The sequence below is a fragment of the Pungitius pungitius genome, chromosome 19 (assembly GCF_949316345.1).
Source record: "Pungitius pungitius chromosome 19, fPunPun2.1, whole genome shotgun sequence".
Taxonomy (NCBI): domain Eukaryota; kingdom Metazoa; phylum Chordata; class Actinopteri; order Perciformes; family Gasterosteidae; genus Pungitius; species Pungitius pungitius.
This window is the reverse complement of record NC_084918.1, coordinates 16,269,304-16,330,251: the sequence shown is the minus strand read 5'-3', so window position 1 is coordinate 16,330,251 and position 60,948 is coordinate 16,269,304. Positions and strand designations below refer to the sequence as shown.

At 43.2% G+C, this 60,948-nt stretch overlaps 2 protein-coding genes across 2 annotated transcripts; both read left to right on the top strand.

The window, feature by feature from the left end:
- Positions 1-4,094: 4,094 nt before the first annotated feature.
- On the top strand, positions 4,095-32,365 carry si:dkey-225n22.4 (collagen alpha-1(XXI) chain). The gene is made up of 32 exons (XM_062559081.1): positions 4,095-4,200; positions 4,323-4,459; positions 4,704-4,823; positions 5,515-5,631; positions 5,887-6,073; positions 6,325-6,490; positions 6,588-6,807; positions 8,287-8,460; positions 8,839-8,916; positions 9,629-9,640; positions 10,465-10,554; positions 12,663-12,716; positions 12,835-12,888; positions 13,451-13,504; positions 13,588-13,641; positions 15,087-15,140; positions 15,343-15,396; positions 17,249-17,266; positions 21,641-21,676; positions 22,024-22,059; positions 22,144-22,197; positions 23,703-23,756; positions 24,389-24,442; positions 24,962-25,033; positions 25,448-25,483; positions 26,294-26,338; positions 29,049-29,081; positions 29,617-29,763; positions 29,998-30,052; positions 30,771-30,965; positions 31,529-31,606; positions 31,939-32,365. The coding sequence occupies exons 1-32, from the start codon at positions 4,122-4,124 to the stop codon at positions 32,124-32,126; spliced, it is 2,805 nt and encodes a 934-aa protein (XP_062415065.1). The 5' UTR covers positions 4,095-4,121; the 3' UTR covers positions 32,127-32,365.
- Positions 32,366-36,106: 3,741 nt separating this feature from the next.
- Positions 36,107-37,787, top strand: LOC119198822 (C-C chemokine receptor type 3-like). The gene is made up of 2 exons (XM_037456355.2): positions 36,107-36,276; positions 36,864-37,787. The coding sequence occupies exons 1-2, from the start codon at positions 36,107-36,109 to the stop codon at positions 37,717-37,719; spliced, it is 1,026 nt and encodes a 341-aa protein (XP_037312252.1). The 3' UTR covers positions 37,720-37,787.
- The last annotated feature ends 23,161 nt before the right edge of the window (positions 37,788-60,948 follow it).

The window sequence follows — 60,948 nt, the reverse complement described above, 5'->3', positions numbered from 1 at the left end:
GGCTGGACCCTCCCACCCCTCCCTCTGCCAACCAGAGGCAGGACTTCACCCTCCTCACTCTCCCCAGCAAAGTGGCCCTCATGGTTCCTGCTGCGGGCTGACAGAGGAAGGTAAGGCTTTGCCATCCTTTACTTCATTGCATGTGCTGCTGTGGAGAAGGACTTTTATGTTTTATAAACTGTATGTATGTATCCAGATCAAAAAAACATCTCAGGGTCATCAATATCTAAGTAATTTTGGTAATACAGGGTTTGGACACTTGTGTGTTACGTTGGCTGTTGTTTGATTTGCTGCTGCTGCGTGTATGTGTGACATGTATATGTGTGTTTAGTAACCTTTTCTCGACTTCATGTCACCGCGCCATCGGTCTGTCCCCCAGTGACCGGCCACCAGCACAAAGAGGAGGCTAAATATACAGCATAAGGGCATGTGATTATGGGTCAGCTAGTTGTCTGCCTCAGTCACAGTGGCTCTGTGTGTTTTGGCATTTTCCAGCTATGCTGCTCCTAGTCTGAAATGAGCTGGAGGATGGAGACAATGTTTGAAGATGGAGTGGACCTATTTATGGTTCAGGACGCATCGTTGTAGGTGATGTGTGTGCATATTGTCACACCTTTTAGGGACCTAACATGTTCCACTAGAAACTTCTGCAGAAATGACAAGAGCGTGGCCTAGACTGTGCAGATGGGTCGGCCACGCAGGCAAGTGAAGGCTAGCTAGCAAGCTCAAGACATGACACATTTTCTCTGGCTGTTTTAGCCACTTGTTAGCGCTTTGGTCCTGTTATAACTAGTGCAATGTTAGCGTCATGCTAGCACTGTGCAGTGCATATCCTCCGTGACCCCTCGACTCAATGCTTCAATGCCAATTTAATTTCAAATACACCAGCAAGTGTACATCATCAAACAAGTACATCATTAGTCTCCCAAATACATTGCAAATCTAAAAAACCTTTCCAGAGAGTCAACTTTAATATTGATTGTAGCAGAAGATGCCTGATGGGGTTTACATGTGCAAACTCAAAATGCACATTAAAACGGGATGGAATCACACTCAATAACTCAAAGATTGCATTTGTTGTGCGTTTTCTCACCCGTCAAAAAAAAGTTGTGAAATCCCAGCATAATCTAAAGAAAGGTGTAAACAAGCTTCAAAAAGGTTAAAAAAAAAGGTATTTGATTTTACCACGATCACACAGTAACTTCCTGACGGAACCCACATCTTCTAATCCATAACCAATGAGCAACAACGTTCTCAGGCGTCAGTCAGAAATACAGTGGATCACTTAAGGAATAAATATTTAGTTGCGCTCTGGAGTCATCTTTGTTTTGTTGAGCAATCCCAACAACATCTGTGCAGGAGGAATGCTGTGTGGTGCAGCAGCCAGCAGGGATGCTTGATGTGGTTGCTACGCTGCACTTGTGGTTTGGCAAACTAGGTTTGAGGTTTGGATGAATTTAGGTCCACTACCTGCAGATCCCCACTGTGTGTATTTATAAAACCAGCCTGCTTTAAAATGAAAGAGTGGGGCGCTGAGGAGAGGATGTATAGATGGATCAAAGGAAGGATCCTGCTAGAGACATTTTTAGAAAACGTTCTCCTGTGTTGTCTCAGTGTCATTCTTTGGGCCTCTTAACCACCTGGTCCTTTACACTGGGACCCATCTGTCCTGGAACACACACCTGTAAGAGTGACTCTGGATGGCAACGAGAGGACACGTCCCTTTTCAGGAGCAGAAGTACTGTTTTCCAAGCTCTTATATGACACCTAGAGGATGGTGTGTTGGCACGAAGACCTAAAAAAAAGTCAAGAAGAGGGAAAAAACAACAAACACGCCACGGCAACCGCGTCCATTTCTCATAGACAGTTTATAGTTTTAGAGTGTGAGTGTGTCATTTGGGCCAATTCAGAGGGCAAGCTAAATGCTACTCAATCCAAAGACACAAAGTGTGTTTCCATCCACCTGCGACACACACGCATGAAAAAGAGAGAAAATGATATGGACTCAGAAATAAATCAAATAGTGGTGGATTACAGTTGCTCATCTCAAAGGACCTACTGCAAATAAGTGCATGACGGTACTGGAGGGATAGAAACATCTTCACAGTTTTATTTGAATTTTAGGTACAGTAATCGTTTTCCAACACATCCTTTGAGTAACTCAAACTGGTGAAACTAGTCTAATCTTTCAACTTGACTCACTAGGGGTAAATAAATTGTGGCCTTTTAATTCAGTGTCTGAGAGAGAGCGAGCTGGGAGGAGACTCTGTCAGAGAAAGGTTGTGGTGGCTGTTCTCTCTTCAGCTGACTGATCCTCCCCTGTCTTTAAAGCCTTTGCCAGAACACTGCAGCCCTCTCTGCATTGCTTATATTTTCCGCTTCCCATCCCGGCATAGTGCTCACGTTGTTATTTTCCCCGGCCTAACCTTGTGGTCTGTGGAACCATGTTTGCTCTTCAAAATGAACACGGGGAGAACTGTGGAAAAAAACGCACTACGCTGCTGACCATACGTTGCATGGCACAATATGGAAGCTTGGAAAAGGGTTTTACAAGGTATTCGTATATCAAATGTGCCAACTTAAAGTTTCAACACAGCGTATTCATTAGTTCTTCAGAAGAGAGCAAGTGGCCACTTTGATTGAGAGAGGCTTGCTCTCTAGCGTCGCCCACCGCTAACTGTCCCCTCTGCCTCCTTGCCCAGATCCGTCTCAGCACCATCGACCACCTGGGTCTTTGCAGCTTTTTGGAGGGCCAGGAGTTGGGATGTGTCATCAATGCTAAGAAGGTGACATTCGATGGAGTTACCAGATATAGGCCTACTTGGCTTGGCAAGTCGGATTGGGGTCATGGACAGTTGTATGTAGGAGAAAAAAGAACGGACTCTCTTTTCGTGCCTACGACCCACCCCTACGGTAAGCTGACTTACTACACCCTTCCAGGATAACGTTGACCTAGCTAGGATTCTAACCGGCACTCGGAACTAGAAGGAGAGGGTTTTTTCACAGTCTAAGCAACTGAATGTTTTTTTTTTTTCACCATTTCTCATGCTATTTCATTATCAAATGCACTTTGACCAACTGCTGCAATTTAAAATATAGGCAGTCTAACAAAAGCGTAAGGCCACAAGAAAAAATGTGGAGTTATGAAGAACTCCAGCGGACCCTGCAGACCTCCCTTTGGGACAAAACCAGATGGCTGAGAGACAAGCCGAGACTCGCCCGGGGCAAGTTGGAGAACCAAAGGGAGAGCTGGAGCCAATGGACGACTGCATTCTATTGTTTGTCCTCTAGTGTCAACGCACTCCTGATGTGGGCCTGCCCCCCCCCCCTCTAATTAGGAATATCGGGTCAGAGCAAAGACAGTTCATCACATCATTATTGTCATATAACCTGAAAGAAAAACTTGCACAACAGTACAACATGATACAGTTACACATAGGTAAGGTTAGAGCACCTGTAAGTGAAGAAGGGACATTTCTATTCAAATCCACGTAGCAACATCGGCAGTCCGAGCCCGTTTTACGTGTACTACGGCCACTGTGACAACTGAACAGACTTATAGCAAGTGGTGGACTCACTGAGGTGAGGTTTTCTCCAGGTTTGCTGCGGGTATGATTGCAATGATAACTGAAAATTACTGGAAGACTCGCTGTTCGAATTTCCATCCGGGAAACAAGGAAAAATTATTGTCATAATGGAACAGAGGGTTGCAAAGTAAAAACTCAACAAAAAGTGCATTCCTGCAGAGCCAGGTCCGGGCCAGGTCTGGGCCAGGTCCGGGTCAGGTCTGGGCCAGGTCCGGGCCAGGTCTGGGCGTGGGCAGCGACCTCCTGTTGCTGGGGACGCCTGAATTGTCCTGTGACGGGATATTAGCCAGGAGCCGCCTGGCAGGTGAAGCCTTCAGTCTGCTAAAAGTCAGAGTGTGTGTTCTATGGCCAGCAGACTCTTTTGAAATGGTTGTATTTTAATTTGACCAATTGGTCAAAGACATTATCAATAAAAGGTCTGGTCAGTTGGAAAGGTTAGCCTCATGGGGATAGAATAAAAGTCCTGATGTCGATTATTGAAATTCTTGTTTTTTGCAAGGTTGGACTGGACCAAGGTAGACGGCTGTCAGAGTTATGTTGCTGTGGTCACTGTGCAGTGCAATATTGCTGCTGGTCCCCCTTGAGGCTGCAGAGGAGGACAATGTCCGAGCAGGTAGAGTTCACTTTTATCATCACGAGTTAGACACTTAACTCTTGAGTCTTAAATGTTGATTTTTTGATCATTTGTCCCTGAATTGTCTATTGTCTTTGATTACACTGTTTGTGTGTGTGTAGGCTGTAGCACAGCTGTTAATGACCTGGTCTACATCGTTGATGGCTCATGGAGTGTCGGCTTCTCTGACTTTGACACGGCCAAACAGTGGCTTATCAACATCACCAGGCAGTTTGACGTCAGCTCCCACTACACACAGGTCATTTAAACCACATGGAAAACCTTGTGACAAGACTTATTGCAATTAACATTTTGCAGCAATTTTCCTTTAACGCTTGCTTTGCTTACCGCCTGTATCAATGGATTGTCTTCTCCTGTTGAATCAAGAACTCTGTCATTCTGTTTTGGTTGTCAGTTTGATGAATAAAAACATTCTATTGCTCTGTTGTGGCTAAATTCCAAGTGCCTCGGAGCTATGTCGGTTTTGTTTGTATCGGCTGCAGGTGGCTGTGATCCAGTACAGTGACACGCCTCGCATGGAGATTCCTCTGGGGCAACACCAGAGTGGCGCGAAGCTCATCCAAGCTATACAGAGCATCAGCTACCTGGGAGGAAACACGCAGGCAGGACAGCATGCTTTCTCTGCACCTCTTATCCGTGCTCATCTGCATGCAGGTGTTACACGAATATTCAGTGTTGTGCTCTGTTCTTCTAATTAAAAATGGATTTGACACATCATTTAAGAGTTTAATGAATAAATCCCATTAAATGGACAATAAGAAAGAGAAAACACAGCTTATGTGTTTATGGATCACATAAGTACATAAATAAAATGTATAATATAAGGGTTTGTGCTAAATGCTAAACTGTGAAACAGATTAACTATCAAAACAATTAATTATAACTGTTATTATTTTGTCGTCCGTTCTTATTTTCATAATAACAGAAGACTTTGTTTAAGAATTCAACCCAAAGTCACTTTTTGGTTTAGAATGTTAAATCTTTTCATGACGTCACCATTCGTTGTGGCTTATGAGGACGAGTCCCGAGGAGAAGTACACGGCTTTGAAGCAAATTTGGACCTGGTGGTAAAATGGTTTACAATTTCTGGTTCTTTGGGGAAAGGAAATAAAAAGTGGCGCTTTGAAACATTACATCAACACTTACATCGTTTGTAATTGAGAAAAATATCACAATGGCATTAAAAAATGCTAACATTAAATTCAGATGATTAATAATATTATAAGATTTCTAGACAATGAGTAATAATACTTAATGTCTACTGACATTCACTGTTGTCTGACTGTCTACCAGACTGGCAGGGCCATCAAGTTTGCCGTGGACCACGTCTTCGCCTCCTCGCACAGAGCCAACCAGGTCAAAAATCGCATCGCCGTCGTGGTTACCGACGGCAAATCTCAGGATGACGTGGTAAATGTCCCATTGCAGCATTAGGGTGCCTCGGTGAAACCAAGTCATGGTTATTTGGGTGGCCCATATCATAGTGACCGAGTCATTTCAAAGCCATGGACCCTACCAAAAGAGCAGCTCCCAGCATGGGGGGTGTTTGCTTGTCAGCTGTAATATTGTTAATACTGTATATCTATCACTGTTCTTCCAGCATCAACTCTATGGTCTAAACGGAAATTGTCTCCACCATTTTCACTACTGCTTATGTTTCCTTAGGTGGATGCCAGTGTGGAGGCCCGAGCTCAGGGCATTACAGTGTTTGCTGTTGGAGTTGGCAGTGAGATCACCACCTCAGAGCTGGTATCCATCGCCAACAGGCCGTCATCTGCCTATGTCCTATATGCCGCAGATTACACCACCATTGACCTCATTCAAGGTTCCATGGAGCAGAAGCTCTGCGAAGGTGGATATAAAGTCCCTCTCTGTACTTTAATTTCTCACTGAAAATGGCAGACTTGAGGGACGAGCAGAGGGAAGGAGAGAGTAGCTGCAGACATTTTGTCCCCATATAGGAGAAACAGGACATACCATTAAATAAGGGCTTCATCTTCTTGGTTTCACTGGACATTCCATGTTTGCGTCATGGGTCGCTTGATGAGCTGAGACTTTGGTGTGAGGTTTGCTTGCTGACTGAAAGACCTCTTTTCTTTCTAGAGTCTGTTTGTCCAACACGAATCCCGGTGGCCTCTCGGGATGAGAAAGGCTTTGAGCTGTTGCTGGGCATGAACATTCCGAAGAAGGCCAAGAAGATCCCTGGCTCTTTGATTTCTGAGGCTGCTTACGCTCTGACGGCCTCCACTGATATTACTGAGGACACCAGGTAGAGTTTGGCGCTGAATTGAAGGAACTACCAATCTATCATTTTACTCAATCAACTGTTGTCCGTATTTAGTATGTTGACCTCTTCCTTGTACCAGGGACGTCTTCCCAGAAGGCCTCCCTCCTTCCTATGTGTTCGTAGCCACCCTGCGTCTAAAGGGGACTTCTAGCCAGCTGACCTTTGACCTTTGGAGGGTGCTGTCTAAGGATAAGGAGATACAGGTTGCAGTGACACTAAGTGGAAAGGAAAAAAGTGTCATCTTTACCACCACTAGCTTAACTGCAAAAGAGCAGAGAGTCACCTTCAAAGGCGTCCAGGTTAGTATCAGGTTTGGATGAGTTTAATGTCCATTTGTACCATATTGTTTTATATAACATCTTTCCAAAAAATTTTTTCAATCATATAAAAACATAGCAGAAACAATAATATGACCGCCTCTTTGCTCATTCAGACCCAAGCAGTTAAACACATCCTTTTCCCAAATAAATAGCAACAATTCTACCAGACCAAGATCAGACCATTAAATGCTCCAAATTGACTTGTGCGCCCAGAAGGATGGGGGTTTGAGTCCGATACTGGATCTACGCCGGCTGAATCACGCAGTCGCGAAGTTGAGCTTCAAAAGGCTCACACTCAAACAAATCGCGTCACAGATCAGGTCCGAGGACTGGTTTAACACATTAGATCTGAAGGATGCTTACTTTCATGTACCCATCCTTCCACAACACAGGGAGTTCCTGAGGTTCGCTTTTGGTTCGGCCTAGCTCTCTCTCACCCCGTACGTTTACCAAATGCGTGGATGCAGCTCTGGCACCATTGTGCCCCAGGGCACCCGCATTCTAAACTACATCGATGACTGGTTGATTTTACGTCCATCCGAGCGACTGCCGGTCCAACATCGAGATCTTGTGCTCGCCCACATCAACCGTCTGGGGCTGAGACTAGCAGGAAGAGTGTACTGTCCGCTGCAAAGAACCACCTTCCTGGGCGTGATCTGGGATTCGACCATGATGCAGGCACAGCTGTCTCCCGCTCGAGTAGCTTCAATCCTCTCTGCAGTCAAGCAGGCCAAGCTAGGCCAGCCACTCACTGTGAAACAGTTTCAGGAAACTGTTGGGTCTGCTGGCAGCAGAATCCAACGTGATCCCGTGCGGCCTGTTGCATTTGAGACCATTGCAGTGGTGGCTCAGAGCCAAAGGGTTCTCCCCGAGGGGAAACCAACGCCGTCCGATCAAGGTCACTCGACGGTGCCTGTGGGCTCTGGCTATGTGGAGGGACCCTTGGTTTTTATCCCAAGGGCTTGTGTTAGGAGCGATCTGTGGCTGAGTCACACTCACGACAGACGCTTCCTTCACGGGCTGGGGAGCGATCATGAGTGGTCGCCCAGCCTGGGGGCTGTGGCAACATCATATCCAGTCCTGGCATATAAATTGTCTAGAGATGTTGGCAGTGTTTCAGGCATTGAAACACTTCCGCCCAGCCTTGATGTACCAGCATGTTCTTGTCCGTTCAGACAACACATCAGTGGTCTCGTGCATCAATCATCAGGGGGGCCTGCGCTCACGGCCGCTTTACAAGCTAACTCCGCTCAGTGAGAGCAGTATATATCCCAGGGTACCAAAACCAGGGGGCAGACGCCGTGTCGAGACAGGGGCCGAGGCCCGGGGACTGAAGACTGTGAAAGAGTGACCAATGAATGACGTTCTTTTCAGTCTCACAGAATTAATGACTCCCAGTTAAGGCGTTGCTGTACTTAAGAAAATAAAGTGCTTATGAAATATATGTGCCCCTCTCAGACTCTTTATGATGGAAAGTGGCATCAGCTCAAAGTCCTGGTGAGACAACGTCAGGTCAGCAGTTTCCTCGACGATCTACTGATCCAGGAAGAACTGCTGGAACCAGTCGAGCCCATCTACATCAATGGGGAGACACAGGTTGCTAAGAGACGAGGAACTGACCTACCTGTGCCCGTGAGTACAAACGAGCCAACTCAAACATGTTTGATAGTGTTTAACTCAAAGTGCAGGTGACACCTGTGTCTGACTCACAAAGGACGAAGGAGTCTATCAGAGGGACGGATTCAGGTGTATCAAGCATGACGCACATACAAACTGAGGAAATAATGAAATCATTTTATACTTATACTTTTATACCAATACATAGAGACCAGAGACTGTCACAAACAAGTCAAAGTCAAAAACGAACATAGTCAGAGTCAGATGAAATCTGGATTGGTTTTACACTGTCGCTCATCTTTTTGTCTCTAAGGGCATATATTCAGTAATTTCATTAATTATCCATTTACATTTATCATCTACACTTTTCTGACCACTTGTCTTTTTATTCAGGTGGAGATTCAGAAGCTTCGTCTGTACTGTGACCCTCATCAGAGCGAGAGAGAAACGGCGTGTGAGATCTACTCTGTGGTAAGACACATCCTGGTCCCAACTCATCACCTGCCACCACATGTAGGCCCCTCTGTGTACCACACACGGCCTTCCAGCAGTCCTCACCCACCGGGCAGCATCCTATCCAGAGGGTCCACAGTCCACACAGCACACGGCTGTCTCACTGCCGTGACTGTTGGAAGTCATGGGACCCTCGTGGGTCTTCTGTCACTCAGTCTTTTTAGTCATTAGTCAGTCAAGTTCACATCTTATTCCTTCACTTGTCTATTTAGTAATTGATTCATTTTCACCTGGAAACAAATTGAACCCCACAGTCATGTAATCACATAGACATTTACAACTGTTATTTTATTTGCCCTCCTTTATGTTTTTCATCACAAAAGGGCTCGTGCACTCATACACACACACACGCACAACTACATGCACATACACGCAACATTCTCCCATATCCTGACCATACGTTTGTTGGTTTGTAGTTCACTAATTTGTCCTTGCCTTGTTGTTATGCCAATGTATCGTTCCTTAAAAGAAAATCTGAAAAGTGAGACCCAGGTAAGGAGTGGACAGTGACGAGCTTTCCCTGTATCCTGCTACAGGGGAACTAGAGAGGAATGTGTTACTGCACTGTAAAGGTCACATTATGTACTTCTGCATGTAGTGGTGTGTGTCATTACAATGATGATAATGAGCCATCACCTTTTTCTCTTGTCCTTTGTCTTATTCTACACAGGATGATGAAAGGGTAAGTGCATGTCTATCCTCTTCTCTTCTTGTTCTGCAAATTACTGGATAAAGAAAATGAAAAGAATTCATTCATAAAAATACGGGGCAGAATATGAATGTGTTCTTATGAAGGCTGGACAAGTTAAAGTGTTAACACATGGATTATTTGATAAACAGACAGACCATGGGTCACAGGATGGTGGGGTGTTGATGAGTATTGGCTTGGGAGGGGCCAAAAGAGAAACAAAATGGACAAACATGGCAAACTCAAACATTTCCTTTAAATTTAAATGTTGTTTATAACCCGCATCACTAAAAGCGTTTTTTCTTAATGATTGTGATTCTCCAAAGGGAATTCCGTCCAAACATGGACTTCCCAGACTGAAAGGTCCTTGCACAGTAAATCCCAGCTGTGTCCTTGTGCTGAAGCACCTCACTGTAACATTTGCTACGGAACATTATTTGTAGATAGATTATTGATAGATAGACTAGGTTTTATATTTGTTTTGTTTGCATTAATGTTTAAATTGGGATGTACAATAAATATTTGAACTGCTACAGTGTAAACGTAATACCGCTGTTGAAAGTGTCTGCAGACCAAATTATATAGTCGTTTGAACTTTTGTTCATAAGTAGTATTTTTTTCAAATAAAAGTGCCAACCTTCGCTGTGTTTAATGGTAGCGTACGTGATGAGATGTGCTTCCTTGGCAAAACAACAACAACAACACTGTTTTTCTTGTGATCTTGTGAAGCAAAGGTGAGTGCAGAGTGGAAATAACAGGCCACTTCCATAAGTCATACGGTTGGTGTTCTCATGATGAAGCTTTGACTGTTTCCTCAGTGTCCTCTGAATCGAACCGCCACCGTGGACGAAGAAGACTGCAACTGTGTGGTCGGACCACAAGGGCAGCGTGGGGTGCCCGGTCGCATGGTAAGACAAGCACACACGTCCGCACTCACACGTCGCTTCAGCTTGGGTTTTGATACAACCCCAGCTATTGCTACTTTGTTATTATAGTATTAAAAAAAATAACTCTTGAAATGAAGGGACGGAATGCAGTACTTGCTAACATGAACACATTTGTTTTGTTGCAATAAAACATCCGCTCCTATCGGAGTCAATGCTGTATAATTCATTTGGAGGTTATTATGTTAATGTTCATATTAATCTACAAACTGTTAGAATGCACTTTCCTACAGCATATGGAAAGGAAGACAGAAGGCACACTGGAAACTAGAAACAGTTTTGTGTGTTTGATGTGGAGATGCTGCTTCATAGAAAAAAAGTACTTTGCCCAACCTCAACTTCTGTCCTCCAATGGCCTCTAATGACATCTAGTTGTAGTAAGTGATGCGATTCTAATGTATGTCAGCTGCATTTGTTTACCCAGGGAGGTGTTTGGAATCTCCTGGTGAGTTCCTTAAATATGAAGTACTGAAACACATCGTCCATTTGAACAATTTAGTTTGTCGTGCAGTAGTTGTCCGTTCTTGCGTTGACTGTTTGCTAGCGTAGTTAGAATGCTAGGTGGGAAAGTGGCAGCTGATATCATATACCTTGAAACAGTTTCTTAGCAAATAAACCTTAAAGCCTTTGACCGTACTTTGGTGAAGACATATTGAGCTGCCCACTCCTCATCAAACACTTGCATTCAGTTGACTTTCCCTTTCTTTGGTCCAATCATTGTGCAGAAGGGTTCAATGCAGGGAATAAAGGGGGTAGACCAGACTCCAGTGTATGTCAATTGTGTCTGGTGCCATCTAGTGGCATGTACTGAGCAACTCCACACTTTCTAGAGCTGCCTCTCTCTCCTCTGTCCTCATATTTCTGGACCTTTCTGCTGCATTTTCCTCCCTTCAGGAGCTTTGTGTCTCAGGCTCTGCTCTCTCCCTTCTCTCATCCTACCTTGACGGCCACACCTACTGGGTAACCTGGAGAGGATCTGTGTGTCGGAACGTTGTCCTCTTATTACTGGAGTTCCTCAGGGCTTCGTCCTGGGTCCGCTCCTCTTCTCTCTCTTGACCAACTCTCTCGGAGAATACAACCCCTTCTCACTCAGAAGGCGGCGCAGGTACTGATTCAGGCTACCACCATTCAACCACTGTAGCTCATCCAGAATGCAGCACCTCGTCTGGTCTTTAACCTTCCTAAATTCTCCCACACTACTCCACTTCTCCGTTCTCTTCACTAGTTACCAGTGGCTGCCCGCATCCAGTTCAAAACATTGGTGCTCACGTATTGTGCTGTGAATGTATGGGGTCCAGTCTCCATTAAGAGCATGGTCAAACCCTCCATCCCAACCCGCACACTCCGCTCTGCATCTGCCAAACTGCTTGTTCCTCGGCTTATTGATGAAATTGCACTTTGTTTCTTGTTCTTCTGAGTTTATTTCCTTATGGTTGAAATGCACTTATTGTAAGTCGCTTTAGAAAAAAACGTCAGCTAAATGACATGTAATGGAATCTAATAATAATGAACTGAAACGCAAGGTATTGCAGGAAAAAGGCTACATGAATGCGGTCTACTATCATTTGGCCATTTTTGTGGCAATATGTGACGGGCCGGATTAAAGGCCATACTTTGTCTGGTCTACTCGTTGACTGCCCAGTAAAGTTTTGGCTCAGTTGAGAACATGGTTGTCCTTCAATCAAGATTGACGATTTGATTCCCAACCCCATTAGTCTGCTAGTCAAAGTGTCCTTGAGCAAGGCACCCGATATTGCTCCTGTGACTGTGACTACAGTGTATGAATGGTGTTAATGTTAATGGAGTTGCTGTTGAGTAGCTCTGTGTGCTCCTACCATCATTGTATGAACGGGTGAATAATGACATATAGTGTAAAAGCAAAGTTTGGTTGGAAGATTAGAAAAGCGCTATTCAAGTGCAGCCGATTTAGAAAAATGACAAGTCAGGGAATCACAAACATCTTGTATACTATCACGGAAAGGCTTCTAAGCATTTTGAAGATCATTTTAAGACACTCCAGAGACCCGGAGATCAACACTGCCTACCTCAAAATATATATATTTTCTTGTCAGGGTTTCCGAGGGGAGAAAGGGAGGGATGGACCACCAGGGCGTGATGGTGCACCTGTAAGTGCTTACCCCTTTTCCCACTTTTCACCCTTTTTTACCATCTCTACTGCTGCCGATAGTCTTCAGGATACAAGTTGTATGCAAATTATATTATTAGTTTATGCTCTCTCACCAGGGTTATGATGGAAAACCTGGGGAATCTGGCCTTCCTGGATTACCAGGAATGAAGGTACAAATTAGATTGCGTTACAACAGCTTCAAATTACCACCATGCAACTCTCACTGCTTTCTACTTGTGTTGCTGCATTTGATGATAGACAATTATCTGACTGTGCTCACCTCTCCCTCTTGTTCTTTCAGTGCTTAAACTGTCCATTGATCCATTACCTGTCATGATCAGTCTGTTTGCGTCTCTTGTCACACCCAAACATTCTAACTATTTTTATTAGTCAATATGGATCATCAATGATCCTTTTTATTTTGTGCTGATCGGATTCGTGAAGTAGCAAAACCATGAGTTTTAGGATCCGGTACATCCCTTGTATGTATCAGGGGATGGCTAACCCCAGATATCTCTCCGGTCATGATAACAACATCTCCAGGTGTTGTCCTGTTTAAAGTTCACTACGTGTATGGGGTCATTGCACTTGACCTTTAGTAATGGATTTCATAATAGCAATGGATTTCATAATATACTTCTAAAATGTCTGATTACATCTAAACATTGAATTGAAAAAGTGAATATGTTGACTTTGAATGCATGCTTTTACTTACTGTCATGCCTCTGAAAGGGAGAAGGTGGTCCAGCAGGACCAAAAGGGGAGCCTGGTCTCGAAGGCATCAAGGTAAATCTTTAAAAACAGTTCTTTCAGTGGCTTTGTGGCTTTTCTAATCTGCTGCCAGAACTGATTTTGCTGGTACTGCCCAGGGAGAGCGAGGGGAACCAGGCTTATCAGGAGAACCAGGACCCCCGGGACCCAAGGTGGGACTGTCTTAATACCAGTTAAAACAGAAACTGATGTTGTGCTAACCAGACTTATCATTGTTTTCTTGTAAGACACAGCTTTGGTAAGGGAGCAGATGTCTCTTGCCAGCCATAGTTGGCCGTGTATCCTGTCAATCTTCCTGGATGTCAAACAGTGTGCACGTTCATGTATTTATTAATATGCATGGTATGAATGTGCAGTCTGTAACAGTGGAAATGAGCCCGTTTTAGATTTAAGATTTGTACCTGCACAAAAGTGAAATGTTGCATTCAACCTGATTAGTGTTGTGATTGGATGTTACAGCAAAGTTATAGATAAAAACTAATTGAATCCACTGGGCTATTGATTAATGCCGATCAATACCACAGTCGATTTGCGACCTCTAATATGGATACAGTTGGGGGTTTGCAGAGATGTCTTATGGTACGTTCACACGAGCACGCCGTGAATGTATCGCGTCGCCATGCGTCTGCGTCTTGTGTCGACGGACTCGTTTCAATTCATGGTTCTAAAAGGCTTGTGCGTCTTGCAAAGCAATTCACCCCCACAACACCAGGTGGAGTAAGGTTTTTTGTGGTAGACTACCGGCAAACCAATGTTTGCGAAGACAACCCTCCATGAATTGGAGGACATCCGCGCGTCCTTATAGTCCGCCAATGAGGGGTTGTATAGGTGGTCATATTTACGGATTTATTCCGACCATTCGCTTGTAAAAAACGTTGAGACTCTGGAAAGGATGTAGTTAGCAGACCAATCACAGGCTGGCGAGCTGCTTGAGCTTAAGTAGCTTTTGACGCAAATTTAGAAAAATTGGTCGACACACGCAAGCTAAAAATTGCTAGGTTGAAAGTGTCAACTTGTAATATATGTCTCCTTGAAGTTGCCCACATTCTTTCATCAAGTTGGATCACAACCTTTTGCCCCTGTTGTGTATTTGCAACATTATATGAGATTGAATTTAACCCCACAGAGCCAAATTGGAGTTTTGAACTTTCAGATTTAAGCCTGTTGCCTAAAAGCCAAACAATCGGTTTCAAAATCCTCCAAACACAACTCCAACAATCATTCCACGAGTTATCAAATACAAATTTTGCCAAAACTGGACAAACTACATTTGTGGAGCCATCAATTGAAAGCTGGATGCTAAAAGAGGAACCAAGATGCCAAACAGCAAGCGCAAGCCACCCTGATTACCGTGATATCTGTGACAAACACCAAGCCCCATTATCACCATACCGCTTTTCAACCATAAATGCTCCTTTCCATTTTCAATAAAAAAATGATCTATGCTCAGCAGACAGATTGTGCGTCTCCCAAATATTCCGTTTTGTGATCTGGTTTCATGGTTGCGGTGGACTTTTGCACAAAGACTACTGATTAGATTTACAATGTGAATATATTGAATATCTGTACCAAATGTCACCAGATCCCGTTTTTACAGGGTCTTGCGGGCAAGAGAGGTGAACAAGGACCCACAGGAGAAGCTGGACCAATGGTAAATTCTGCTTATCGGACCTGAAATTGTAGCAGCAATCAACTATTTCCTCTGTAAAGATAAAGTGAAGTTTACCTCAGCTGAGAATGAAGTCGCTGAAGAAGCTGTGTGTGTGTTGTTGTCCTTTGTCTACATAGACGGTACAGTAATAGTGTTGGATTTGACTGCCACTGCTCTCAGAGTGTGCTTATCATCCACCCAGGGGGAGCCGGGATTAACCGGCACCGCTGGACCCATTGGGCCCCCAGGACCAAAGGTCAGTGCAGGTTGCTCCTACTGTGGAGACAGATCATGGCCCGAAGTGTGTTGAAATGGTTTAAAACCTTTAAAAGGCATTATTACTGTATGCTGCTAAAGGCTCTTTGGGGTGAGCCTTACACCAGTTGTTGACAGCTGGAGACAGCGATTGGCTCCCATTCAGCCCAAGAAGCATCTGTGAGGTCTCACACGGACGTTACAATCAGCTGGAGTTGGAGGCACATTGTTGTATTATTGTTTGTTCAGACAGGCGGAGAAGTCATCTTCAGCTTCCCACTGCTCGCATAAATTTGACTCCTGGATGTAATATGTAAATGCAGATTGGGAGATTGGCTTTGACGCAGAAACATCTGTGCTTTAACAGACCGTCCACACTGTTGTTTGCAAGTGATCAGGTCAGATTTATATTTCCAGAAATCACCAATTCATCTGATGAGTTGCCATGGTAAGATGTAGGCTGATTGTAAAGCAGATGTAAAGCAGATTATTTATTTCAGCCTCTGTTGTGTCATTTGTTTAAATCTTAAAAAATGTAATTTGAATATCCATAGCATTGGGATGGAGCGGGATCTGTAGAAATCTGATTGGAAAGCATTTTAAACCACCTCCATGTGTGGTTTGGATCTGATTTGCATATTTCACTGGCGTTTCTCCACCCAAACTTACTTGAGAAAACGCTCGCCTTCTGTCACTCAATGGAATGACACCAGTGCAGGAGCACACGCCACATTCACATTGTGGGTGGGATGTGTGGTAAAGTAACTGGAAAAGAACCAGTGGCTCGATGAAAGAGCACATCTGCAAACATGTGGACACGCCCACCAGCTACAAGTGTGCGATGCTATTTTCAGATTTCTCTGAACTCCTTTGAGTGTTCCACCAGTTGTACTCCCCTGCTCAGTCATTTGTTATCAAAATAAGCTTCTTTCTCCCACAAATGTGCTCTGCACCAACTGCAGGATGGTGGCCCACAGGTGGAGCCCGTATGTGTGCATGTGGAGGTGGGGGGGTACGATGACCCAGTAGGCAGATAAGCATTGTGACGCCTGTTCTCTGTGTTTAACCCATTCAAACACTCTCTACATTTTGGGGAAAACAAACTAGTGTCAGCATTGTTTTTTTTTTTTAACTCGACATATCTATCGTTGTAGCTTGTCTACCTGTCTGCATGACGTTCACTCTGTCTGTGTGACTTGCTTTTTTCTTCTACAATAACCTAACTGACACGTGTGTGTGTGTGTGTGTGTGCACCATAATTAGCTATCTTACTCTTTGTCTCTAAGCTGGTTACGTTTTGACAGCAGCTAGGAGCCAATATATGAACCTCTGAGAGAGTTATCGTTGTGGAGCCACAGGAGAGGTGTGTGTCGGTGTTTAGCCACAGTCATGTTGTTTATCATCCGGCTCTTTATCTGCTAAATACTCCACCATGTTCACCAGCTAATCTCAAAGTGTATCTGCATGCTGCTTGGTGGGTAGTCTCCCTCTCTTCCGCTTCATATCCATGAAAACAGCTGCCTGGGAACAGGCCTGATAAGATAAGAGTGAGGCAGAACAGTAAAGTCGTAGGCTGTAAGAAACTAAACAGGGAGAGGAACGACGCTTCATTTGCAGAGCTGATCTGTGGAGCCTGTGATACTTGCCAGTGGCTCCAGAACCCCGTTTCCTGCAAATCACAGAACGAAGCCGCATTAGAGAGAGTTTAGAGAGAGACATGTTTTCTATCGGATGGTAAACAGAAAATAGTCCAAATACGTCCACAAGGGCCAGGAAGTGCTTCCCCTTCTGGGTCCTGATCCATGACGTCTGTGAGGAAGCCACGACCGAGTGAGTCCTGGACTTAGTAGGAGGCAGACAGGCGAGACTTGGTTCTGGTATCAAAAGGTTTTATTATTTGTAATAAAAAGGATGGTCTCCAATACACATATCATTACCCAGCGAAACAAAACAATTCCATTCCTTTCCCCCTCGACAGTCAATGTCCTCCACTCTTATAGTGCTGTCAATCAACCAGCCCCAGGTTGCCCCATGTGCACAGGTGACACCCATTCTGATGTCACCGGTGACATCATCCCCTGCACCAACACAAGGCCTCACTGCCTCCTCCCCTCTAGTCGCCAGCACAGCAACATGGGGCAAAGTGACACTTTGTCACAACGTCTAAATGGAGCCACTAAGCCTTCCACAGGCACTTCAAGCCACCATTTGGGGTTTCATACCAGGAGTACTGGGAACATATCAGGGTTCACCGCCTGCATTTCATCCCCATGAAGCCTCTGAAAGCCTCAGGTCAGGACCAGCGAACATGGAGGTCATGTCCTCTGTATTGTTTCTGGGAGTTTACTGGCTTTAATAATAACTACCGCATGGGAGATTGTTTGAAACAGCATTTGGACCACCATGCAGCGTTGTGCCAGTTACCATTCAACGGACAGGACGAGAACATCACAGGAATGTAGCCAAAAGCAGATGTTATCTACTCCACTAAATTAGCACGGAATGTGCTCTCCCCCTGAGGTCTCCACTGACTGTAAATCATTTCTGTCCACCCATCCATGACAGCTCCATTGAATGTTAATGAGCCCTACACTTTCTCTAGGAGCCTTAAGGCTTTCAGTTGGCTCTTTAATCCCAAACTGCCACCCATGTAACATTGCCCTCTTTCATCCACATTAGCTTTCAAGCTTCACTGTTGGATTTGATGTTTCACACTCAAGTCAAACAAATTTAAAATAATCAGCTTATTATCACACACTGATTTTTAAGTATTTTCAGATGCAGCTATGTTTTATTTCCAGGTCACATGGAGATTAAAATACTTCACATCACACATTTCTTCCCTATAATTATTTGTAGTATAACTGTTACCTATAAGATGACTTTCGAAAAGATGTTTGAGTGATCAAAATGGAAAGCTGTACAAAGGAGAGGGAAGCCTCTGGGTTTAAATTAGTGGTAAATTCATGTATAAGTTCCAGCTACGTCTATATGGTGTAGTAAGTAACTGTCTTTCTTTTTAACAATGAAGAAAGTGATACATTTAGAAATCACGTTGAAATTATTTCTGACAACAAAAATAAACATGACTTCACCCTGAATTCAAGGTATTCTTCAAGGTCCACACCTTGGGCAGCAGATAAAATGATCTTCACTTTAAGAATCCTCATTACCAGAATAACTGTTGACATACATTTAAATTGTTATTCTGAGAATCTTTCTGTCATTACTCAGTAAGCTGCTCGATGAGGTGATTAATCATGGAGACATTGCAGGTGCTGTTTTACTCAAGTACTAACAAGACGTGCAACACAGAGGCTTCCAAAGACGACTCCCACAAAGCACGTTCTAACCCCCCTGTACAAGCACACGGGGGGTGCTGTTCATGACAGTTTACAGACATGCTGTCTGTGGCGGTGCCGTCATTTGAGGTTAGAATTAACAGGCCCTTGTGTAGCAGCTGGCAGGTTGTCTTTAGGTTCTTTGTGGCACTGCTTTTCTTTTCTGAGCATGTTTGTCTGAACATTTTTACACAAAAAAAGAGCCAAAACAAATCATCTACTCAGAGCCGAGCATCTCTGCAGGCAGCTACTAGGAGTGTCGGCTGAGATGGGTGGGCAAGTCAGCCACTACGTAGCTAGCTTTGAGGGCTCTCTCACGAAAGTTACCCGTTTCTCAGTTTGTTCACGCTGGGGGGCCCAATAATCCGTGTTCCTGTTGGTACATGACGTTGTTTGGTTTGGAGATAACCTCAACTAACACAACACTGTTGTTTGAGATCCGAACAAAGTTCCCTGTTGTCTTTCTTCTGACCACCCCACACACTCTGCATTTCCTTTGGTTTAGAAAAGGGCCCAGTTCAGTCTACATTTTCTCTTTTTTACATTTTGCTTGCTCGCTGAATGTCCCCTCTACTTCTCCTGCACACCACTCCATTCTCCTGCTTTAAATGTACAAGGTCAGCTTTGCACTTTTTAGAGGGAATTTTTTCTTGGGTGGACAGTAGTAATTTAGTAGTAAAACTCACTTGAGCAGATCAACCCTTTAACGATGGTTGTCTTTTTCCTAATGATGATGGACATTTCATCTCCCTGCATTCTTATCAGATGCCCAAAGCACATCAACGGGAGGATTTCTGTCTCTTTGAATCCCTCTTTCCTCCAGCCCTTCCTCGTGGATGGGCAGGCAGAAACGGAGCAGGAGACATTGTTGAGTTTGATATAAAATGATCTTGTCAGACATGTTTTTTTATTGCGCGGTTCTGCTAACTGTCTGTAGTTTACATCCCCATTCTAGTTAGTTAGGCTCTCACCGTCTCCTCAGACTCTACCCAGCTGAAGCAGCAGCGTAGGCTGCTTCTCTTGTCGTCCGCAAGTGTGTGTCATCTGGTCATTTATTGGACCGTGGTGGGCGTCTTGGTGGTGTAACTATGGGATGTTTGCCTCTCATGGCTTAGTGTACGTAGTGCGGCGAGACGCTTCAAAAGTAAACACAGTGGAGAGCTAATTCAGTTGTTTCCTCGCTGCCGACATGCAGAACTGTGCACTTCAAATGTATGTTGGTGAGTTCTGTGTCTGCAGAGTGAAACTAAAAGAAATGGCAGATTTGTTGAGTACACAGTAATTCTGCCCACTCAGCTGTGGACCTTTGCAGATCCTCCAGAGTCACCATGAGCCTCCTGGTTGCTTCTGATTCATCTTCTTGTCCAGCTGGTCAGTTTGAGTGGACGGCCTTATCTTGGTGGGTTTGTGGTGGTGCCATATTCTTTCCATTTTTTGATGATGGATGTTATGGCGCTCTGTGAAATTTAAAGCTTGGGATATTTTTCTGGAACCTATCCCCACTTCATATTTAGCCCCTACCTCCTGTGCATCATTGACATTTTTTCTCGATCGCATAAGCACGATTAAATTGGTTTAGTTTTATTTTTCAAAACAGAACCCACAAACTCATTTCACTAAACACCTCAGATCATTTGCAAAGCTATACTCAAATTGATAATTTAGCCCCCGTCGATTGGACCATCAGCGGCCGTTACAGATGGTCCGATCGACGGGGTGGGAAACGGCCGCGGTGATTTAACATTTACATTTATATTTAACATTTATATATAACATTTATATATAACATTTATTATTTAACAACTTTGTTACTGTCAAACATTGTACTTCGAAAAGTTGTTGCATGTATTTACACGATTTTGTACACGAAATGTACGAAAACTGCCCAGGATTTTCGAACAAACGGCGCCCCATAGTTAAGTTCCTCCTGCCTTGTGGTTCTGGGGCACCAAATCCACTTGGAATGCGCTTGTGACTTGCACACGGGGTGCGATCAAAATAAAATACATATCATAGATGCAGGGGTCCCCAAACTTTTGCCTCACAGACTGTTGTAATGTTAGACTGTATTTCGCGGACTGGTCTTGGCGTGTACGGATAAACACAACGAAACAACCGTCTGTCGGAGGGGGTAATCCAACGCTTTCTGTCCACTGGTGGCGGAAAACTGAAAAAAAGTATTATTTTCTGTAGTGGCCCAGGGACCAAATGGCCCACGGGCCAGTGGTTGGGGACCCCTGGATTCGAGTGTGTGGCAATCCAGTCGCATCTCCTGACGCAGAGCTGGCTCCATCGCAACGCTCCCACAGTCTGGAGATTCTGTGGAGATTTGTCCTCAACTATGGTGCCAACTAAGCCCACTAAAACTTAGATTTTTAATTATGCGTGTGGCTAACAAAAGAATGGTTTGCCGTTCCAGAATACATTTTACAGCTTGTTTCACATTGCCAGCGGCCGTGTGTTAGCGTGTTAGCATGCTAGCGTGGCCCCCACTGGAACGCGTTGATGTCGCAGGGCTTTGCTATCTTGAGGATGGTTAAAACTTTAATAGTTGTGTTTGTTGTGGAAGAAAATGAGTTTGTTTGCTGCTGTTTATTTTTGTTTTAACAAGCTCCTGCCCCGCAAGCTCTCCACACCACACAATGTGTGCGTCACATCCGAAAACAGGAACACAAGTTCACGCAGGTTCCCTTTGGCTGACGTAGCTGAGACGAGAGCCAGGTTCTGCACTCAAGCAAAAGTAGTACACACCCATTGGCATTGTCCTAACAATTTGATGAATTCTATAAATATGTGTGAATTATATTTATATTTCATCATGTTTTTTACAGGAATATATGAATGAGTGATGATGATCACATGGCAGACCGAGGAGAAATACTGACGTGTCTGTTGTGTCTTCAGGGAGAGCAGGGTGCTGCCGGAGCTCAAGGCGCCCCGGTGAGTTGATATTGTGATCATGTAATGGATGTCAATAGTTACAGGGTGCAGTTATGGGATATTTAAGTTATTTTCAAGTCAGAATTCGAAAGTCATTTTTGTCTAAATGTGAAGTTTCTGGAGCCATGGCGTCATAATGAGGGTATTAGGAGGTGGATGCATTAAGGTAGGACTGTGTAGAACATCACTGAAGGCCTGAATATGGGGGCTATTAATCCAATGAATTATATTAACCAGCATGTTGATGTTATTGAAATGTTCCAAACGATTAAGAATAAGGATACAATACATCCACTAAAGATGGAGACCTCATGTATATATTCACACCTTTATTGTGTCATCCACAGGGTGTCCAGGGTTCTCCAGGTGAAAAGGGACTTCAGGTACAGTGAGACTCGACGATGACGCGTTAGAGTTGTCTTGAAGCCATTTCCCTAAGTTGATTGTTTCCCTTCGATCCCTTTTAGGGCTCGGGCGGCTCGCCTGGTCCACGAGGGCTACCTGGAATAAACGGGTCGCTGGTTGGTTCAACATCATCACTAAGTTCTTTCATCTTTTTTCAGCATGCTGAAACAATGCGCTGGTGTTTCCTAATAATGACCCCTTTATAGCAATGAGTCCCCACGTTACTGCACTAGAGGGTTGTGCTAGTTTGTCAGGGATCACGTTCTCACGCCCACCTGGTGAGTGGTCCACGCTCCGGGTGGGTTCTTGTCACTTTCTGCTTGCATACGTCAGTCAAAACAACCTTTCACTGGATCTTTACGGTGGGCCAGTTATTTTCTTCAAAGATTTTCAATTTTGAAATTAAATCCTAAATTTAAACGATATTATTAATCTGTCCAAAGTTGTATTATTGTATAATGTTTAAATGGAATTATAATTCTTAACATCCCCTACGTCGTCCACATTTGAATCCTAAGGGGTCAACATATTCAACAGGATATTACAAATGGTTACCTGTGAGTGAGTAAGGGTCCCCCCGCTACCCATTAGTCTTTGAGCACTGCACTCGTTTCTGCTAGAATACAATACCCATTATAATGAGATCATTAATTCTACCCGGCACCATATGAGCCCATTTGATTTACTTAGCGGTGCCATTAAGGTGGTGAGTGGCTGTTAATTAAAGTCAGACGTGTGGGTCTACAGCCGTACACACAGTCAGGGCGCCCCCCCCCCCTCTGGTAAACAAGATTACACATGGACACACGCAATTACAGCCGAGCAGTGCGAGTTGGCCTCCGTGTGATCCCGGGACCGTGTGCCTGTAGCTCTGAGCCCTCTGCTGGGGGAAGCCAGACAGCACACATGTGTGTAATGAAGTGCGCAGCGACCACTGGTGTCCCGCCAAGCCTCAGAAAGGTGCAGCAGCTGAAATAGAAGTGCTCCATGTGAGCTGGTTATAGGTCCAGACCCCCCCCCTGTTGGTTGAAATATAGGATGCTTCAGAGCAGGCCTACGGGGATTGAGAACGTCAAACCAATTGTAAGGTCCCAAAGACTTTGTCCGCGAGTTCTCCACACCTTGAATGAGTGGAACGTGACTTTGTGGTCACAAATGTCGGAGGATATCAAATGTAGAACGGTGGTTAATTGATATTCTACACCTGTGCCATCGGATTCCGTCCATGAAGAGGATCTATATCGTTATGTTTGGCTTGTTATTCACCTGGGGCTCATATTACCTTTTTATTGTCCCTCACAGTCAATCCGATTACTACACTGTGGATTCATCTGCAGGTGTTTCTCTGGGAAAGGCATAACGCTTTCTTGAATATGCAAACGTGTGGATGTGCATGGGTTTGTTTGGCAGCGTGTGCTTTGTGAGTGGACTTAAGCCACCTCATCTCTCCCTCAGTACCTTCTGACTAAGCCATCACAAACTCTGTCACATCCAGCCCAAAGCACTGTGCCTGTCTCTTTCATCTCCTTCTCTCACCCCTCTCATGCCCTTCCTCCCTTGTCCCCTCCATCCTCCCTTTCCTTCTTTTCCCTCGATATCTCTCTCTGTCCAGGGAATCCAGGGAGCCCAGGGGCCTGCGGGGCCGCCCGGAGAGTTTGGCCCAGATGGTCCCAAGGTCCGTACGTTATAATGAGTTTTTATGCTAATGTGCTGCTGCTGCAACCCCCCTCTCAGTTCTCCTGATGTTCCCGTAGAGAAAACAGCGTTTTGCTGAGAGGGAGGCAACTTGTTTGCAATTAAATTGTTGGTGTTTCTAAATGTAAGTGCCACACTGCAACAGACAATTCACATTTGGACGTTAGGTGTGTCACTTTTTCCCCTTCAAAGAATACATTTGACTCTTGAGCTTTTCCCATAATGAACTCAATTCAGGGGTGTAGTCCCAGACTGAAGGGGGTACTCTGTCATATGTTATATATTATCATTTGCAACACAGTGAGATGATCAGGACAGAGATGATCATAACTTTTCAGCCCTGGTGCGTGGACGGTATATCCCTGAAAGGTTGGGAAGGAGAATGATACTTTTTGATGCATGTGATGGAGAACTGTGCCGAGATGCAGCTCTAACCTGGGATGCACCAACCAGCCCAAGATTTGTTCAAGCAACTATGAAGAGAAAAACATTGTATTTGACTAGTTCCAAAGGACATTGTACCTTTCCTCAAGTAGGCTACTCTACCTAAGCACACTCAGGTGTGTGTCATCAACAGAAGGCCCTCACAAGTGTGTCATGTCATTTATTTAGGGTAATTGTGGAGATCCAGGAGCCACCGGGCCCGCTGGTCCACCAGGCCAGAAGGTGAGGTTATCCAGCACATTGGTCCCCCTTCCTCTCTGTCTTTCTTTGCTTGTTGTTCTTTCTCTACCTCCTTGTATTTTGTATATTCTTAGGCCACATCATTACAGGTATTCACATTTTATCCAGTGTCACAATATCATTTTCAGCTAAATTTGCTGTGTCATGGGAAATAATACAACTACAGACCCAACCTGGCAACCTCAACGTCGATTGACTGCTGCTGCTGTTGATTGTCGTCTTTAGTGCAAAGCGTGAAATCAGGGGTACCGACTACATACTGGAACCATCTGTGTTCGTGCCCCATCCACAGCTTTTACATTTTCTTTTTTCTGAACCAACATCACTCTCTCATCATGCCAGAATGTTCATATTTCCCTTTTGGATGCTGCTTATAATTGATATCTATACTTTTATTCAAATAAGTGAAGTGTTTTGAGGAACGCAGCGGAATAGGACCACTGTATTTTCTTGAATGGCAGCCATTGATTTCCACACATAAATCCTCTTCCACTTCCACAGGGCTCAGCAGGGGAGTCGGGATTTCCAGGGCTACCGGGTACCGCGGGACTGTTTGGGTTCAAAGGTCACAAGGTGAAAGTCAACTCATCTGTTATCCAACATGCACCGTTTCAAATAAAACACCTCGATGGTTTAGTTTAGAATGAATGAATTTTACAAACGGTAACAGAGGCGACGTTATAAATGATTTATAGCCTTGGCTGTGAGGAGTTCATTTGCATGTTGGACTGTAGGTAGTAAGGGCTTGCTATGATATATACTTGTAAATCTTTTATTCATATTGTGCTTAGATGACATAATTCATTTCAATGGTGCTGAAGGTCGTCCTTCTCCACTTCAAAAGCAGTGCGTGAAAGCTCATAAATACGAGGCGCCCTAATCCCCATCAGTCTGTTCACTCTGCTGACTCCTCTAACAGCACGCCTCGATTAGGATGTGACACTTCCTCGAAGTTGGCCAGTGTTCTAATTTTCCACGTATGTGTAGGGGGGGAGAGGAGAGACGGGCCCTAAAGGATGCCAGGTATTACACCCAACACTCACACTGGGATGTTTAATCACACCAATTCACAGCCCTCCATGACTCGCCCGCAACGAGTTAAGGTATCAAACCAATGTTGGTAGAGGAGCCTTTCCATGATGATTCCACAGAAACGGGTCGCCAGGATCTGAGAATGTCACAGGACAAAAAGTACAGATGTATGGAAGTAACTAGACACATTTTATAATGTCAGTAAAAAGTAGGTGTTTCAGATATTTATTCATTTAACTCGTTTTATCTTTCAAAATAAGGGGCTTAATGGCCTTGTATAATCTTCCATTGCCATACGTGCAATGTCATACCTTATATTAAGATACTGACAGTCAATACGGTACAAACTCCATCTCTTTGAGCATCGATACAGAGGAAGCATCGGTCACAAGTGGTGGCCTTTTTTACAGCCCTAATTGAAACGAGAGCTGTGAGGAGCAGAGGAAGAAGCGCTGTGTGACAGTGCTGCAGGAAAAGAGATGAAAAGTCGGGTTTGTTAAAGGTCACCAGTAGCCAATTCCCACCCTGTCCCTCCCCGGGCCTCTCTTATTGGCTGATAGTAGTAATCATGACCTTTTCTCTCTCTACACACACACACACACACACACACACACAGACAGAATGAAGACATGGAACTCCACAGTGAAATACACACATCACGCCATCGCTGCACACATTCAATCTCACCCTTGCACACGTACACACACACACACACACACACACACACACCACACAAAGCCAAACCAGCACGTATGCAAACAAACGTCCACAAACATTTAATCATGATGTGTGTCTCTCCAGGGGGAGCGAGGCAGAGATGGAGATCCAGGGACTCCCGGTGTACCTGTGAGTGTAGATCTGCACTGACCCCACTGGGTGGCAGTGAAGCTTTTTTTAATGTTGAGATTCAATTGTGTGTTTGGGTAGGGAAGCATCTCCACTCATCACTTACAACGAGCTGCATAGTGGTCGGATCTTGAGGTTGTATTTTTTCTCAATATCTGTCAGTCGTTAATAACACATCTCCTGATACAAGTCACCAAGAACTTGAATGGATGGTATATCAATGTGAGGTGGAGGGGTTCAGGGGAGGGGTTCCCAGAAGGAAGAGGACACGGCACGGTTGCGTCTCAAGGGACTTTTATTTCATTTATCAACGTTCTCTCCTCCCAGCTCGCCGCTACTGTGTTTAAATAGCCAGGGAGAGAAGCAATTCGTTATTAGCTGCAGCTGGGCTGATTACGCCTCCACCTGGCGCCGTTACCTGAGCCGCTCCCCCCCCCCCTCTCTCTCTCCTGCAGCCGAGCCCCAACCACGCTCGCCACCACAATCAATATAAAACAAAAGTTCTATGTTCTCCTGGATGATCACATTGGATTCGTTTTGTCTAGTAAGAGGAGCAGAGAGTGCTCACAGACAGCCGCTAGGTTTGAACCTTTAGGGGAAAAAACAGCAACGTCTGTGCGTCTAACAGTGGGGAAACCAACAATCGGTAATACTGTTGTGCGTAGTAGGAGAGCAGTGCCCACTTGTAGGGGACAGCTCGTTCATCCAAAGAACAAATACACAACTCTGCCCGTTGGTGTGAGTAACAGAAGCAGTCTGCGTCACAAGGAGAGGAAAAAGGACTGATCTCAGGATGGCACCGGAACTTCTAGACTGTGGAGGTTGTACGTGGTCACAAGTGACTTTGTTGTTAGAAAATAATGAAATGAGGCTTCGGCTGTGAGAAGAGGGTTTGTAAAACTGATTGAACTAATTTCAGTCTGTTCAACTTGGAGCCAGGTTTGGTGTAGTCTTGTTTGGGACACAGATTAAAGAAGTGGATTTCTCAGAGTCAAGAGCAGCTTAGCATTTAGACCTGAGACACACTCTCAGGTCTAAATGCATCAGCAATGAATCACAAGTATTTTTACTGCTGGAATGACATCTTTTTTCTTCCTTTATTTACTTCCTACTTACTGGGTAAAATGAATGAGTGTTTGCTCCACAGTGTGTTGTGTTCTCCTGGTGTCCTTCCTCATTCACGCCCGTGTTCTCCTCCGATGCGGTCCATGTTGGACGGTGTCCTCGGGCAGGATGTTGGACCCCAGATTACTCTCAAAGGGTCTCCGTTGTGAATTATTTTTGCTCCCGATGGGCAGGTGGCATCTGTAACGGCAGCAGGTGTTGACATTTTGTCTGAGCTTTGGCTGGTCGAGACTGGAAAGGCAACACACAAAAACCAACCCTTTCACCATTTACGCTTTTGTGCCCACTTCAGGCGTCGTTGTTTCGCAATGTGCACGTAGAAGCATGCCCGGTACGTACACTCAGCGTTCATATTCCATATCACTGATGTCCAATTAACCCCTCAACTACATTGTCACAGAATATTGGTTTTTTTGGTGTTTCGACTTTGGCTGACCCATGATAAAAGAGAGAAGCAGATCCATTCACGTGGACGTTTAGATGCTCCCTATGTGGCGTGTAGTTGGCCTTGCACGGCGCTGATCACCTGATCACCTGCATGCTTTGTAAATACGACGTGAACTGAAGTATCACAGCGAGTGCTTTCTGCCTGTTTGCCGTGGCGCTGATAATGCTACGTTTACTAATGTAAGTACATGAGGGCCCCAGTGTTAGCATTAGCAAAACGAACCCAGCAGCACCTCACGGCTAATATTTGGCAAAGCAAATGTTTGTCTCTCCTAAGTAGATTGAGTTTGTTCAGTTGCGATGGAACTGGGGACGTTATTAAGGACTTTTAATGATTGTGATCATTGCTAGGATGCATCATCAATGTTGACTTAAAGTCAATGTGGATTGTGCAATTCTAATGATATAGATAGAATATGACACACACACGGATGTAAAAACTGTGTCTGCTTAAAAAGACAACAGCAGCTAGTGGCTTGGCCAACAGGGTGACACAAGGCCCCAATCAGCTTCTTGTGAGTCCTTGAATATCAAAAGTGGAGGCCATCACGTTTCAATGCACAATGCAAACCTTCCTGCTGTATGTTCTGTGTTTGAGTGTGAAGATGCTGGACTTATAGTCTTATGACCACTCAAAGCTCTTCCAGAGCAGCACTTTTATCCGTCTTTTGTAATGGCCAAAATGGGGAGAGACAGGGTTGTGGTGTGTTCCAGAGGGTCCCACGGGAGGTCGGTCGCTGATGAGGGCTGTAAGGCACTCCACAACAGCCTCTGTGGGCATCACCATGCTTCAAAAAATACTCCCTGATCATCTTATGCAAATCCTTGGAAAACATTTTCTTACTTGTATCCTAGGGGTGTTGAAATAACCTACCAGTAAAAAAGAACATGCAATCGCAAAAAGAGGAAGCATTTTAAGGGAAGCAGAACACAATCGGAGCCTTTTTTAGAAACATAAAATGCCTTAGAGAATGGATTACAATGACCTAAAATCTTCTGTGATTTTACAGTAACGTGAACGGTTCTGCTTCAACAAGGCGAAGCAGCGAGTTCTTCTGTCCTCTGATATGACGTTTCTAACTGTCTCTGTTTCTCCCACTTCTGCCCCCACCCTTACCCCTCTCTTTTTTCCGTTCAGGGCGAAGCGGGACCCATGGGAAGGAAAGGAGAGGTTTGTCAAATTAGATATAATCCATTCGGTCTTATTCCGAAGCACAGCGAGAAGCCTGTTAAGCTATAGGAGACATGCATAGTCAATACCCCCAGGCCGGGGAAGTATGGCCCCCCGGGCCAAACCCTACATCACAAAGACCTTCTTTACTAAAGGCGCACACATCTGAAATATCAAATAGTACAAAAATATTACTGTGTGCAGAGATACAGCCTCCCTCAGTGGGTCAGACGTCATCTGATGATGATACATCTGTTTTAATGTTGGCTCTTTTAATGTCTTGTTGATGCCTTTTAAATATTGTGTGTAGATTTCTTGGGTATAATTGACCTGATCCCACACACCCATTACCCGTTTTCACTTAGAGACAGCTCTAAAAGAAGAATAAACTCTTTAAAAGCGTAAAAGTTTGGAGTATAGAACACAATATCTGGGAATGTTTCGGAGAGGTGATAAAATGATGATGTGTGATGTGACATATTTCAGTCAATCATTTCTCCTTGTGTAAGATATTTTTTCCCTTCTGTGTCTGCAGACAGGAATGACAGGTGACCCAGGCCACAGGGGGCCCGAAGGAAAGAAAGGGGACATGGGCCACATGGGACCTGCTGGTCCCAGGGGTTTCCTTGGACAGGACGGGTTGCCGGGGCGACCAGGTCAACCGGGATATCCTGGGAAGCCTGTGAGTGACCACCTTCTCTGAGAAGATTAAAAAACAAAGATAGATGGGCTGAAAGAAGGCATCAGTGATTTCCTGCCTCGGCTGGGGCCGTTGTGTTCAGGATTAATGGAAGCTGCTGTCAGTGACGGTGCACAGTGTAACGTCAGAGAGTGAAGCATTGACACCATGGTTTAAATCTGCAGCCACGCTGTGTTTTCCCACAGCTGAATCAAAGTGGAACTGTGTGTGTTGCAGGGCAAGCCTCCCTCAGACGAATATCTTCTAAAGCTGTGCACTGATGTTCTGCGTAGTAAGTATTGGTTTGTTTTACTTAGAAATTAAAAAGTGCCGACATGCCAAACCAAAAGAATTCGCTCAAAGACACCAAATGCTCCTCATGGCTGAGGGGATATTTTTCTTTTTTTCCATTTTTTGTCATTTTGTTCAATTAGTAATATGGTAATACATGATTTAATAATAAATAATAATTGCCCAGGAACTGATTTTTTCTGTCGTCAACCAAAATCCATCATTGGTTTGTTCATTGATTGCATTATGAGGTGGGCACTTGAACCCCACTTTCCCTAAATGAACAGACATTAACTTGTGCTAGAAAAGTCAGATAAAGTTTCAAAATACATTTTCATCCTGATTAGATGCAGACGTAGTCAGAGATATATGTTAATCCTGTCAGCAAAGGTAGTTGCCCAATTTGCAGAGTTAGCAGCACATATATTAGTCAATCAATGTGCTCTCGCTCTAATTGGATCATTAACAATGATGGTCAACCTTGATTCATTTCAGGTTAAGAGGAGAACAGACAAAAGCCAGCAGATTTAATTGATTGGAAAGGACACAATATCTTTTTAGCCTTAAAGGCTCCTTATTGGCTACGGATTCAGACATAAGGGCACCTAACAGTGCAGAGATTCCTAAAGACGTATTATATGGTCAGACTCTGTTAAGAAATGTCAGCTGATAGTTAAAATAGTACCTGATACCCAGCACCTTTTGGCTGTGCCCTGCAGATCAGCTCCCAGCACTGCTCCAGACCTTGGCCCCTCCAGCTAAGTGTGAGCCGTGCCAGAGCGTGGAGGGACCCCCGGGACAGCCAGGAGCACCAGGCGCCAAAGGCTCCATGGGCCCTGCAGGCTACCCTGGCAGGAGGGGCACTCCAGGTTACCCTGGACATTCTGGAATGCAGGGTCCTGCAGGCATAAAAGGTGATGTAGATATGTTTTTTTAAAAGGGATAATCAACTCTGTGTCATTCATTTCCATTCAATTAATTTTGTATAGTTAAAAATCCCAAAGGACACATTTTCCCGAGAGAGTTTTACAATCTGTACACATCCTCTGTCCCGGAAAGCCCGTCCCAAAAATGATGGCAAACACTGTCAATGAACCATCACAAATTCTAACTGTTGCTTTTTGTAAAGTGACATTTCCTTTACACTTTGCTATAGGCCTAGTCATCTATAGATTTTTCTAATCATGTATTATTCTGGTCATTAGCGGTTTTAATGATATGCTTTACTCTCTTAGAGCTCAGTTTAAACAGCTCATAATTCTATTTCATGTTAAAGCGAAATTTTCAGTGCATAATCATTGATGCTACAGTGTCCACAAGAATATTACCCAAATATTCAACTAAGTGCTTCAGATAATTAGGCTCAATAAATCAAGGTTGTTAAACAATTGAATATCAGAATTAGAAATCTTGCATAACATTTAAGTTCCTGCATCCGGACAGCTCATCTATAGAAGTTAACATATTATGTCCACAGGTGACATAGGACCAAGAGGGCTCAAAGGCATTAAAGGAGAAGGTTACCATGGACCTCCAGGACCACCTGGACATCCAGGTATCTAAAAAAATAATTTTCTGAAATGTCTTCACCCATCAAACGACAGTATTTCAGAAACCCTTTCTGGCATCTGGTGTGCAAGGATGCATCAGAGCTCTTTATAGTGTTGTATTTTTGATTAGACACTGTTTGTAATAAAATAGTACTTTTAGTGACAGGGGAGGGAGAAATGTGAGGGAAAGCTGTATTTCTCTGTAAGCTACACTGGCTGATTAATACATTGATAGATGTAATTGATGACTGAAAGATGAGCTAATTTATTAGAACGTTCTTACCATAAATGAGGCAGAAATACCAGGAACAGCTGTGTTATACCTTCATTGCTACAGGGATTCAAGGTCCTCGGGGATTCGATGGAATCGGCCATCCAGGAAACCAAGGTATTCCTGGAAAACCCGGAGCACAAGGAGAACCTGGTAAACGGGGCCATGCAGGGCCTCAAGGGGTTTGTGATGTTTCAATATGTTATCAGACCTACAACCTAAGGGAACATTACAGCAAAGGACCCAACGTCTGATAACATGGTTGTGGGGGAAGGGCTCCTGCGGAACGTGCCCATTGCTGTAACCCTGATCGACTGAGCGGCGTGGGACGGTTGGCTTCTCCATGACAAAGTGTGTAGAGAACATCTACTCCTGGAGGCAGAAATAACCTCGATAGTTGACTTTAAGCAAAACAGGAAGAACGTTGGTTCATGACTTTGGAATTCATGCTTAAAGGCGGTGAGCAGGCTGCTATGATAAAGAGCAACTTGGCTTTATCCACTTCTAGACTAGCAAAGTTGCAAAATAACGGTTCAGAGGGTGTGTTTTCAGTCAGAGGAGCAATAGTCCTGTTACATTTCAATGCAACATGCGTGCACAGAAAACTGATGAATCATTTCAACAGACCTAAGCAAACCGTATTAGATGGACTACATGGCACAACATCTGCATGCATTTGGGCCTCAGCAGAAGGCTTTCTTGTGTGGCAAACAGAGGAGAATTGAGACTCGTCCGTGGCTCTGTTGCCTTTGCTCTGTGCAAAGTGCTGCCGTATTATCGGTTGCCTGGATACGTTTCAAAAGGTTTAATATCTATGATATATTTTTCTCATTGAGTTCTGCTTTTCCTGCTTTTTTCTACTGTCTCATCATGTTTACTTTTGTAAAGTTAAACACTGAATTTGATTCAATTTCGCTGATGCTGAATACTTTTATGGGTTCACAACAGACTATGTTCCTGACAACACATTTTTAGTACATATTAATATCATATAGTTGGTGTTTTTGCAGTGCATTTCCCTTTCAAATCGTTGATGGAAATATGATTTTAATGTGTGAAGATATCACACTACTTTGCTTTGTATTGCCAAACGATGCATTTTTTTATATTGCTTCTTTTGTACTTTCCTTTGCAGGCATTATTGCATTTAAAACTAAAGTGGTTTAACACCAATCAGACTTCTTGAGTGATAGCCCGCAGTACGTTGTTTGTCACATCCAACAGTACTAAAAAAGATATTCCTAGAAACTTTCCCACTTTCCCTCAATTCATGACACAATAATTTACAACATGTAGATTCAATTGTGAGTAAAAATCCGTTTTGTTGGCTTCAAAGGGGTTCTGGATGAAACCTGGATGAAAGTCTTGCAACCTGTGCAGTTACCCTGCTTTCCCATCTGCTCCAGGTCAGGACACTGGAGAATCTACCATAAAACTTAACAAGTCCTTACCAAAGAAACCCGAGGCTACGGTTGGGTGAACCACGACTGTTGGTATGAGACATTCCAGACGCTTGTGTTTCTCACCCAACCACGTACTCTACCCTGTACCCTAGAAATACATCACTGTCATGGAACTGGTCTCTGCTCCTGCCTCCAGTTGTTCACTGCAGATTTTTCCAAACTGTGTGAAATGGGATTTTCAAATTCATATCATGACAAGACTTGTCATTTGAAAAAGTGATTCCAAATATTTTAAATATTATGTCTAATATACATATTAAATACTATTATATATATTATAACTATTATGTTCAATTCTATTGTAAAATGTGTGTGGTAAAATAATATGTTGAAATAAACCATTTTTATAACAGTGACTTTTATGTGCAGTTAATGTTTTGCTCAGCTTGTTTCAAAAAGATCCTTCACACAAATTGGTTATTGATCTGTTTGATAAGACACTTGGACATGTCTTCTTTGTGTTCTTCATCATGGATTCTACTGTGTTCTTCATCATGCTACATGCTGCTGTCCTTCGACCCTCAACGTAGTTCCAGTTTCTAGTTTTGACCCTCTGGTCTAAGCCTATTTGAATTAGACAAACAGTAGATCCCTCAATTCAGGGGTTCCCAAACTGGGGGTCGCAGCGGGCCGACGGGGGGGGGGGGGGTCAACAAACATGCAGAGAGGAAGTGAGAGGGAAAAAAAACGGGGGTTTGCACAGTTTCCCAACTTAAATTTTCGTATTTGAAGTAAACGGCAAAGATATTTACCAAATGTATTACAACTGTTAAGTGGAAAATTTAAGTTATACGTACTTATTGAATGAATAAAAAGAGTTTTTATATTGTATGGCAATTCATTTAAACCAAAGAAGGAATAACCCTGTTTCGTTTTTTCTCCTGACTGTAAAGGTTTGCTTTAATTCATTTATACAGAGATGCAAGTTGTGACTGTCACCTTTTATGTTTCTCTTTCTCTTTTTTTCTTTCAGCTTTTCCTGTGTCAAATTGGTCAATCTTCTAAGTTTGCATACTTGGGTTAACATCACCGATAACTGTAACGTTTCATCATTTCTCAACGTGATAAGGACACTTTACCAGAAACGTTACATGACATTTACATACATTACATGAACTGTCCATCAAAGACACCACTGAGCACTAACATTTATTTCACTGCTGTTATTTTTCATTCATTCAGGAATCCTTTGCAGACGGTCTCACGTCAAAGTCCCTCAGCCCAATAAGTCTGTCCATGTAGTTTAATTAAATTCAAAGGATGTTTATCCTAAACAAATCTGATTGAAGTCACAAATTGAATGAAATAAAATATTATTGGATCAAATACATACGGAAAGAATGTTTCCCAGTAGACTGAACCCAGTTAGCGATAAACTGAATCCCACTAGAGGTCCCTGAAATTGTCTCAGCCTGAAATATATCAGGCACCAGTGACGTCGGCGCTGAAGCATGTCTTCCCAAATCAAATGAAATAGGAAGAATAGAACCATCTCTGGCTCCAGTTTTTCATTTCCTAAGGCTTAATAGTCCACCAATGAGGGCCGACGGGTCGTTCTAGAGGGAGAACAAGCGCTCCGATAGAGGTGCTGCAGGACAGCCATGGAACAAGGGTTTTCTCCTGCATTAAAGTGTATAAGCGTGTTGTAACTGTACATTAAGATCATAAATGCTAAAAGTATTTTAGATCATGCCTCCTCTCTCTAATGTAACTGAATCGTCAGCTAATTTAAGTGTACACAACATATTTTAAAAGAATATTTCGATTTTTACTTTGTTTCGGGTTCACCTTGAACTCAACAACACGGTTACCAGCTTCTGTTAGATTATAGTTGCTTATTGCATGATGGAAACCTATCACATGGAACTCTCCACCCCCTGTGCCTAAGCGTTTCCCCCCCACCTGAATAAGAATGTGTGAAGCCAGACTTTTATGGGAAACGAGGCTGGTGCTGAAGGTTCACAATAGCTTTTCCTCCCCCTATTGCTGTGTCTCTGGAGAAGATTTAGGTTTACCACAAAAACCTTGGCATGTATTTTACCATGAAAAAGGATTAGAAGATCCAACATAGTGCCGACGAAAAAGCCTGTCGTTATGGCGGAGTGGGTCTGGATCCATTCAAACCAGATCAATAGAGAAGCATGGTTCTGATACAACATTACAGACGTGTATGGAATGGAACAATAACAATATTACAGCTTTCTGTAAGACTGTTGGGGTCCCAAGGTCCCAACCTTCTCAGTGGACAACTAAAATTGTCTTATCAAAAGTTAGTCTGGTACAGAAGTCTATGGCCCTTGTTTAAACATTTGATGTACACAGACGCCGTGTCAGCTTTAGAGTCTTAACTGGGCGCTCCTGGGAGAAGGCAGAGAGTGATTTGGAGTGTTGCCACAGAAGGTAGTACTTTCAGCCAATACCTCCCCCTTATTCACAGTCACACACTTGTGGCTGACTTATCACAGTCGCTTAAACTCACTGTGAGTCAGACAGCTCAGGCTCTACGAGTCAAGGAACGAGCAGAAGCTTCTCTTCTGGCCAAGCGGTAAGTCAGCTCAAGCCATCGTTCCCTTTAATGGCTTCCCTGTGTTTGTTGCATGCAACAACAGCATTATGTTCCAGCTTTGTCCCCTTATGCGTACCTGTACACATTGTACACATTTTTATAAAGGATTTACTTTGGACTCATTTCATTCATACTGACATCATCATACTAGGAATGTTTAAGACTGCTCTTTTGTTGTTGACAGATTTCCACACCGACATTTAAGATGACATTTTCCACACCAGATTACGACTACAGTGATTCCAACATGGAGCCGGTCCCACCGTGCAGTGTAGAGTCAGTCAACCTCCTGGGAGCTCAGCTATCCATCTTCTTCTACTTTATGTTTGTCTTCAGTGTCGTTGGCAATGGACTCGTCCTGTTCATCATCCATCGGTGAGTGGAGCAGGTCTAAATTCAAAGACTGAGAACATAATTCAGAAGAAATGTGTAATCCGTCACAAGTAAATGGGGGTCTGGTTTACCTGTTTAAAGCGGTTACAGGTAGTCGGTGAAAATCCAAAACCCTTTTTGGTTTTTTGGCCTCTTATCGGAAAATGGCATACCCATGATGAAAAGATTTACTCTGATTTTGGAGAGCTTTGTCTGAGAGAAATGTTACAGATTTCAGCGTATTCAGAACCAATTTTCTGAACACCAGGAAGTGCTTCCCTTTATTTTCACACCGGGCCACGTAAACTCATTATCCCCAAAAAAGGGCGGGTCCACCGCACCAGAACAGCTGCTCTAAAACTGGTGATCACTTTCAAGTTGTCACAATGTATAAATGCTGGTGTCTTTGCCATGCTTAGTCCAGCATTTATACTGGACTAACTTATACTGGACCAAATATTTTTTTTTTTCCAACCGCATGCCCGCTGATCATTGAAGCCACGTCAAGTCAGTGTGAAACATCAGATCAAAAGTGCTTGTGTGACCATTAAACATGTAGTCTCTTAACTGCTAAAACGACCTCCTTTTAGGTTTGAGAAGCTGACCACTGTGACCAACATCTTGCTGGTCAACCTGGTGGTGTCCTCCTTGATCTTCATGAGCAGTCTCCCCTTTATGGGAATCTACTTGCAGCTCTCCAACTGGATCTTCGGCAATGTCATGTGCAAGATATATGGCACCGTGTACTATCTGGGCTCCTACAGCTCCGTTCTCTTTTTAACCCTTTTGACCTTCGATCGACACCTTGCAGTGGTTTACTCCCTGGGCGCTTCGCGATTGAGAAGTCAAAGGTATGCGGCGGTCTCCTGCGTGGTGGTGTGGCTGGTCAGCTGCCTGGCATGCATCAAGCCCATGATCCTACACAAGGCTTTTTTTGATTTCGAGAACACAACGTACTGTCAGGAGTATCCTAATGAAATACCTGGTATACAAGCAAAGCTGCTCAGTGACTTTGGATTTTACATTCAGCTTATCCTTTTCTTGATCTTTCCTCTTGCTGTTACCATCTACTGCTATGTTAAGATTGCTATCACTGTCCTTTCATCCAAGATCGTCACCAAGTTCAAGACAGTCAGGTTGATATTTGTCATTGTCCTGCTGTTTTTCACATGCTGGACCCCATTCAACATTCTGATGCTGATGAATGATGAAGACGCGGACTGCGAAACAAGGCAGAAAATAGATTATGCTCTTGAAGTCACTCGTGTCATGGCCTACGCTTACTTTTGCATCAGTCCCGTCTTTTACACATTTGTTGGGAAAAAGTTCCAGAAGTATTTCAGACAGTTGTTGGTAAAAACTTTCCCAGGGTTAAAGAAGGATGTTTCTGTCGGTCTACAGAGTAGAAGCAAAATGTCTACACAAAGCACAAAAAATTATCTCTAGAAATGGGAAGCCTTGTGTTTTTAAGGACTGCTATGTTAGGAGCACGCCTAGTGGTAGAAATGATAATATGTGTGATCATGACTATTGTTAGAACTGTAGCGTGTGTGTTCTTAGATATTAGTATTTTATTTTTATGTTGGAACGCTATGATTAAATAGATTTTATAAGACCTTCATTTACTTTACACATAACATCCAGCCATAATGTTAAGCCTGCGGGAAGGACGCTTTAACCATGGATTTCTTCCCATATTTTCTTGGACGTTTTTTTCTCCTGTCAGGCCGTTTCGGAGCATGTAGGATGTAGGAAAGTCCTGCCGGGCAAATGTTTAGATTTTGGACCATATTTCAAACATAATGGTTAAGATTTTATGAACTGTGATGATTTAAGATGTTATGATTAGTGTATTTTCTATTGGATGATGATGCTATTACGCCTGGTATGTTATGTTTACATGAAGAAGCCATAGGCCAAAGTTTTATTCATTGAATGGATTCTAATGTAGAAATAACGAGGGACCGTCAGGAGAGCGAGATTCCCGGTTCAGTTCCATATTGGATGGAGAGAAAGTGGGAGGAGCTGCGTTTTAATGTGCAGCCAATCACACACGGCTGTAAAAAGACTGTACAGGGGAGAGAACAGGCAGAATCTTTCATTTTTAAACTCAAGCCTGCTGATTCTTTAGATTTTTCTCCTCTGTGTGTGGTGGCAAAGGGAAAAGGGAGCTAAATACAGGGAGAGGAAACTTTAAATGATCAGCTTGAGCCGATTGTGTAAGAAAGTAAAGTAATTTAACTGTACTAAATGTGCTTATTTGACACTAAAGTTGCACTAAAAAATGGAGTCAAACTTTGTTGTTTTTTCTTTGGCTCTTGCAAATGTGAGGTGTTTAATTGGAATAAACCTTTGAAACAATAGACTATATGTTTTGTTTTTTTGAATCCCTTAAACTTCTTAAGAACACTCATTTTAGAAATTACAGGGAATAAGTGCTGTAGTAGAAACTCAATTTCATGTTGTATGGTCATGGTGAAAACGAGGAAATTGCAGTTCTGATCTGGACAGTTTACCACATGAAAGTCATCGACATTGCTTCATTCATTTTCAACATACAATCTGCAAACACTATTTTAAGTTGTAATTCTAAAGAATACGTTTATCCATTTCAAAAGTACATTATAGTTTTAGATTAGATTAAACTTTATCGTCATTACAGATGTACAAGTACAGAGCAACGAAATGATGGTAGTTCAACAAACTCAGGGTTCCAGGATTGGTTCAGAATTGACAAAACCAAACCGAAGCAATCAGGCTTTATTGGTACCATGATGCCGCTCATCAACTCACTTTGTCGACCCAGGCTTTGATCCTTAAACGCTGATTACTCTGCGCGCACACATAAGAGAAACGTCGGCACCGAACAACCAATCACATTCGAGATGGCGAGAGAGCGAGAAATTATTCTTCATAACTATGAAGAATATAAAAATGTTTTTCAAGAACACAGTAACACCGTCGATGCTGCCAAAGCAAGCGAACAATCTTGGAGGAACATGGCGGATAGTGTTAATGCGTAAGTTTAAGAAATACATTTTATAGGCGATTCATGTAAAATAATGATTTTAGGCTAAGCAAAAAGGTATTAAATAAAATGAAAGTGTGCGTGTGTGAAAAATGTGAATGTATTGGCTTTGACATCCTAAGAAAGATTAATATTAATTGATTTTTAGATGCAACCCCAACTCCAAACGTTCTTGGCAGCAGATCAAGACAAAATATAAAAATATAATTCAAAGTGGTGAGTATTTAACAGAACCTTTTAATATTTTGATGAACATTTTATCACAAACACTTCTTTGCAGTCATTTCATAAAATCCTTCTTTTATGGACATGGTCGACAAATGTCCACGGAACACAATGAAGCTGTTAAAGGATCCCTGCAGTGAGAGGACCACCTCGCCAATGGTTCGACAAACCGTGTGGTTCCAAGTTCTCCTTCATCAACGACCGCATACCAGTATGTACTTGGGAAGAAACGCAATGCAATACATACCATTTGCGGTACAGTACGTGCATGGCTTCGACGAGTCACATTTGTCATGTGCGGCTCAACAAGTTCGCAAAGAGAAGTTATTCCTTCCGCGGAAAATCTGTGTCTTTCATACAAGTATCCGGTAAGTCAAGGGGATTTTGTCTGTGCCTAAAAACTCTGTCTCTACGAAGTGCTCGCTGAGTTGTCCACAGGATTTGGAAGAAAAGGTGAAGCCATCGCAATGATTGAGAGAACTGAAGCGGAATTAATTACGTCACCTATAGGTTTCTTTGCTCACCGCTGATTGGTTTAAAGTTCTGACTGAGGTCTCGAATGCAGAACATAACCTGGCAATTCGAACACGAGTGAATCTACGACCACGTTTACCTGCCTGTCGGACCTGTACCGTTGCCTTCATCAGTCTGGGGGCAATAAACCGTTTACCCTTATTCCTGTTTCCTGAAGCCTGACACTTAGTGCCCTCTATATTGCATAAATTCAACTTTAGACTTACACCGACTCCATAAGAAACAGACTTATTATACCCCAAAACACAATATTTTTATGTTTTGAAGGGCATTAGTGAATAGTGGTCTCCTTGTTTTCATCAAATCGTACGAACACAAGCAGATGGCCAGCATGCATTTATTGAACCTCAAAAACACATTAGTTGCGTAGATCTAACCAAGATTTGTTGCGTAAGTTAAACTAGTTAAACTATGTCTGATTGTTACAAACTAAACTAACCACAATGGGTTTTTTTGTGTTTTAAGTACGCAATTGTGTTTCAACACAAGAGGATAAAACGCTTCTCATTTACAAAATGAATGAAAACCTCCAACCCCCACACACATACCCAAAGCCAGGTTGAAGTATCCAAATTTAATCAAGAATTTCCCAACAATACAATACGGCCCAACCAATGAAGACAAATGGTAGATACAGGAAATACAGCATGACAAACAGGTTGTATTTTCTCCCACATACTGCTAAATAAATATTTCATAAAGCGTCCCTTACAGGAGAAAGAGAAAACAGGTTTTCTGCTTTGCTTCAGCTAGGCAGTTTGTCTTTCTTTAAGAACTCTGTGGTCAACTGTTCGGGGGATCTCTTCTCTTCCAGTATGCAGGCTTTAAAAATGTTTTATTATCTTCATGCTGTTCAAATGGCAATTTTTTTACAACCAATAAGAGTCCATGTCTACAATATAGCTTTTGAGCACAGAAGTACTGGAGATGTAATGTTAACATCTCTCTAACCACTTAATGTGTGGAAGTTGGAAATGAACTAATGGTACTATATATAAAGTGTTGTCCTACCGTTGCAGCCCAAGACCAAGCTTGCCTTCTTAGCTTTATTTGGTTTGGTCCCTCTGTCCACCTTCCCAGCAGTGTATAAAAGACTTCTGATGCCACCAGTGTTGTAAACCTGTCCTTCTCACACTGAAGGATAAACTGTATGTCTCCTCAGGAAATGAAGACAATTTTGGACTTATTTGTGTAGCACACATTTCTTGAGTATGGTTTAGTGTTTGGGTGAATATGGCGGACTGTTCGATCCCCAGCTGTGTCCATGTGGATCTGTCATCAGGCAAGACACACAACCCCAAATGACTTAAGACCGTGTCTTTGGTGTATGTGTGAATAGTAAGGCAGTCCTAATGGGCGGATGGTTTGGTAGCTTGCAGTCAGTACATGAATGGGTGACGTGTCTGGAATTCAATTAATCAGGTCACATGAGCCAACAAATTCACTGAGGACCTCTCAATATAGAAATTGTTTCCCTTTTGATACTCATCCAGTGACGACGGTATCAGAGAACATCTCGAGGGAAATGTTGTACAAGTTAGGTCTGAAGTCAGATGGGAACTCACCATTTAAATAAAAATGTCACAGCTTTTCAACCCGGTCAAAAAGATCCAGGCCTGGCCAGAAGTGATAGTGTTATGAACTGGCATGATTAGAGGATTAATTGAGGTAGGAGCAAATCATGCGGTTGCATTAACCATCACCACACCCTATGCTGCTCTCACTGCCAATTGGAGAGCATTTCCCACCTCACAAAAATGAATTCATTCCAAGTGGTGCTCCTCTATCAACTGATTGAATTATACGAGGGGGAAATTAGGGAGGCTGCAGTTTGTTCATAAAACATTCAAAATGAAATGCACAAAAACACAGATGCATGAATGAGGGAAGGAAAAATGAGTGTACACACACAATGTTACACAGAAATGCACACATACACATTCTCACTTCTTACAAGTCCAGGCACTGAATGCGAAAGCGACTTGTCATGGTGATTTATTCATTTGCTTCTAGCAATAACTGAGGATATTGTTAGCGCCCCACCCATAAATCTGTGTTATGTACCCCAACATAGAGATTTGGACAGCAGAGGCACCCAGGGGAAATTGAGATGAAGCACGATCTTGACTTTCCTATGAGGAGCCTGCACAGCTCAGAGCAAGGGGAGGTGTTAATGTGTGAGTGTGTGTGCGTGTGTGTGATTTAATTCTACGTGTGTGATGGCCAGACTAGATAGTCCATTTTCTAATGTTGTGGCAATTCCAAGTCAGAGTTACACAGTACCACACTCAATGTGTAGTCAGTGTAACCCGGTATTAGACAATGAGGGATGTACTGTAAATGTCACTTCTCCACAAGCACACTAAAAAGCGTATCTCTCAAGCTCCATTTTTTAGTGGAATTCGTGCTGCTTTGAAATGCAAGCGCTGACTTGGGTCATGAAAATACCCAGAGTGCAACATTTTAAGTGATTAGTGACGACCCTAAAAAAAGAGCGTCTTCATAATCAAGTCAATAATTGGGTTGTAAAGTGAGTGATCTTGTGTTGTAAAGGTTTGTCAACAACCTGTATAAAACAATACACTGCTTTTCATGCTGGAATATGATTGCTTTGTTTAAAACTCACTGGCATTTATAAAATAATGTATGCTAACAAGAAAAGAGATAAATACTGACTAACATCGAGATGTACTGTATGTGTTGCCATGCCAGCCCTTTTAATTTTCTGGATTACAGTATATATGCCTGTGTTACTTCATCTCTCTAAATTTTAAATAAAACACAAGGTCACTTTTAGACTATTACAAATACAGTTACTACTCACTTAGTAGATTAAGATTTTACTGATAAAATACATGATCATTTTGAAAAATGCATTCCATGGTGCAAAAACGTGGCTTTAGTGAGAATCAAATTGTGCCTGTGGCAGCTTTGTTAGGATAAGGATGTCCTCTGGCCGATGACATTTACAAGGTTTCTCATGTCCTTCCACCATTGCATGAAACAAAGGCTGAGCTTTGGCCTGCAGAGCTGCTACAGGACCCAAAAATCCGCAAAGAGTTGGTCCTCACACCTATTCTTCTCTTTTGGTGAAACCTCGCCATAAGAGCTGATTGGTACAGACATAGACACCACGGGGGTCCCTGTTCTCTGGGCTGAGAGTGTCACGGGCGTAGCTGGTGCGGAGGGAAGGCAGGACTCAAACGCAGAGTTCACGAACAGGTGCTCTTTATTCGAACCAAAAACCGAGGAAGGTGCACCAACGACGACGGGAACATAGACAATGACGCGACAAGGAACAACAGGCACACAGGGCTTAAATACACCAGGGAGGTGCAGGTGATTGAACACAGGTGGAGACAATCAGGCTATCACAGGACAAGGCAGGAAGTGAAGTTACCCAGAGACACAAGAAAACTACAAAATAAAACAGGAAGAGGACCCAAACCGTGACAGAACCCCCCCTCAAGGACCGAATTCCAGACGGTCCTAAAGGTGAGCAGAACCGGAGAAAATCAGACAAGGGGAGGGAGGGTGGGGACCCGACGATCCTGGACCGCGCGGGGAACTCAGGGTGATGGCGGCCACTTGTCGGATCTTTCGGGGGGGCGGCCGGAACAGCGGCCGAGCCTCAGGGTCTCGGGGGGTCTGCGGCCAGGCCTCAGGGTCTCGGGGGGTCTGCTGGGGCGGCGGCCGGGCGTCGTGGCGGGGGGAGCCAGGCTCTGCGGCTCCGGCGTCGTCGTGGCGGGGGGCGCCGAGCTGTGCGGTTTGGTTAGAGTTAGTGCAATTATAGGTTGAACGGGTCCAAACAAGACTTTCTCTCAGAAGAACTCTTTCAAAAAGTAAACATTGACTTATTTCATCATAGTTCTCTGCTCCAGCTTGTTGTACAGTTTGTCGTTGTAGTGAATATTTTCAAAAGCTTTCACAAAACACCCAAATGTATTTAGCTAACAGATAAAAAATAAGACAGCGTGTGTGAGAAACTGGAAGCTGGTGGACTCGGACTTTACCTCCACTAAAACACTAACAAACAATAGCACTTAAATTATACTTATACTGGCTCTTATCTATAACAAGTTGTAAATCGGCTTATTTGAGGAAATTGCACTTTGTTGTTTCTTGTTCTTTTGAGTTTGTTTCCTTATGGTTGAAATGCACTTATTGTAAGTCGCTTTGGAAAAAAGCGTCAGCTACATGACATGTAATGTAATTTTAGCCTTCTAAGATTTAAAACATTATTTAGCTCCCACATTGCATTGCCTCTCTTCCCACTGTCCGTCTTGGCATGCATGCACACTTCAGAATCTCTGAAGCTGCTAAGTGAATCCCATCCAACAACTCAGAGAAAAACCCTTTTCAAGTGCATCAATGGATTTGGATAAAATTGTGTTGGTGTAGGGGAAAGGGAAAATCGCTCAAAAATAACTGTAATTTCAATAAGTGAGAAAGCTCAAGAGATGAAGAAAAAAATTGAACTATAATAGTGATTGAAGAAACATGCTTTCATGTAAGGACCAGATGTACTCTGGATCCTCTCGGACAGCTGGTGCCTTTGGGATTTTTCATTCAATTTTTCAAAAATGTCTGATAACCATGCAATGATGAGCTTCACAGCACAATTTACAGGTACAAAGCACAATCCATCTATAAACCCAAGTCTGTAAAAATGATTTTTCTTCTGCCACACAGTATGTCTTGAAAGCTTTCCCATTTATTATCATTTTTTGCTTGAAAGAATTGTGAAATTAGCCTCTGTAATGAGCTGCTTTGAAGAGGTTTTGTTTTGTTATCCATCCACTTGGCACTCACTGCTAAGTCACTGCTAAGTCTAAATTGTGATTTCAGTTGATAAAAAATATTCCCCTTCAAAGGGAATTGCATATTTCTTTTTCTTTCTTGTCAGGTGAAAAAGTTGCATACTATTAGTGCATGACAGTGGGATGAACATTCAATACACAACTAAAGCAGTAAAGGCTGAATGTGCTGATTAGGTAGTGGCCACGTGTACAAAAGGCTTCATGTGTTTTTTTAATGTTTTGTTGACAATGATATTGTTCATCCAGCCAAATCCAATAAGCCTTAATTGGATAATTTAGAAGAACAGTGTTTGATTTAACAAAGAAATTATATTTTCCTTTACTACATTCTTACTGCTTCCTGAATTGCAAAATTATCTTTTGAATCATTTCATACATGCATGACACAATTCAAACAGGACTAAAACAGTGTTTATCTTTCTCCCTTTCCTGACCAAGGGGGCACTAAAGGGGGGACCTTGGTCATAGTTTTTGCTTTGTAACGATGCGTTTCTACTTGGTATATTGTGTATTGGACTGTACTTGCACAGCACTGTGGTGGGGTGTAGCGGTGTAGCGGTGGGGTGAATTTGGTCATGGGTCACTTTGGCTGTCCCGCTCCGTCGGCTCCTCCGAATGCAGTCGAAGGACGCAGCCCATGTCATATGGAGGACACACAATGATCCTTCCTGTGCTGCCCAGCTTATCCCATCATGCACTGCAGGGCGATGTAGATTGAATTCGTTCAGGATGGAGAAACGTGAGCCGTTGCGGGACACCAAGAGGAGCCATATCCCCCTTTTGGGATTCTTGACACCGGCGGTGGTAGAGAATAAGTTCCGCTAATGGGCAGAGTTTTTCTGCTGATTGGAGGTGTTATGCTGCGTTCACACCAAAAGCAAAGCACATTTATGCTTTACTCGCCCTGCAAGTTGTAGTAAATTTGCCTTCATTCACATACCGTTTAATTTGCCCCTAAAAGGGGGAGTGGCTTATCTCTGTATAGATAGTTACCATTTCCACTATCCCCAATTGAAATCACCAATGTTTCTGCTCTGTACTTGTTGTGTAAGTTACAAAAAAGTGTGAACATCGTTGTTTGGGTTGATGACATCATCTGTCGCTGCACACAGCTCGGTGAAATGAGAAGTGACAGCAACAGAGAGGAGTAGAACTTTTAACGTTAGACAGCACCGATTCGATTCGGGGGGGGGCACCATTTCCGTAAACCAATCAGCTTATGAAGTACCCACAGAGAGCCGAGGGCCCTGGGGCGAGCATAGACTTCTCCAGTCATTACTGACTGAATTCACGCCTAAGCTTCATTTGTGCGGTTTGCAATTTGAGTTGAGGAAATTGCTCAGTGGTAAAAGTGAAATAAAGAATCACATTTTTTGTTTGATTTGTACTAATGGTGTTCCAGCATTGTCCAGTTTCCACAATATATTCCAATGTTTAAACTATGTATCAAAGACAAAAAAATATATTATTTTGATTGAGCAAACTCCTAACAGTATTTCTTTCCTTTCCCATCTTCCATTTTATCTTTCTTTCTTAGTGCTTTTCACTGATAAAGCCAGTCTGGAATCTTGTAGCCACAATAAAACATCGGCGGCCTCTCTCCGCAGTGACTGCTGAAGCTCCTGTAATTATAGCTCCATCACCAGCAGATAATGCACTCAATTTGAAAAGCCTCAACAAATGTAAATAGCAGCAAGAAGAGCCTCCGACGGGCTTGATACGGAGAGAAAAGGATAATATTCTATTCCTGTGGGGTCTGTAGACACTCACTGGGGGCAGGTACATGGGCTGTGTGTGTGCGTGTGCGCGTCTGCGCGTGTGTGTTTGCATAAGTGGGTACTTGCACGCTCACCAGGAGGGATGGACATGGACTCACTCAGCCTCATTAGCATGGGTACAAATAGGTTCTCTACTCCCGATGTGTCTTTGTAGAGACACTGGGGACAGAGTTGTCTCGAATGAAGCCCTGCGCATCACAGCCTGGGTAACGAAACGATGCTTATAATGAGACAAACAAAATGAAGGTACAGATAGTAAGTTGAATAAAATGTCAGGAAGGAAATGTGTAGACATTTTGTTTCCCGAATGGCTCCGTGCCCCCTCCAGACAAAAATGAAAAGCTTGTTCTGAAAAGGGAAAATTTTCTCCCAATTTAAATCAACGCAATTGGACACATACGACCTGGTGGGTTCTTAAAATTCTCACTTTCTACATTATCTATATATTTAAGTATGTGGAGTCGCTTCATTTAATCTGACATGGTCCCTATTGGGGTGATTATTGTTTGGGTGAGTGACTGTTCAGAGAAGTGTGTAAGACTGCGAGATGCTTCCTGGTCTGAACTCTGGGTCATGGATTAAGTCCACTAAGAAACTGTGTCAGGTTCTTAGAAGTGATTTGAGCTCCATCCAAAGTTGGAAAGAAAAGGTCACAACAGCTGCGTGGAAGCTACCGGAAGTGTCCAACAAGTGTCCAACAACCGGATGTTCCCTCTCAGGGAACTCGAGCTGCGTAAAAAAGCTGTGGGAACGCCTCTGCGTGACCGCGTCATGACGCACGTGTGAAATCTAACCAATGGCGAGCTGGTACGTCATAGGCGGGCGACGCCAGGACCAGGACGCTATAAAGGGACCCGAAAGGCAAGACCATTTATCTCTGTGCCTTCATCTAGTGCGTGTGAAGTAGTCTGACTAATTAGTGATGGCTGAGCGGTCCGTACAGTGTGCCCCCCCTTGCACCCCTTTCATTACGGGTAGGGACTCGCACACCTTGTGTGTCGTCTGCTTGGTCGTGGAGCACGCTCAGCCAGCCCTCGAGGGGGCTAGCTGTGGAGACTGCGAGCGCCACACCTCAGGTGTGCCCAGGGGCAGGATGCGTGAGGGAAATGCAGAGCCCCCGCTACAAGGAAGGCGTATGCCGGTAGGTGGAGGCTTTTTGCCACTTGATGTGGGGAACGACAACTGGACCCAGCTAACTGCCCAGTTGGTTCAGTACTGGAGTTCCTGCAGGAACGCTTCGCCACAGGTTTATCCCCGTCCACTATCAAGGTATACGTGGCGGCCCTGTCGGCAACTCATGCCCCACTAGATGGGCGTTCTCTGGGCAGACACCCACTGGTATCCCGCTTCCTTCGTGGCACCCTGAGACTGAGGCCAGCAGCCAGCACTAGAGTTCCGTCCTGGGACCTGGTCATCGTACTAGAGGGTCTCTCCGGTGCTCCCTTCGAGCCCATGACAGAGGTCGCAGTGAAGTATGTGGCTCTTAAGACCCTCTTCCTGCTTGCTATTTCTTCCCTCAAAAGAGTTGGAGATATCCAAGCCCTCTCTGTGGCCCCATCGTGCTTGGAATTTGCACCCGGCATGGTGAAGGCGTTCTTACTACCTTCCCCCGGCTACATTCCTAAGGCCCCGTCCACTACGGCCGGGCCTATTCTGGCGTTCTGTCGTCCTCCTTTTCTGACGTCAGACTAGGCGAAGCTCAACCTCCTCTGCCCAGTTAGAGCCTTAGACTTCCACGTCCGCAGGACCGCCCTGTCTAGGCTCTCCGAACAGTTGTTCGTGTGCTTCGGGCCGCCCAATACTGGGGGCCCGGTGTCTAAGCAGAGGATGAGCAAGTGGGTGGTTGAGGCCATCACACTTGCTTATGAATCGGCCGGCCAGCCAGCACCTTTGGCCATTCTACCAGGGGTATGGCGGCTTCTAAAGCCCTTTTCTCGGGAAAAGTATCGCTGCACGACGTTTGCATGGCGGCAGGCTGGTCCTCTCCCCTCACGTTCATTTTATCGTCTAGACCTTAACTCCACGCCTGGGGCACAGATGCTCTCGTCTGAGTGTGCGCACTAACTTCACACCACGGTCACTTGCTCATATGGCGGAGTGGGTATTGGCGTTCCCAGAACGTCTCCGGTTACGAATGTAACCTTAGTTCCCTGAAGGGAACGAGACGCTGCGTGTCGATGCCATACTCCCGGCCTGCCCGTGGCACTCGATTCGGCTGTTCAGAGATGAATGGTCCTGCCTTTCGGGTCCCTTTATAGCTTCCTGGTCCTTGCGCCGCCCGCCTATGACGTACCAGCTTACCATTGGTTAGATTTCACACGTGCTTCATGACGCGGCCACGCAGAGGCGTTCCCTTCAGGGTACTAAGGTTACATTCGTAACCGGAGACCTTTTCTTGCAAATATTTCAGGTGCTTCCTTTGTTTTGCAGGTCAGCAAAGACAAAACCAACCACAACTTTGGTGCAACCTACATACAATTCCAGGTTGACAAGTGGAGTACATGGAGATGTGTCTGCAGTGGGGGGCAGGGGAGCCTTGTCCGTAATTACCATCTTTGAAGAATATGAGGCCTAGTGGCAGCAAAAGAGGATGGCCCGCCAAATGCAGGCTGTAGTGGAGACAGGCCTTTGTTTTGCTTCCTCAACAGACAGCAGAGAGAAGAAAAGCTTCACCACAGGGAAGCTGATGGTCAGACTAACCCCCTGCAACTCATGGCAAGGGCGGTGATGGATGAAGCCCCGAGCAGTTGGAGAGCTATGAGTGTGCAATTGAGGAAATCAGCAGGGAGCAGGTAATGAATTAACATTTTTCCTCCACCAAGTGGAGGGAAAGTACTTCTGATAACTACTCAAACCGATTCCACACTGGGCTACCTTCTAAGTGATGTCATTCATTCATTAGTTACATGTGGATCATTGGAAAGGATTATCACACTACACTGGTACTTCACAGTGCTAATGTTGGTCTTTGATCATTTCTCTTTTTTTCCTTCACCCTCTCTACAAAATAAAGAATGTTTCCTCCCAATCTACAAAAGCAGTGGAACTGAAAAGAGATTAAATTAGAATCAGTGTCCAACTGTGTGGTGCCACTGCGTTTTTGAAGGATTAGGCGGTTTTTAAAGTTTAAACAGCTAATGATATTTTTGTGACTGAAGACAATATCTTTTATATTTTGTTATTTCGTACCTAAAAAAATGTATTCAAATATAATTAATATTAACTTCCATTATATATCAATGAGTTTAGCTTAAAGTAAAAGAAAGGATAACATTTGAATTACTCAATAATCAATATGGTTGATTATCAGCACTCACATCCCTCACCTGATAATGACTCTTCTCCCCTCATTAGCGCCTCACAATACACGTCCCCTCACTTGCACTCACTCGGTGCCAGATTGGCTTCTGCTAAGCTTTCCAGCGTATTGCTGTATTCTGCATCTGACCTGCTTGTCCTGACCCCCGCCTGACGGATTTTGACATTGGATGCTCTGTCTGCCCCCTTTTGGATCTGTTGGATTTGTTACTGATACTGTCACTGTGTGTGGTTATCCCTGCCTGATTTATCCCCGGGTCAACTTCACTTGTTACCCTGGTGTGTTTTATTACCCGCAGGTTGTGTGTCGGGTCAGTGATTGTGTTCTCTTGGGTCCAATCACCCGCACCTCCTTGGTGTATTGAAACTACACAATTGGATTCAATAGTGTGTATATTGGATACAAGTTATTTTAGCTGAAACTTAATATATTAAGATGTCCGACCACACACGTTCTCCTTCAGCTTGATGAGCTGTTCCATGAAACACAACAACATGTAAACTTAGTTTGTAATCACACCTCAAATCAACCTGCTCCAAACACCATGCCAACGATTATTACAAAGTTATAAAATATTGTATGCAAGTCTGGGCCGAAACTAAACAAACCCTGTACATCGATGCGCTTATCGATCGAAGCTAACAAAGCAACTGAGATATAAAACATCACCGCCGTTCCACCCTGAATCCGCAGATATGAGTTACATTTCTCTCAGACAAACCTTCCCAGAGCTAAAGGAGAACCAACACCAAGCACTCGTATCAAATTATCACTTTTCAATCATAAATGAGTTTACTGTCAAGTGCATGATTCACTGCTGAGATCAGAAGAAAATGCATTACATCTGTCTGCTATGAAGGGTGAGGCCTCCACTAAAGCCTTGCTGGATATGTTCTGCTTTACTCAAAGTGAAACCTTTACATACATAGAGTCCACACACTAGGCTAACATATAGGAGAGTTTCAGGCTCTTCCTTCCACTTTTTGGGATTGGAGCCTCTGTAAATGGTTTCATAAATATTCCAGTTTTAGTGTGTAAATGCGACTTTGTCTTTAGTTCCCAGCTTAGTTCAGTGTTAATGCTAGTGCGTTTGTATCACAGACCCAAGGAAATGTGTGTAATGAAAAATGTATTTGTTTTTTTGCTGTCCAGTGTATCAAAGACTTAAGAATAAACTATTTTCCCATTTGTTATTTTGATTCATTACCTTTGATTTAAGTGGGACATTATTGTTTTAATGGCCAAACGGTTCCTGGGTGTTTATCATTTTTAAAGGTTAATAAGGGGTGAGCACATCCATTTAGTAGTTACATTAGTACACAGTCTGTTGGATTATATATGTGAGGTGCTAGGTTTCTTTATTGAGCCAATGGAAACATAAGGACATACATACGTTTTACATCTGTCTATATTGTTCATTCTTGCTTGTATATCTTGATCTTATTTCACTTTCTTTTATTTTATTCTTCTATTTTAATCTTATTGCACCAATTCACAAAGTCAAATTCCTCTATGTGTAACATATGTTGTTAAATGGAGGGGGTCAGCAAAGGTGGTGAGGTGGGACAGGACAAAGGGTATGGGATCCGATGGAGCGATGACGGGGCAAAGTGGGGCTGAACTCTTCCTGAAATCGTCACTGTCTTCAGGGCGTTGAGCTCCAAGTTGCTTTGACTGCTCCGGGGCCCTGTTCCTCGTACATGGTTCAACTAAGTCGATCAAATGTCAGGATCAGGATTATTGTGCGTTCGCGTCTTACGTCAGAAGGAGGAGTCCATCACAGATACAAGGATTTTTTTAACAGTACAACGGCAAATGAACTCGAAGGAAGAGCCTCTTTTTTTCTCCGCTGACAAGCAGGAGAAGAGGATGAACACATATAAAGGAGATAATATGTGTATTTGAATCAATTCTGTCAGAAGAATTGAACATATTGTACATATTGTACAGTCCGTCTATATCGCGGGAGGATCCTAAGGTTTATTCATCGAAGGCTCTTTAATAGTTTTTCCTGTGCCGATGTGAGGGTTTCTGGTCACAGGATGTCACACATGCAGAGACTGTAAAGCCCTCTGAGGCAAATTTGCGATATTGTAATATAAATATAATAAATCATACAATCATGGCAAACACTGACACCGCCCCCCTGCGAGGTCTATAAGCCCAACAAAGTATCACAGACAAGTTAACGTTAAATGCTTATTGGTAACATATATAAGGCTCATTTTAAGTGCCTCATCGCTCTTATCAATCAGATTCTATTTCTTTAAATGTGCCTGCTGGCAGGAGGCTTCATGGATGCATCATCATCCAATGAGAATAATGATCTCAACTCTTTCAGAATAAGTCCAAAGAGTCTAATTAATAGTTATGAATAGTAGAGGATATAACGTACTGTATCATACTGTATGTGTGTGTGAAGATGACCATATAGAACAAGGAGTTTTATATGTGTGTGTGAATCCGTGTATGGGCGGATCAGTATATTCTATGGTTCATAATCAGACATTTGATCAATTAAAGCAGTGAAACATGGAACATCCACAAGTTTATTAAGCGACACATAAACCAACAGAACTTTACGAAGAGTACGACATGCAGCGGCTTTCCAGATGTTCTCTGCATCACAACACAGACATGGACAGTGTGAGAGACAGCCCGTGGGACAGTATGTGAGACGGTCTGCAGTGGATGCTCGGCTGCAGCGCGTGGTATTCATCACGTAACGTTACGGCTCCAGAAAATCTTTTTGTAAGGCAGGTATAATATAATAGCCCCTTTTTTACTGGCAAAGCTCCAAAAGCCTGCCAGGACCTTTCCCCCACTGAAGTAAACAGTTATGGGGCATTCAAAGCTGCAGTTTTAGCTCATTATGGTCACAACATTCAGACAAGGCCTCAACGTTCCACACCTGGTCCTATGGGGATGCTGTCCTTCGGGGGAGGGGCCTCCATGGACCATTGAATCAGAGCGCTACCTGGAGATGCCAAACGACACGCCTATCAAAGCTCTGTATAATCCATGTTTATGGATGACCTAAATACACAAATATCATCATTTATTTTCGTGTCGCTCAATGTGGGGCCACGCCCCATGGCCCTCAATGGACCAGCCGCCACTGGTCACAAGAATTGAATAGATAAAGTGGGAGAAGACAAATGACATAGCCTTCCATTTCTTTATGAGATGGAAAAACAAGGTGATTCGTTCCTGGATGTCAGGGCCACAACAGACATTTAGGAACAAACCCTTCACATGTATTCTACTTGTGAGTGAATCCGTAGCAGAGAGTCTGTGGAAATATACGGAGGGCCTTTAACAGCTGCACGGGGAGTTTCTCCAGACACCAGATAGTGTAATAAAGACTTCTGCAGGAGGTCATGAACGCTGCTGCTCTATGATTGTTTCCTGAGCTGCAGGGCAACGATCCATCCGCCCTCTCCTCCTCTCACATATTCCACTCCCCTTATTTATATCCCTTTCTCCTCCTAACCTCTACCTGCTGCGGATGCTTTCATTATTTATCTCACTTGCCTCCTCCCATCCAACCGCTTTATTGTGTTTTGAAGACGCTCCTTTCACTGGAAAACATCATAGTCAGAGTTTTTTGGGATTGTTCTTGTAGATTCTGTTTCTGAAGCATAAGTTACTTTTCTTGTTGCAACGTTAGACTTCTGATTGCTGTGTTAATTACAGCTGAAGCATGAGGCTTACATGGTCCAGCTTATCTCATCATGCAGGGCGGATTTGATTTACTCAGGACGCAGGCAGGTGAGCCGACAGCGTCTTTCCTTCTAAGTTAAGTAATATTATCTAACATCACATTTTATTTGATGAAATTGCTCGTGTTATGCGACGTTGGTAACTGACCCAGGCTGTCCCCCTCGCCTGAATCCCCCCTGGGTCCTAAGTCTGGGGGGATTGTACTGTAGTACTGTTTTCCATGAACATTAATGTACCAACATGCATTTAGAACAAACACAAAGAGCAGCTCACTTTAACGGCAGCTCGCCTCCTCGCATCCGACCCCAGTTATCAGTGAAAAGTCTCTTTAAGGCCTTTACTTACGCTATAGAGGCTGACTAACCTCTTACTGAGGCAGGGAGAACGTTACAAAATGTTGAGAATAAATAGACAAATAAACTAACCCTTTTGCTTTGTGCCATGACCCGGCGGACAGGTCCTCCATGAGATTCATCTTGACCGAAAAGAGTACAAATATATTTAAGTTGCTTGAGAATTAATTAGTATTCACCCCCCGGCTCGAGGGCAGGCAGGTCCTGTATTGATCCTCCACTCTCAGCTGCAGGATTTCTTTCCATGTACGGCTTACACGACAAACGCATCAACAGAAGCCTAAAAACGTACATGATCCATTAATCCTCAAGTGACTCTGGAGATCTACGGAATCCACCTACCGTACACAATAAACCTTACTGTAGGTTGCAAGTGTAGCTGTATTTTTGCATTGTAAAGCAGATGTCCTGCAGCAGTAAATAAATCAATGGGCATCATAACTATGTAAAGACATTGTAAATTCAAACAGGACATCATATACGTGAATGATTGTGCTTTATGATCTTTGATAGTTTCCTATTATAAAAGATGCATGACAACACTAGAGCGCAGTGTTAAAAATAATTCAACAGCCCCACACTGTTTTTTTTAAATATTATAAAAGCACTATTATTATTTATACACATTAGTAGGGGCCACAACTTCATACTGGGATTTTTTAATGTCCTTATTTTAGGTGTGTATTGACAAAAATGAAACTATAGTAAGTGCACATAATCGACAAACAAGACGTTGCTAATTGGATTACAGCATTAGTATGACTGGAACTGTTGAGATGATTACTTGTACGTGTTTGATATGCCGAGTTGTGTGTGTGTGTGTGTATATATACATAACCCTCCATATTTGAATTGGCTAGATTTATTTCAAAGTAGACATTAGGCTCAGTATTGTAAACTTAAAACTAGAACTTTTCAGTTCATCAAATTAAAGTCAATTTAATTTTTCTTAACTCCACCCTCTTATATCACATTTTAATCCAATATATCAAAGTTGAGGCCAAGTCTACTCATTATATGCATTCCCTGTGATGTTATTACATCATTAGTACAATATCATTAAGTCATAATTTTTTTTATATTCTTGAAATCAACAACTAATTTTTGTACACCTATTAGTTCAATATTTGTTTCTAAAGCTTAAAATACCGACCAACTCAATGTTCAGTATTTAATTTGACTTGTTTACTCACATTGTAAACAGAAGAGGGAAAAGAAGGTCCTCCCCAACATGCTCCCATTTGAAGTCATTCCACTGTTCATAGAAAGCGTGGTTTCAGTCGCAGCATTTCATCTCTCAGAATCAGCATTGGTGTGTTTGCGCATGCAGAGAGAGACTACATTCTAGCTTGAGGATGCATCTAAGCTGTGAGACTGTGAGCTGAAAGTAAAACAGGACAGGAGGAAAACGGTTGGACCAACGCTGCTGGGTTCAAAACCAGCCGATTTGTCCTTTCGCCTGCTGGGAGAAATCCAATGGGATCGTTGTGTGTTTGTGGCAAAGTGAGACACAAAGTGTGTGGCGTGTGCATATCACCAAGACATAGTGGATGATGTGGCCAGTATCAGAAGCTCCCCGAGTGGGGTCCAGGATGTCCAGGGGTCCCTGCAGATTCAAATACGTTTGTTAAGGGAGTGAAGTCTAGAACCTTCTTTTAAATGCAAATCCGATCCCATGACATCATCCAAATTCATCTCAGAAAAAGTTGTTTAATAAGTAATTCTCAATGTAGACTCCTTAAGATATGTAAACTTCTTCACTCCTCTACCATCTTCTCTCTCCGCCTCTCTCATGCTCGAGCTTTTGCTTTGTTGTTTTTTCTTATTTGAACCCCATTTTATCATTTCCAAGAACCTGGGGCGATGGTGGCGCATGAAGTGTGATGTGCTGTGACCCGCTAGATTGGTAGTTCAAATCCCGGCTGCTACATGTGCCTTGTTGACGTGTTTCTGAGCAAGACACCTAACCCCTAATTGCTCCCCAGATGGGTTATAATTAGGGCCGGGACTTTAGCGCGTTAATTGCGATCAATTAATTACAATATGAATTAAGATGAATTAATTACACATAAAAATAACGCATTACACATTTTTTACGCATTTTTACACTTATTTTTTGCACCGCGGAACGTTTCTCACTGGATGAGTTTCGGAGGACCGATTATACTGGAGCACTAGCGTTCATGACTTCATGACTTCAGACAACAACAAACCACAGTGAACATGAACGAAGAAGCTGACGAGACCGTGTCGGGTGGCCCCGTGAATGGGAAATCTTATTATAATAAACACACGGATGGAAGCGTCGATAAGAGCGTGGTTGTGTGCAAGCTGTGCAACAAGGAATTCACATCGAGCCTCAAGTATCACCTCAACGCAACACAATTAGCAGCTAGCGTGGACGTACAAGGACCCACACCCAACCCACACTGCACCAGATGACTGGTTTAAGGACCAGGGTAACTAAGTCCACGTCTGAAAAAATAACCAATGTTCTGAATGTCCTTGAAAGTATTGGTCTACTTAAAAAAAACTAGTTTACAGAAGGTCTACTTACCTATAGGCTACCTGAATTTCTGAAAGTACTATATTTCTAAATATGCTATTGCTACACTGGAATTGGTTGAATAAAAATAAAAATCCATGTGAAAAATATGACTTATCACTGTTCTCAGGTCATATATTTGTATGTATAATATATGCGATTAATTTCGATTAATTAATTACAAAGCCTCTAATTAATTAGATTAATATTTTTAATCGAGTCCCGGCCCTAGTTATAATGTAAGTAATACAAATAAATTTGTATTAGATGTTCCAAAAGCATAATAATCACCCACCGTGCCCATGTCAATAAGTAATTCTCAATGTAGACTCCTTAAGATATGTAAATCTTTTTTTTTTTTTTGTTGATTCAATATTACGTTTTTTTATCTTTCCTTGATGATTAGCTGTTTTTAATCTTTTCAATCTCCTGTATTTATCTTTTGTGCTTCTCATAAAATGTTGGCCCTTAAAAGGGCCCATTTAGTTCCGTGGTTGGAAATACTGCTCCCGTTAAGCATGTCTGTTGAACACACCATATGGATAAATGTAACTTTTAATTACGCCACTGGTCCTTTTCTGCCTCCAGATCAACTCCAGTAAAATCAAAGAGCTGGTGGTAAACAAACACACTCCTCCGGGACCAGTGAACCTCCAGGGAACAGATGTTGAGATTATTAAATCTTACAAGCACCGGTGTGTTCACTTGAACAATAAACTGGACTGGACTGACAACACTAATGCATTCTAAGAAAAGGGAGGGGACTCCATCTGCTGAGGAGACTGAGCTCTTACGGAGTGCAGGGAGACTTCAAAAGGCATGTGCCATTTGTTAAGGGTGGAGGGGGGGGGGGGGTCTTCTGGAGCAGCAGCATTTTGACAGCAGACAGAAACAAGCGAGTCCGAGACTCTGGACGAATGACGACCCAGAATCGAATTGAAAAGACTTTTCATGTCACAAAAACACACTTATTTTACTTTCAAAATGAAGCCAGTCAAGATCACATTGTTTGATTATAAAAAATGTCCAGAAGAATAAAAGTTAAGTTCTAAAATAAACATTTTGGGCGCTCTCGCAACCACAAACAAATATTATATTATTAGTAGTATCTATTATATGATCATATTTTTCACAATAAAATAGGTCAGAAACTACGTTAAAATGATTCAAAAACTACTGCCAGACAAGACCAACCACTGGTGGCAACGGTCACGGTTTGGGTACATGTCCTGTTTTATTTTGAAGTTTTCATGCCTCTTGTTTCCCTGGGTAACTTCTCTTCCTGCCTTGTCCTGTCCTCCCCTGTGATTGTCTGCAGTGTCCATGATTGTTTCCACTTACAAAACATACAGTAAAAGTACTGACTACGCAGTGTAAAGTGGAGATAGTCCCCACGAGTGTTGAATGGGTCAAACAAACAGGGCTTTTGTCATGAAGTCCACTGTTGTAAACATGCATAACCAAGTTGTTCTTAATCAGGTGAAATAAACAAGACTCAGATCTCTTTTCCCAAACCTACAGAAAAGTAGTGTTTTTTTTGCCTAAACCATACCTGTTGAGGTGGGGATTTTTTATTTTTTGTATAAGCAACGTATGCATGTTATGACTGACACTTTAGGGGAACGTATAGTCATTGTTTGAAACTTAGTAGCACTGACTGTGGCATTTGATGCATTGGGGGGAGAATTTGAAAGCAAGGTTCAGGGGCCGCTTGCCTCAAGGCCCCCTCTCTTCTCCCTCCTTGCCGGTCCGATGCCAGCTGCAGCCATCGCTTTATGAAGCGCTCCGTTTCTCCATCACTTGCATTTGAGGTTGAAGAATTGCAACGAACTGATTATTTAAAAGGAAGTCACAGACTCACTAGCCATGCTCATAAAAAACTAGGCACATAAGGAAACATGTTATTTAGGCCATAGCGTGTCTGCCATGTGAATAGAATGCATACGTGTTAATTATTTACAAAATGATGAATACCCTATTTGAGCTTCGACATGTTGAATAATGGTATATTAAGTCAAAATGAACAAACAATTCATTTTCAGTAATCATTTCTTGCCCTTGTAGCACTTCTGAATCATGTTAAATGTTTATTTTTTATTGAAATAATCTCAATTTTAATGAGATGAAAAAATGTTATTTATTTGTACATTAAACTAACCAGACAGTGGTAAATATGCAGAATTAAATAAACCAATACTCACTCAAAACCACATCTTTAGGAACTCAAAGCCTGTTTTAACATTCACCCCCCTCTGATTGATCGTCTCTTTCATGGTCATCCCCCAACAAGGCCAAAATACGTAAATAAAGAGGCAATCCCCCAAAATGTCCCATCTGTCACATAAACTTTGTAAGACTTGAAAACAATAGAGAAATATTGACTTTAGTTTATCTCCTATCTATGAATTACGAAGGAATGAATCAAGCTCAGTAGTCATGTTGGAATACTAAAATGAAATAATAACAATAGAGTCAAATATAAATTTAAAAGGTTCATAGGAAATTTACTTACTACTTACTTACTTTACTTACTTACTTACTAAATTTAGTTACTGTACCAATTTCTCTTCCACAGATAGTTTCGTCTCAACCTGACAAAAGTCTTCCAAAGTAGACAGTGGAAATCTTGACACAGACATTTCAGCTGCGCTGTTCTGGCTCTGGTTCTGGCGCTGCTCCTAAAGGATCTCCAGCTGTGTCAGTATCTCATAGTTGATTCAAAAAAGAAAAATACGCCAAAACAGCTGTTACAGCTGCCGTCGGCACCCTCGTTTGTGTTTGTATGATGCAAAGCAGGCTGTGAAATCCCATGCTGAGGATTGGATGGACAAGAGAAGTCCCACCCACTTCCTGGAGGAGGCAGCTGAATGGTGCGGCGTGCCCCCCCTCCTGACCGGCCGCTCGAGGAAGGTCAATTACAGTTTCCCTCCAGCTCAAATAGCCTGAATGACTGCAGCTGTGTGGCTGCCAGACCACATTTGTGTGAGGAAATGTTTGAGAGCGTGAGGATTAAGCTTTCCAAACTCATACCACCTTTGCATTTAACAGATTTAGGTTTAGGGGTGCTGTGACTATTGTACTTTTTGTTTACCAAGTATTTAAGTTAGTGAGGAATTTTGTTTAACCGTTTTCTTACAGTGCCAGTAATAGTTTTCCTTTTGAGGATCTCACTTTATCAAATTGTGTTTTTGATTTCCACTGCACCCATTGGCCTATTTTTCTCATTTGTAGGCTCTGTTGTCCTTTTCAAATACCAATTAAATCTGGTCCTGATACCCCTAGCTACAGGTCGTAACACAGCGAATACTGTGTCCCAAACCAATTACCACCCACTCAAGAAAACAATATCCGTTTTTATCCAAATGTGTCGGCGCAAGGCTGCAGCATCGCGAAAAAGTAGCGTTACACCTGTTTGGACGTGTTCTTCGACACGCCCAAGGTAACCAGTTGTTTTAGATCCAACACACCAAAACGTTTCTTCCAGCCATTGTGTTCTGCCTTAACATAATATATTTATTACATAAAGGGCAGAGAAACTGTGGATCTTTGTAGCTTACTGCGTAGAGCAGTGGGCTCGTTGGCTTTAGGATGCTTTGACCCACAGGGTTCGAATCCCGATCGTTCCGATCTTTTTTTAAATATATTTTCTTAAATGTTTTCATACGTGGTTGTGATGTAGTGCTCACTTACACAATCGTGAACGCTGTCATTGATTTGTGATCCGTTTTGTAGATTTTCATCAATATGTTTGTGAATGTGTGACGAATCAGGAAACAGACGCAGACACATCTGCTGCTGTCGGGTAAACACGCCCGCGTAGGGAAACCAGTAGGTGTAGAAACCAGTAGGGGTGGAACATCGGCCATTTCAGTACCCGGATCCTCCTTCTACGCAGGCCATGATGTTGTAACGGATGCAGTAGGTGGTCTGGCATTGTCATGTTGGAAAATGAAAGGTCTTCCCTGAAACAGACGACATCTGGATGGGAGCAGATGTTGTTCTAGAACTTGGATATACCTTTCAGCATTGATGGTGCCTCGCCAGACGTGTAAGCTGCCCATGCCACACGCACTCATGCAACCCCATACAATCAGAGATAAAGGCTTCTGAACTGAGCGCTGAACAACTTGGGTTGCCCTTGTCCTTTTTAGTCCGGAAGACATGGCGTCCCTGTTTTCCAAAAAGAACTTGAGAAAAGAAATTTTGATTCGTCTGACCACAGTACAGTTTTCCGCTTTGCCACAGTCCATTTTAAATGAGCCTTTTCAAATCACTGATCACTGTCAACATTTTTCTCTGAACTGTCAAGGAGATCAAAAGTCTCAGTAACGCAGCTTTGAAGGGTTTCCA

What these genes read in the sequence shown, in the direction of transcription:
- si:dkey-225n22.4 (XM_062559081.1), top strand. Translation starts at nt 4,122, where the DNA reads ATGTTGCTGTGGTCACTGTGCAGTGCAATATTGCTGCTGGTCCCCCTT. An exon ending in GGAGGACAATGTCCGAGCAG is followed by an intron (nt 4,201 to 4,322) that starts GTAGAGTTCACT and finishes GTGTGTGTGTAG; the next exon opens with GCTGTAGCACAGCTGTTAAT. An exon ending in GATATTACTGAGGACACCAG is followed by an intron (nt 6,491 to 6,587) that starts GTAGAGTTTGGC and finishes TCCTTGTACCAG; the next exon opens with GGACGTCTTCCCAGAAGGCC.
- LOC119198822 (XM_037456355.2), top strand. Translation starts at nt 36,107, where the DNA reads ATGACATTTTCCACACCAGATTACGACTACAGTGATTCCAACATGGAG. An exon ending in GTCCTGTTCATCATCCATCG is followed by an intron (nt 36,277 to 36,863) that starts GTGAGTGGAGCA and finishes ACCTCCTTTTAG; the next exon opens with GTTTGAGAAGCTGACCACTG.